The sequence below is a fragment of the Malaclemys terrapin genome, chromosome 2, assembly GCF_027887155.1.
Source record: "Malaclemys terrapin pileata isolate rMalTer1 chromosome 2, rMalTer1.hap1, whole genome shotgun sequence".
Classification (NCBI taxonomy): domain Eukaryota; kingdom Metazoa; phylum Chordata; order Testudines; family Emydidae; genus Malaclemys; species Malaclemys terrapin.
In genome coordinates, this window is record NC_071506.1 from 82,700,688 (window position 1) to 82,772,776 (window position 72,089).

The following is a 72,089-nucleotide window of genomic DNA, read 5'->3' on the forward strand; positions in this document are numbered from 1 at the left end:
TGACACTTTGATGCTAAACTCACAAGTCTCCATAGTATTAGAAAGCCATATTTTAATTTGTTCTACTTGGTTAGTTTCACAAGTATTTTTACAGAGCAATCTCACCTTTTCCACACTTTTTAGTAGTTCAGAAAACCTCAGTTTAAAATATCTGTGGCCCTTAAATGTTATATTGTCTAAGAAGAGTGGAGGGGATATATATATGATCATGTACAGTGTTCCCTATGCCAACAGTTCTTAAACCTTTTCATAGCATGGACCATATCTTGTCTTGTCTTGGGGGATAATCTCTCTTCCAATCAGTGATCAAATAACATCCCTGTAGCAACTACAGAAGCTGGAAAATTAATGTTAGGGAAGTATTTTATGTATATTTAGCTCCTTTTAATGCAATTTAGCACATGCAAACAAGACGAAGGAGCCAGCACCATGAGACCATCCAATTCTCTTCAGACTACCAGCAAGTTTTCCAAGGACTACTGTTAGTCTATGGACCACAGTTTGGGAACTACTGCCCTATGCCGTCAATAGCATGTGAACTTGTCAGTGCTCTAGGATGACTACTCTGTAACATGTCACTATGCCTTAGAACAGAAATGCACACATTAAGAAAGAAAAATATTTAGAGGACCAGTGATTCAAAAATCCTCCCCCCGCCCTTAAAATAATGGAAGGACACCAGTCCAACAAATAAATGCCGCATCGAGTGGGATGACTAACTCAGCGCCATTCATGGAATGAACATAGAAAGGGAGGGAAAATAAATTTATCATGAAGGACACCTTTTGTGCAGGTGTCTCTTTCAAGTATCCTATTCTCTGTGGATGAGTAATGTGGGTTTAATTATTTTTAGATTAGTTCAAGGTTATCAATGTAATCATTTTCAAACCAATTGCTGTCAAAAATTTCATATAATTCATTATATATTTTCTTTTTGAATGTATAGTTTTCTTTGTCTTTCTAAGTGACACTGATTGCTATGAAGACCAGTGGAGGTCATGTGACTGAAACCAGAAAATAAAGTCCAGAGTTCCTGTGTCAGAAGCTCCATGTGAGATGTGGGGGGCACTGGATCTGCACCAACTGGATTTGACCTAAGTGGGACCGAAGCAAAAACTCCTTTGGTGCCATGTAGAGGGTGTGTAGACACCCCTGGCTCCCTTGTACACTCTCAATATGCAGCTTAGTAGAATGGAGGGCTTGAGCTGGCCCTCTACACTGTGGGCCAATTTCACCTTGACTGTGCTTGTATGTCTATTAACACTAGAGGGGTTATATGCAAGTGTTTGGGATCTGATCTAAAGCCTGTTGACGTTACTGGCAAAGCTCCCATTGTCTTCCCAGGTGCAGGAGCAGACTCTAAATGCAGAAAATACCCCTATGACTGAAACTGTGTTCTTTCATCAATCCGTTTGACTGTGGTGCGGCTCGGGCATTACAAAGGACTGAGGTCTATAAATGACAATGTTACATATGGCATGAACTTGAATCATGGAATCGGTGCCCAGAGCATTGGATAGGAAAATACAGAGACTTTTATAAATCTAAATATATAATTTAATATAATTAATAATCATTAACAATACTCAGGCACAACATTAGGCAAGGTCTATACTACAGACCTACATCGGTATAACTACATTGCTCAGGGGTGTGAAATCCACCAATGGGAGAAGATCTCCACTAGTGTCTTCACTCAAGCACCACAGCGGCATAGCTGAACCGGTGCCGTTGTAGCACTGTATGTGAAGAGAAGTCCTTAAAAATGGAAGAGGCAATTTACTACCTCAGCTTTTGTTTATTTGTGTCATTAACTCTGACTTAAACCTTAAACAGCTTTTACAAAAATATAGGGGAAGCTATTCAAAGCCACAAATGGCAGTTATGTGACCCACTCCTGCTGCAAATCAATTGTGGGTACCAAACTGCCACTTGTTTCTTTGAGTAAACTGAGCACGCTAAGTTTATGGAAGGGATGGTCTGATGAGGTTGCCTACAAAGGCATATGGCCCATCTGAGCGTGCTACTAGCAAGTGTCTCCAACAGCTGGTGATGAGACACCAGATGGGAAGGGCTCTGAGTTACCACAGATAATTCTTTCCCAGGTGTCTGGCTGGTGGGCCTTGCCCACATGCTAGGGGTCTAAATGATTGCTGTATTTGGTGTCAGGAAGGAATTTCCCCCCAGGTCAGAATTGCGGAGACCACAGGATTTTTTCCACCCTTCCTCTGCATCTTGGGGCACAGGTCACTTCCTGGTTTGAACTAGGGTAAATGGTGGATTTTCTGTAACTTGAAGTCTTTAAATCAAGATTTGAGGACTTCAGTAGCTCAGCCTGAGGTTATGGGCCTACTACAGGAGTGGGTGGGTGAGGCTCTGTGGCCTGCAGTGGACAGGAGATCAGACTAGATCAGGAGTCGGCAACCTTTCAGAAGTGATGTGCCGAGTCTTCATTTATTCACTCTAATTTAATGTTTTCTGTGCCAGTCATACATTTGAACGTTTTTAGAAGGTCTCTTTCTATAAGTCTATAATATATAACTAAACTATTGTTGTATGTAAAGTAAATAAGGTGTTTAAAATGTTTAAGAAGCTTCATTTAAAATTAAATTAAAATGCAACCCTCCCCGGACCAGTAGCCAGGAACCGGGCAGTGTGAGTGCCACTGAAAATCAGCTTGCGTGCCGCCTTTGGCACACATGCCATAGGTTTCCTACCCCTGGACTAGATGATCATGGTGTTCCCTTCTGGCCTTAAAGTCTATGAATCTATCAGAATATCTCCCCTAGATGTTTTTTCACAGGTGTTTAAGTTAAGTTTAAGTGCTTCAAATCTAGCCTGTTCCAGAGGGCCAGAGAGGATGATAATATTTTTCATTTATCGTTCCTTTCATCCCTAAGGATCTCTAAGTGCTTTAGACATCCTATGAATACAGCAGCACTGGAATGAAGCCGCCATGGAGGTGGGAGGGTAACAGCTTACTGTCACACTAGTGTGGGAGGTGAAATTTTGGCTAAAGACACTGGAACAAATATCTGCTCTTATGAAAGTGCTATAAACCAGCCAGATTTTAAGTGATGGCTGTGCATCTAATTTATGTGCAATATATACTCTATTGCCATGCATTGAGAAAACAGTTGTGTGCACAAGTGACAATTATTCATCTAGTTGCCTATGTGTGTATGCAAATACACACAAATTAAGTACACACACGCAGTTGTATGGGTGTAACAATCCTCTTTGAAAATCTGGCCCTTCATGCTCAGATAGAATCTTGTTTTGTAAAGTCTCATCCAAAAAACTCCTTTGGAGGACAATTTATCACCATACAGATGTCTGAACTGATCCTGCATGGCTTTGCACCAGTGTTTCAGACAAAGGGCTTAGACCACTTAGCATTCCTTCCTGTGGCAGAGGACATGCATATTAAATGGCAAAACAGAACTGAAACACTCACAAGATGCAGTTGTGATTTTGTATTTCTTGGATTGTGCATGACCCATCTCAGTACATTTTATTACCCTTACTGGAAGTACTGAGTAGATTGGCTTTATGTCAGCCTGGGATTCTCCCAGGTTGGGAGTACCTTTTAAGCTCTGGCAGTGCAAATAAGCCACATTGGAAGCCAGAGGGCCTTTGATATTATCCTTCTATGTGAGCTCATAAGAAACACAGATGATTAATGTTTAGTAATAGGAAATAAGAATTTTTGGAACAAGAAAATATAGATGATTTCTATTTTTTTTCTTCTGAAGAGACAAGCAATGTTCTGATTAATTTAGTAATTTGTTCCAACTATATCTGGTCATTCTAAACTATAAATAACTTTAGATATGTGCCATTAAGTCAAAAACGCAGACTGCAAAAGATTTTTCCCCAAAAGGGGACAGAAGCTCCATGGTTAAAAGTGTGTCTGAAATTCTATTATAAACTGGGTGTAGAGACTGGCACTTGGATTACAACTTGGTATGCAACTTCTTAGAACACAAGTCTACTTTGGCAACGATTTCTGTGAAGGGAGGAGCCAACAAATAATGCGTCATTTACAGCTGGTGCAAATTGATGCTGCTCCATTGATTTTGGTGGCATTATGCTGATCACCAGCCAATTGTTCGTCCCAGTGTCTTTAGGCCTGATGCTAAGTGCTGAAGTCACTGGGAGTTGTATTATTGGCTTTAATGAGAACAGGATGGGTTTTTTTCTTGCTGCCAGGTACTTTTTCTGCTCTGCTGACTGAGAATAGGGTTAATGATATTTTGTAGGTTGCTGCCTAAATGTAAACGAGGCCATGGCAATATTAATCTACAGAAAAGTGAATAGTTAAGGGCCAGTTCATGCCCCAAAGAGCCATATAGAGAGGAGATCCTCTGTGTGTAGATCTCCCTATCTCACATGGAAGTGGGGGCTCATGTGTCTCCAGAGAAGCATTCCCCCTTTCAACCAGATCAGGGATCTATGCAGGTAGGTGACAGACGGTGGATGGGGTTGGCAAGGAGAGGAAAGATGGGAAGTGGCTGGGGAGGTAAGATTCATTGCTCCCACACCATATGGTGGAAAAAGGCAGTACTATTTTCTCTAACAACCACCTCCTGTGGTGAGAATCTCCCTTTACATGGGGTCCTGAAACAACTTTGGTGAGGGAAGTCTCTGGCCCTATAGGAGAGCCACTGGGGAAATTCAATGAGAGCTAAAGAAACTCACTACTCTGTAGAGATGTTTAACTACTCACAAAGTTGGGCTCCAAAGAGGGTCCATATAAGCAGAGTGACTCTTCAGTATGAGTAGAAATCGACTCTGTTCAGAGAGCCATTACAAGAGTGATACATCACTGAAATCCCACGTAAGCCTTATTTTGAGAGTTTGAATGAGACTTCAGAAGTGCATAGGTCTTGTGCTGGCCCTCTGCACAAGACTGAATATCACCCTATAAGACAAACGGAAGTCCACTGAAAAGAAGTGACGTGATTTAGTATTGCCAGACCTTGTTGTTAGGGGCAGATTTTCCCTATTACAGTTTGTTTTTACCTTATGTATCTTCTGAAGCTCTTGGAATGAAAATGTAGTTCAGTTAAAAACTCAAACAGCTCTCTTCTTTCTCTGCCCATCTTTTGTCTTTTAGTATTCTTGCAGGGATGATTGATAACACTCAGCACCCCAATGGAAGTGCTCAGCTCCCCATAGGATCAGGTCCTTGGCAACGGATCATTATTTCGGACCTATTTTAGGTATGATTAGCTGTTTGTGCACATTAAAGATAATTATTAAACTCCTCATTGCTCCACTCATCTACAGGACCTCCATCAGTGTTGGATGTCTTATACTGCTGGAAATTTCAGTCTCTGGCCTTTTGTTTGTACAAAACCTATTGAAACCTCTTACAAATACACATAACACGTAACACATTACACGTTATGTACATGCACAGTAGGAAAAGAAAGAGAAAAAGTCATCAGGTACCCAGATGGCCTCATTGACATCTAAGCCCCCCTCACTGAGAGTAATCTTGCTGAAGATACTTAGGATAAGATAGAGAAAAGGGGTAACACAGAAGAAAGGAACTGCAGAACTCAGGATGCCTTATTAGACCTGTGCATAGATTCTTTGTATTCTCAGCTCCATAGGAAATGGATGGGGGCACTAATGGATTGTTAGTGTTCTGCTGGGCAGCGTGTACCAAAGTTCATAATGTCCGATCTTATGGGTGAAGAAATGAGTTATAAGTCTTTATGCATGAAACACCTTTGGACTGGCCTGAGTTGCTGCTGAATGTGATTTTCTATTTTTTAGTTTCTCTCTGAGTCTCTTCCCCTCAGATCAGACAAGGTTCAATTATCAGAAAAATGACAAGAAAAAAACAAATAAACTCTTCTCTTTTGTGGAATGTGAACCTACCTCTGGGCAGGAGGAGACTGAAAAGGAAAGAGAGACATAGAGTGGTTGTCTGAAGAAAGGATCTGTCCCATTCCCTTCAGTGCAATTACACCTATGTTTAATCCCGAGTAACTAAGAGCAGCAGAAATGGGCCCACTGTACATATTTTTGTTAGTCCAGAAGGTGCTATTTTATCCTTTATTTACTTGGGAGTTTTAGTAGTAATAAAGTATTATGCCATGAATAACTCTTCTTTGGTTTGTCCTTTGTATGCTTGTCTGAATCATTTGGCCTGATTCTCCGAAGGACAGTTAGGTACGAGAGATGAAGCCTTTTGTAATAGATCAGATGTTATGAACTTCAGTGCAAACTGTGCAAGAGGGTGCTAGCTAGAATAGTACTCCATCTATTTCCCAGGGAGTTCTGCAAAGGGGAATGGAGCTATGGTTAAAAGACTAAGGTTTGTACATGATGAGTTAGTGTCCTGTGGGTGAGAGAGGAATTGTTGTGGTTTATCACTATGCAGAGGAGATTCAACACTGGAAGGAGGCACTTTGCTCAGAAAGTACAGAATGGCTTTAAGCTGCTTGTTTTGACACTGATACAATAATGTGTGATGCATTAGGTTTGGTAAAAGACATGGTATTGGATCAACCCCCCTGGAGAATTTGTGCTTTTGTCACATGTGATTTTTTTGTGAGGAAAGAATTAATTCTTTTGTATTTTAAACGTACTGGTGGTATTTTATGGAGAAACCAGAGGCTCCAAATACTGCAGTCCAAGTTTCGGTGGAAAACATAGCAAAGGGTAGGCTTGCTGGGAAAGCATGGCTGTGGCTCCATATATGCATATGATTTCTTCCTGGCTTGTAGACTGATAACAAGGCTTGCTTCTGATGTTGTCATAAAGTCCTGTGCCTTTAGATCTAAAAAAGGGTTTGAAAAATGAATAGATTTACCCTTCAAGCACTAGCCACCATATGTAGACAAGTATGAAATATGCACAATTGAATGAAAATCTATGACACCACCACCACAACCTTAGAGATATCTACCTCAGGGTGTTAGTACATTCATATTGTGTCGGGCTTGGAGGATCTATAACTCCACTAAAATATCTATGGAAATTTAAAAATATACTTTGTAAAATATTTTGAAAAAACAAAGGGTGCATTCAGGTAAATTAAAATGATTAATTTCAGGTGATAGGAGGAAGGTGAAGAAAATTCTGCCACCAAAGTCTTAGCTCACTTGTTTGTGTGCAGATGTTGCTTCATATGTGATACCCAAGATCAAATATTTGGAATCTTAAATCTCTTTCAAATTACAGAGTTAGCTTGGAATCTACTTTCTTCGGCAGGCCAAAATCAAACCTTTATTGTTGTTTCAACCTAGACTGCTAATGTAGTATGTGTATATTATGTGCCTGCACATGAATGGTATACATGATGGAGCGGTGTGCTACACAGATTTTTATTGGCATGAATTTGGGATCCTTGGATTTCTCAGGAGTGAGTTTTGCAGCTCACCTTAAATGAGCGTCCATAAATCTTTTTACCATAGCATGCTAAGGTTTATTCTGGATACGCTATATAGATTACAGGGAAAAAATAAAATGTTCGAAAGTTTATTTTTTTTCATTTGTATTTCTTGTCCCCTCTCTCTGGATAGGTAGATGCTTTAGTTACCCTGCTTACCACCGCAGAGTCAGAGGGAGGAAAAACAATTGAATACATATAAATAAAAATCACCTAAAATATCTTTTAAGTCTAATATAGTGGATTCTTGTCACTTCGGCACAGGGGAAATCTTCCTTTCCCAACCCTATAGAGCTCGTTGTTCTCTCTCTCAAGAATGAAAGCTATCAGGCTTAAAGCCATGACATTCTTGTGCTAGAAAAGCTGTTATTAGCCCAAGCCTGGATCTTGCCATCCTCGATTTGGGGCCAGGGTAATTTTGGAGAAAAATTCCACATATGAGGTGGGAGGGGATAATGAGGAAACATTTCCCTGGCAGGTTGATTTAATAATATGACATCTGTTCCAAGCTGCTGAGGGATCTGGAGGGCAAGAATAAATTAAAGGGAGTTTATGCATAAATATATTCGCTGTAAATCAAACCTCGAAGCCTTCACTCGGCTTTTGTTCAGGCAAAACTCCTCTGGCCTCTGTGTTTTTTACCTGAATACGTATTAAGCGAAGGCTGAATGAGTGCTTCAGGATTCGGCCCCAAATATATTTTTTCTTTAATAGGTCATGAAAACAACGAAGTCCCCACACGATGGCACCCTCTACTTACACTGAGTGTCCTTTTCCGGAGACTCTTAAACGTATTCCGGTATTTCTCTATATCCAACACAGTTTGGAATTCATTGGAGAAGCAAGAGTAGAAGTTTTAATAGGTTCACCCCAACATTATCAAGGCAACCCCTCATCATCAGAACAAGTAGCTATTCTTTCCCCTTAGGAAAAAAACACCCACCCATTGATTCTTATAGTATTATTGGATCCTTGAAGTTTTAGATTTTTAGTTATTTGCCAAATACCAAAGGGCTATTACAGTATTTAACATAGTGTTTATAAAATAATTGTGTATACAAATGTTGTATTATATATTAAGCCTTTCCATAATCGCATAAGGGAATACTTCATTCAAGTTCCAGTTCCTGAACCCTCGGGAAAATACTGAAATCTTCAATGATCATAATAGGATTGTAATTGTATGTTTTTGAGAAATCGATTTGAGCTCAAATAGCTCATTTAAACATGTTTCACTCAAACCATTGAAATAGGAAACAGGAGGACTAAATTATTGCTGCTTCCTGAATTCTCTGCTGATGAGCCAAATAATTAAAATGCACTGTAATGGCTCCTGCAGTCTGTATTTCTTTGGGTAATTCTCGGAAATGAATCTGAATGTCTACAGTTGAGGGGGAGCAAGAAGATCACCGAAATATCAAGAGGTTTGGAAGCCAGACGGTGGTCTTCCCACAGCGCTTTCATGCCTCCACGTCATTTTCAGTAAGATAATATCGGTGGATTGAGACCTCCCAACGGAGGGATTCCCTTAAGAGTCCCTCAGCAAATGAACTTTTAATGGAAATCCTCTCTCTTTTCCAGTCCGCCTGTGCTGCCCTGCAAGGAGCTCAAATCGCAGACAGTAGACAGGAAGGGAAAGGGACACAGTGAAAATTAGACCTGAAAAGTACCATGTGCTGCGCTCCGTTCTTGTCAGTGACAAGTGAATCAGGGCTTGCGAATTTCTAATCATTTCAGTCCTCTAATGGGGATGTTTGTGGCCGAAATTAATATGCACTATCATCAAATAAAGGACAGTATCGGACCCTGTGGCGTGTTTTCCCAAATAGTAAGGGATGTTTTCCAATCCCACGCACAGAAAAATATGACGACACGCTATAGCTTGCTGTAAATATTTTGTTGCTACAGTGATTGTGAGACATCATAATTGTATAGGCTGAATTATGGCATTGCTAATTTTCTTCTACCCATCTGGGAGCTCTGCATAAAAAACAAATGGTGAAAATGTTATTCCAAGTCAGTCTTTTGGTTGCCACATTTCCCCAGTTCAGCACCGCAGAGTTTGGATAGCTCCACGCTGGGAGCCTTCAGCTAATCAATCCACCCACCAGCCAGCAACTGTCAATTACAAACTCTAATTAGAAAATTACTGAGAAGCCTCCAAGACTTCAAACAGCCTTTATAACAATAACAACAACAGTAAGAACGCTAGCGTATTTCTTTATTTAATTGCCCCGTTGAAGGGAACATATGTACCACATTAGAACCCTGGGCTTTGCCAAACGAATTTATACAGAAGTTATCACATCAGAGCTCATCTTTTCAAACAGAGCTGCTCTGTGGTTAGGCTGCTGAGACCACAATTGAGGATGGGGTCTGTAAAAAGCCTAAAATTTCCTCAGCAGCCTATTATCCCTCCCCACAACTTGAATCAGGGAGAACTCGACAAGCATTAAATCTTCTAGACCTCTGTGTAAAAAAAAAAAAAGTGTGAGTTAAAGTGTTTATGAGAAGCTTATGACTCTCGATCAGATCATCCGCGAGGACGGCACAGAATTGTTATGTTCCTTGAGGAATTGGGGTGGTGACGTCTTTTCTGATACCCGATTATTACGTGACTGAAAAAAAAAAAACTCATTTGATTCATGAATAAAAATCCGAACGCCACAACAGTGCAACAAACAATACTGCCGCCCTTAAAGGTAACATGCAGACCGATGTTTACAAGGAGGGCTCTTGATAAAGCAGGGTGTTTGCAAAGATTTTGTTGCTAATTGCATAAAAAAACGAGCTGCGGAAGGCTGGTCAACTTTGGAGTCACAGAGCAAGAAGAAGGAGAAAGCAGCAGCTGAAGCGAGAAGCATCTCAGTGAAGGAAAAGATCTGGGGAAGAGAACATCTCACTGACAGCAGCTCCAGCACAGCCTGCTTCTCTCTCTCCTTGGCTTTCTCTTCCCCATTCTTGTGTTCTTTTCTGTCTTTCTCCCTTCTGTCTCCTTCTCTTACTCCCTCTTTCTTGCTGTCCCTTCCCTGACAGACTCCACTCCAGATCTGTGCTGGCTGCTACCTACAAACTTTTTTGAGCGGATCCCCTTAAACCAGCAGACAAGTAACTGCTGCTCTTCTGCCTTCGGCTTCTTTGATCGTCAGAGAGGCGATGACACAAGAGTTTTAACTATTTCGGCTGAAACTTGGGAGACAGTTTTTTTGTTTTGTTTTGTTTTTTAATCTACCTTTTAATTGCGCAGCCAAACGCTCTTAGTGCCGGGTGTTAAGAGTTTAATGGTAAGGAAAATGTATCGCAGGCATCTGAGCGCTTTAACCGGAGAGATCGGGTTTCGTTAGCCCAGGCACTTGTGTGTGTGTGTGTGTGTGCGTGTGTGTGTACGCGCCTGTGTGCTGGGAAGTGGGGGTTGTGTCTGGTTGTAATTGAAGACAAACGGCTCCACACAAATCGCGCACACGTTTTGTTGTTGTTAAATCGAGCACACTTAAGACTTGATTTCTAACGGATTAGATTTTGCTAGTGGCAAAGCTAGAGGGGAAAGGGAGAGTGAGGAGAGCATTTTGACAGCTGTTTTTTCTTTCTTCCCTTACACACAGAGTGGCAATGTGTAGCAAAGCGATCCTAGCACTACTGGTCTATGGGATAATAATGCACTGCAGCGTCTACTGCTCACCTGCTGCTGGATTTCAATACCCTGCGCTAAGGTAGGTGCCTTCTTTATCCCTCCCTCTTCCCAATCCCTGCAAGACTCGCATCCCTGGCTTTCCCCGTCAGTTATGTCCCTGCATTTTGGTAATAGATAGCAGAGAGCATTGGCAGGTAGTTGTTTCCTGGACTCTGTGCCTGGTAGCTTTTACTCTCCCTCTCTTGCTAACGGAGTAGAGCTCTTCCAAGCAATTTAAAGCATCCAGAAAGAAAAACTAAAGCGCAAAACCCCACCGCCTCCTATTTGCCGACCCCATCTACCTTCTTGGGGAGCGGGGAAAAGAGACTGGGGACTGAGGCTGCTTGATTAAAAGTCCAATTTAGATCCTGTGGCAGGGAAACTAGATTAGATTCTTATGTTCTCCAGGAGATGGAGGGTTTAATGGACTAGCCCCTTTCTTCCATAAAGTCTTGTTAGCCTGAAGGATCTTACGCTGTATTATTCCCTACACCCGCGTGTCTTATTCTTATCCCCTTTTCTCTTAAATACTAGAGAATACCTCTGACTTTGGTCTTGGTGAAACTATTCGATTTCTGTTAACTGGGGTCCTGAATGAAGCATAGTTCTCAGAAGGCAGCGTAAGCCTTATAGTAAAAAGCTGATTAGCCTTTTAGTGGATCCATTTTTCTATATGCACCACAGTGCAATAACACATTATATAGAGAGATATTTCCGGCCACCTCTCAGCCTAACTTGAGTGGCGATAACCTGCTAAAATAGAGTTGACAGCTGCTTTCAGGATAGACAATACCTAGATGAAAGCATTTTGAAGCATACCGTTAGAAAAAGATTGTAATGACACATTTCTGGCAGAAGGGTTTACCAGGTATTAAGGAATATGTGTAGATATAGATAAAACTTAGTTTTACAACACATATAATATCCCTCTCTATTCTCGCTCTAATATAGCTCTAGATATGTTCTAGAATTAAGTTCCAGTATCATAGCAGGGTTGAATCTGCCCCCCAACTTGTGTTATTGGTTAAAGTACTTTAAGAACTATTTTCCGGATCTTTTTAAAAAGTTCGCTGGAGGGGAGAGGGGGGTTTCTGTAGTACTCAGGACAGAGCGTGATCCGGCTCACTCTTCCTGAGATTTAGGTTCAGGATTCCGTAAAACTCTCTAGCGCTCACTCGATTCGGAGCAGGATTGTTAACACACTGGAGCAGAGCTGCCAGGATTTCAGAACTAGCGTCACCTATTGAGCCGAGTGTAGGGGCAGCCCCCAGTCCAAACCTATACAACAAAGGACGATTTACCACTTAATAGGAGGGAGTGAAGCTTTACACAGCGGCAATCAATCTACTTCTGGCTCTAGCCCGCTGTAAATCTGGCTTCCCTTAACGAGCAGCGCTTCTTACAACAGAAGAACGGGGGAGCTTTCCGATCCACCCATCTTAGCTCCCTCGGAAAATTATGCAGCTCTATTTATTCTGCCAAGTCCCACAGGGGACACTCTCGTGGTTCAGCCCTAATGTGCATGCAACATCTGAACTGCGAAACTCACTCTGGAGCGCATGTGAACGGTCGGAGCTCGCCCTTGGGTGCGGGGCAGCACACGCTCCGGAATGGCCTTAAACGACCCAAAGCGTTACCCGGGGCTTTGGGATTCAGGTCAGCCTCGCCGCAGGGCCCCCGGCTGCCAGAGCTGGGGGGAGCCGTCCCCGCATAAATGGCCAGTCCTTCCAGAGGGCGTTAAGTGGGGTGAGAGGGGCCATTCGTTTGAGGGGACCTGGTTCGGTTCATTCAAGCGCCTGAATTAGCAGGAGCGAAACACTTTACACGCATCTATTATTAATCTCCCTGCCAGAGCTCGGAGACAAAAATAGCTGCCTGAAACGTTCAGTGACCTACATCTTGCAGCAGAGAGACACACACACACACAGAGAGAGGGAAAACAAAACTCAAGCGATCTTCAAGGACAGAGACACCATTCAACGAAAAACACAAACAAACACAAGCCCCACCCCGATCCCACTTGCTGTGAGAAAGGAGGAGCAGTCATTTGCTAACGGCAGAGCTTCTGATCTCTCGGGGGAGAGGGGGGACTAGAGAAAGCGGGTACCTGACAGTGGGAAGCTCTGTTCTTCTTGTCTCGCTTAACTTATAGCCCCCCTCCCCCCACCCCCCGCGCCTGGGTATGTAGTTTGGAAAGCGATCAGGATTCGTGCTGGGAAAGGTGGGTAGTGATCAGCTGCTTCCTTGGCAGCCCCTGGACTTGTTTCTGGCCCCAGTCTAGCAGCAGGTTGGTTTGCTTGCGCCTGATCTTACACTGATGCGGAGGCGGGGGGATGAAATTAAGGGAGGGGGGATAGAGGGGTAGGTGTAATCTTGCCTGTGCGCTCCTCTAGCAGGGCCTTCAGTCCAGCCTCGGAAGTGCCCATATTGAAACCCAATAGGTCCCAGGCAGAGGAATAGCCCTGAATAACACTGATCAAATGCTCCTATATGTAGGATTTCTCAGGAGGCACCGCCACATGCGTCTGAATTCTTGCCCTTTGCTTTCCGGGCTAGGCTGGAAGATGAAGTGTATGACGAGGATGGAAACACGCTGCAGGATTTCGCCTTTGACAACGACCCGCTTGGCATAGCGAACCCTTCCTCCATGATAGACGACATGTACACCCTGTACTACCCACCGGAAAAGAGGTGATTATGTGGGAGCCCCTTGGTGGGCGCATGACTTGAGCTGGAGCAAAACGATCCTGGTAAATCCCATTCAAAAGAGCCGCAACACATCTCTCCCTCCGTGCCCTGCCGCCCGAATAAAGACTCGAGGAGATGAAAAGCGCCCCTTACCTCCAAGCAGGCGGGGGAGGGGTGGGGAAGCAGGCTGTCCGCGGAAGGCTAGTGATGGCACTCCGGGAAACACGCCAGACGCGCCAGGCGAGCGCTGCGCTCAGGAAATGAGCCTGGTGGCTGGGAGTGCCAGTGCTGGGAGGGCCCTGCTGTCCCTGGGGGTCCTAAGGCGGAGGCCGCCCTCTGCACTCAGGGTACATAAAGCCACCAGCCAGCCAGGGGCTTCCTTCCGCCATCCCTCCTTGGAGTGAGGGGCTGCTGAGGTCCGGTCCCCAGGCTTGGACACTGATCTTTCTTCCTGTGTTTGATCTTTGTTTCCTACTTAGGCACGCCGATGGGATATTTAACAAAGCCTACAGGAGAGTCCTGGGTCAGCTATCCGCTCGGAAATACCTGCATTCTTTGATGGCCAAACGGGTGGGGTAAGATTTTTATTTGTTGTTTATTTAATCTTTCTATTAAACCACGCGTAATGTACCACTGGTATATAATTGTTACGCTCGCTGTGTGGTTGGTGTTTCGCGCACTAAGCAACACACCCAGTTTGAAAATGTCAAAATCCACCAGGGTTTTTGCTCGATCTCATTCTCTGACCCCAAGTGAAAGGTACAGTGATAGCTAGTTGATAAAAAGCTGGTCATTCTAAAGAAAGTCCAGTAGCCCATTGATTCAGTAGCCCAGAGATTCAGGCTATAGTCGGTGGGAAGAACCGCAACAAGAGATAAATTGTAAGTGTAGATCTGGGTATTTTAAGAGAGCTCTCCATTGTAAAGAATAGAATTTACCACAAGCGGGACTTAAACAAAACGCGTTTAAAGTCAGACATCCTGGCACACGGCAAGCCTAGAGTAATGAAGATCATTTCGGCAGAAGGTAACATTTTAATAAAGCCCATGGGGAAATAGATTACATTTTCATAATGAATAATTCATGCCATGAATATATTGTCTCCCGACTGTCGGCTTATATTATGATCAGATATCAACTTCACCGCGTGTTTAGATAGATTCTTTGTTTCGTTCTGCCTCCCTGATGTCTACATGTTGCTTTAGTTTCTTCATTCCCGCCCTCCCCCAGATCGAATAGCTTTGGAAAAACAAACAAAATAAATACAGCTTTCCCTAAATGACATATAATCATAATAATCTGGAAAGGTTAAAGCAGCCCTGGAGTTACCAGAGCCAAAATGCAAAGCAGGGAAGGCCTCCAAAGTGCAGGCAGGACAGGGGAATGGATCCAGATGTTGCAATTGTCCTTTGCTTTGCAGCGGTGCTAGCGGCCTGGAGGACGACTCGGAACCGCTCTCCAAACGGCACTCGGATGGCATCTTCACAGACAGCTACAGCCGCTACCGGAAACAAATGGCTGTCAAGAAATACTTGGCAGCGGTCCTGGGGAAAAGGTATAAACAAAGAGTTAAAAACAAAGGACGCCGAGTAGCGTATTTGTAGCGCTGAGTAACCCACCACTCCTGTGTATACAGAGCCCCTAAAAAAAGAAAAACAAAAGTCATTTCCAAAGTGACTGAACAATCACCGCTCCTGTGTTATCTAAACATGTATTTATGTATGAAGTAAAGCCATTAAATGAATATTTTGATAATAATATTGTTTTTCTTTTTGTATAAAAGCACTAGAGAAACGCACAGATCTACTTTGTGGACCAATCATTAAGTTATATATAATATATAAATATATATATATAAATACTACTGATAGAGAACAATTCTTCATATAAAGCCTGCACAAGAACAAAAAAATTCGCCTGAGCTGTTTATGTTTTTATATAAAATAAATAGAAAAAAGACAATCATTGTTTGAATATTGCTCCTATTTTTGTAAGTGAAATTAAAAGGACAGTATTTTTATCCACGACAGGGTCGAAGACATTAATAGTCACCATTTGCTACTGTACATAGACACTGATGCCCCGCTACAAGGGGATTATGGTGATAATGATTTGGAAGAATTGCTGAAGCAGATTCTTACCCCCTCCCCCCGTGAGTCTCAAGACAGGCTCCTTTACCACTAGCCTATTTCAAGGGGGCACTGCCTCCCCCCTTGCGAGAGATTTCAATTTTTCTGCTTTCTTTGGTTCCACTTTTATATGTATTTGTGTCTCTCAAACACTGAGCTTAGAAGATAATTCTCCTGTGGTGAAACAGCTCTGTCAAAATTGTGCATCTCTGACAATTGGAGGGGGGAAAATATTTAGCCCCATTCATTGTTCTTCTGATTGGGCATAGCTACAGAACAAAGGCAACCAGAAATTAGAGCGATTGGAAACCATTTGAAATTTCGATACTGGAAGCGATAGAGCACAGATCAGAGAGGAGGTGCCCCTTATGAATGCGTGGTTTTAGACTGCTAGAGGGTCTGGGTAACATGAGACAATTCCACTTTAGATCCACTACCTAACTGACCGTCGGCAGCTCGGTATTGGAACTTGATGCAAAGTATAATGTGTTACTCTCCAGTGCTGTCCATGCCTCTCATCATGTGAAATGACCAGGATTCTCTCCTTTGAATTTTTCAAGCGGAGTTGCTCCTTTCCTTTGTTGTTTTCTTGTAGACCCTTCCCCCTCCCGACCTGTCTTGCACTATTTAAGCACGGTTTCCCATCTGAGTCACTTATTAATTATTATTATTATTATTATTATTATTATTATTATTTTCAATTTAAGGTTGTGAACGCCTCTCACTCTTTCGTTCTGTTTGATGCAAGCTCTTATTGTAAAAGTTTAGGAACCCCTGTTGTAGCTACCACTAAATAATTATGCACTACAACTAAAGTTTTGTTCTTGTTTATTGAGTTTGGAGGTAAAATGTATTTTTCTACATTATGGCTTATTGCTTAGTAAAATTTATTTCATAAAACAAACTTTTGTCATAATAGAATGTGTAGTTTCTAATAACCGATGAATCATTTCAACCTCATCTTTATATGTACGGATTAATAGCTTACCTTCTGGGGAAAAGACAAACCAAACCTGCCCGAGGGAACTTTCCATTCCTTCTCCTTGAAAGGTGACTAAAGAGGACATGTACGTATGTTTCCTTTCAGATCCCTAACCATATTCTAGAGGAATCTTTTGAAGGAAAATAACCAGCCCTAAATTACAGTCTTCAGTTGCTTAAAAAGAAAAGCCACTTGTAAAATTTAAAAGACTTTTCATTTTCCTTTACCAGTCTGATCAGTGTAAAGTAATAAATCAAAGAAAACAGAATTGAGTTTGCAATCCCAGGCTGGATGGCGAGTGCCAGCGGAGCTTATTGCAAACAGTGCTAGCACATAGGCATTCGATCTATGCCTGAGAAGTGTGTATGAAATCAATCTTACTTTAATTTTGCATTCTCCTCAGGCAATGTGACGCAGGATGCAGTTTGCAGCGTTTCGTGCCTTTCTTCGCCTTTTAAATCGCCACGAATTCACAGATGGCTATTTAGTGGCCCTACAATGCTGCAACACATCAGCTTGCATTTTAGTCTTAATTATTTGTTCTTGGATAATCGGCAGACGTTGCTGTATTTGTGTCAGCTGTGGTATAATGAAATAGGGCTCTATTGACGTTTTATTTATGAACTATCATTTCGAGTTCAGTGGCTAGTTGCAAGCATTATAAAGTGATCACATAGGTTATCCTCTGTATAATTTTTAGAAAAGCCAACAGCCTTACTAAAACGGAGCAGATTTGAGATACAGTGATAATTTAGGTAGATGTTAGTCTTGCAGATCTTATTTTGTGTGCAACTGAATATAAAAATAACTTAAAGTATTATTACACACATGATATATATAACTAGGACTTTGATAACTGTTATATAAAGTGTGTAAAGTTTGTATTAATAAATTTTTGTAAACAATGCAACTTTGTCTAATGTTTGGGGGAGAAATCTAGCACTTAACAGTAAAAGCTGTATTTCATTTAAAATCTATTTAATTAGTTTAAATTTAAGCTATATTTTCTAACATTTTTTTATGTCTGGAATATCTTTTTTTTTTTTTTACTAAGCCTCCACATATTTTCATCAGATGTCCTCTAATATTTTATTGATGGGTTATTTCTATATTCAAGTAGATTAAAAAGTAATTACTGAAGTAGAAAAATCAAGCTTCATGAGCACTAGATAAATAAGCTTTCTTAAAATTTACAGACAAAAAACAACTAATGTCCTAGAATAGTCTCCCCCCCCCCATAGTACTGTAACAATTCCTATACTTAGGAATTGCTTATACTTGCCAAACAGGAAAAGTTTAATGGAACTTTCAGCTAAACTCCTCCAATGAACATTCTGGTACACAAAAATATACTTTGTAATATTACTTGTCTTGGGGGAGGGCAACACCCTTGTACTGGGTTTAAATTATACCAAGTGAAAACTTGGCTGCACTAAAATAGGTATACTGTAGCACATGAAGAGTTAATTAGGTTTCTTAAATAGAAATGTATCTGGTAGCTATATTAAAAAAAGGTATTTGCAGGCTGGTTTGTCAGTACAAAGTCCATGTCAGAAAATTCTACAGGGAAATCTTCAGTTAAACATTTCAAGAATAACTGGAAAATACTGACATCACTTTGTGCATGCTTATGATCATTATTGCTATAGTAGCTCAGGGACCTATTGAGGTCCCTTCCAGTTCTACATTTCTATGACCGTACTTAAATATTTTGGGAAAGGCCCAGCAATTTAGTTTAAACAATTTTTTTTCTTTCTGAGAACACACAAATGTGCTGTTCAAACCTCAGAAGGGGCACTTAAATAAAAAGATTAAGCCACAGGAATACATTACAAACTCCCAGCAAAATTTTAAAATAAATCTCCAAGATTTTTCATTTTTTTAACCATAAAGCCAGTGCCTATAAAAGATTTCTTAGATCCTCTGTGCCCAGTGTCAGTTTTAGTCAGTTTACAGGTTAGTTTAGGTAACAACATGCCACTAATACACAGGAAATACTGAGATAATGCAGACAAGATGGTAGTGTCAATATTCTAGCATGAGGAATGGCTACAAGTATGATTTTTTTCAGATCTCAGTCATAGGTCAGGGACAGAAATGCAAAGGAAAATGTAGTTTATGAAATTGGTTTCTCAAACTGACAGAGAAAGTGAATGAAAGCACTGTTTCCCAAAGGCAGTCTGCACTGGAAAACAGTAATAAAGTTAAGATCTTTTAGGTATAGTGGCTTGGAAGGTGAAATTTGGGAAATTAAAAACCACCATCTCACTCAATGTGGCATCAATCCTAGTTTAAGATGTGAAGAAAGTAATGGATAGTCTTAAATGATATGCATGCAAGGATGTCTGTCAAAACAAGGATTGCTACATTAAGAAGCTAAACCCAATAATTTAAACATAAATATTAAAAATACACTTGTATAATATTACACAATACTTATGAATGATGAGTTTTGTGCAAATTCTTTGTATTGTAAAAGCTCGTGAAACTTTAGACACTTTAAAAGATATAGACATGGAGAAAAAAAGCAGGAATAATAAGTAAGATATAGTTCTGGGACCCTGGATTGTAAAGATTAAAGTGCACTATTGACATTCCGTGGCTTCCTCAAATTCCATTTAGCAGAGTGCTGAGTACACTGGAACAAAATCATCCCTAGTATAACTCTATTACCTTCAGCAGAGTTACACTAGAGATGATTATGGCCCAATATATTTCTCGCCAGAAAACTTCTATGGAGATCTGGCATACAATATAAAGTTTCTGATTGTAAATAACACTGTAAACACCTGCAAAGCTTAGGAATTGAGTGCACCTGGAAGCACAGCTCAAACCTCCTAGTTGTTCTCCAGAGCCCAGACAACAGTATCATTTTAAAGCAGCAGAACTCCTTCCTGACTTCTGAGAGCTATCAGATTAGCGCCTGCTTTTGAATGTGCTGAAATTTGTTCCCCATGGTTTTGGAAGCTGTTTCCATGTTTAGTCTTGAACATTCTCTAAAGTTCAAGTTTACCTGTAGAACTTACATGTTTTTGTGTAAGATCCAGGAAGAATTTGAAATCTGCAGCAACTATTCTTTGATGGCTACCAGGCAACTTCAGAACTAAATTTCAGGAGGTAAATATTTTAGGCTTCATCATGCAGTCTTCTTCAGGCAAAACTCCCAGTGAAAATTGCAAGTGGAAGTTTAATCTGAGCAAGAACTGCGGGGTCCCTCCCCAAAAGTGCAAATACACCTAAGTAATTATTTTCATGATTTTAAGGACAGAAGGAACTATTATCAATGAATGACAAAGGCCATTGACTTTCACCAAGTGATTCCTGCATCAAGCCCTTGACTTCAGATTGAGCTATCTGAAGGGTAGCCAGTTTTGATTTAAAGATTTTAAGTGATGGAGAATCTATTATATTCGAGGGTAAGTTGTTTCAACTGGTAAAAAATTGAGCCTTATTTCTAGTCTGAGTTTGTCTAGCTTCAGCTGCCAGGTATGGGATCTTGTTATGCTTTTGTCTGCTATATTAAAGACCCTTTGCAATCAGAAATCTTCATGTAGGTACTTGCAGATCACGATCAAATCACCACTTAACCGCTGCTTTCTGATAAATAGATTGAGATTATTTAGCCTTTCACTATAAGGCAGGCTTTCCAGACCTCAAATCATTCCCGTAGCTCTTTTCTGAATACTTGCAAACTTATCAACATCCTTTTCAAAGTGTGGACACCAGAACTGGACACACTATTCAGTAATGGTCACACTAATGCCATATACAAAGGCAGTACCCACCTACCTACTTGATAATCTCCAGCTTGTATAGTCAAGCATCATATTTGCTTTTTTTGGCCACCACATCATGCTGGGAGCTCTTGTTCAATTGGTTATGAACCATGACCCTAAATCATTTTGAGTCACTGCTTTCAAAAATACAGGGCCCACCCTCCTTTAACTACCTGAAGGAGGGTCCAATGAGGATGGAGCTAGGCTGTTCTCAGTGGTGGCAGATGACAGAACAAGAAGCAGTGGTCTCAAGTTGCAGTGCGGGAGGTCTAGGTTGAATATTAGGAAACAGTGTTTCACTAGGAGGCTGGTGAAGCACTGGAATGGGTTATCTAGGGAGGTGGTTCAATCTCCATCCTTAGAGGCTTTTAAGGTCAGGCTTGACAAAGCCCTGGCTGGGATGATCTAGTTGGTGTTGGTCCTGCTTTGAGCAGGGGATTGGACTAGATGACCTCCTGGGGTTTCTTCCAACCCTAATATTCTATGATTCTATGATTCCTATCAGTAGACCTACATTCTCGGTTCCTAGCTCTATTAAAGCCCCTGTTGTCCATGCAATCCAGATTGCGCTGCAGAATTGACTTGTCCAAGACATTATTTACCACTTCAATTTTTGTACCATCTACAAACTTTATTATTTAGCACCTGCTTCAATCATCCTTTCTCAGACTGATAGCATCTTACTCTGTGAACAGTCCCACTGAAATCAATGGGAACAGTTGTGTGTATGGTAGTAATCAATGGGTTAAATTCCTCTCTGATGTATCTCTTCTGATGTACACCAGGGATAGATTTGGCCCACTATACTTAAGAGTGTAACACTGGGCCCTTAGTGGGAATACTATGGCAGAGAGAAACAGGGGAGCAAGTGACAGAAAATAAACTGACTTTCTTGGCATGTACTTAAGTGTGGCCCAGATCATGTTAATTTTACATGAGCAGTCCTCTTAGACTAAATTCGGTAAGGTACCACTCACACTGAAATAACATGTGAAGTCAGATTGACTGGTGAATGCTTTTGCCAGGGTTGAGTTTGGCTCGTGGACATCAATGGGACTATTTACATGTAGATGGCAAACAGCACATGACCCTGTACAGGCAACCAACTGAAATATTAAGTCACAACAAAATCTTTGGCAACAATTAGTTTTGTTGAGAGGTTTGTCTGGACCGAAAAAACAGATTTAATTCTGAACAAACAAATTTAAGAACCATAAAGATGCCAAATGAAAAGTTGGCTAGTAATGAAGACTGGTGTCCTGTTTTTGAGGTTTATATAAACATTATTGTTACCTACTGTGGTGTACAGGCACCTTTTGATAGACACTTAAGCATTATCTCAGATAGATATTTGTATCCATCTCTGTAACATTATAGTTTCTTTAGGCGAATCACAGATCTGGCTTGACTTCAGGTTATGAAACAAGTTACTTATTACTTCAGATTGCCCAATGTAATAGAACCTCATTCATTTCCATGTCACTAAGGTGTACTCTCCATAATGTGGATACAAAAATAGCCTAACTTTCTGCAACAATTTAATGGCAAAATGTTGTATTAAGGTCTCATCATATTAAGACTTTATTATATCCATAAAATAAACCATGGAAGATTTCCTACTATTACATAGCTACACGACATATGAAAGTGTCTATTCACCATGAATGCAGATTTCACAGCTGACATCTTCAAATGGAAACATTAGCCAGGAAGAGAAGAGGGTCCTTTTGAGGCTGAAGATTCAGCAGCAAAGAGAGAGACGACCCCTCACCTCCCCTTTTCCCATTGATACTCTCAGACTATAGGAATCTGGGTCTTATCCTGACTCTCCTCCCCGCTAGAGCCATCTGTGGGGAAAGATGGACCCAAGGTTTGCACAGGGGTGTTAAGGGGAAAGGAATTAATGAACATAAGTTCTCTACTTATCACTCCTGTCTGGGGCGGCTCTGAAGCTCCTGGTCCTTGACCATGGCCTGGGAACATATTCCTTCTACTCCTTTTACCTCATGTCCCAAGGACTGGTCAACGTAATATACTGTCTATTTTTGTAGGGCTAGCATGCCCCTTCTGACTGCAAAGTGGATTCAGGATTTAATTTTGCATGGGGATAAGACAGATGGGAGAAATAGTTCTCCATGTTAAATGTATGTTTTCAAGACTTGACTAACAGATCTAACTATATTCAATGGCAAAAAGCTACATTAATGCAAAGTTATGGTTGGTTGTTGGTTTGACATCCCCTCACAGAATGATGAGTGGAGCAAAACTCAGAACATATGAAAACCAGGATATGCACAATTAAGGATGCCCAGGCAACCTTAACTCTGCCCTTTTTCAGCAATGCCCCAATACATCCTGGTAACACACATACCTTTACGCTGCCAACCCCACAGTTGTTGAAATGTACAAGCTCTTCACTGTCTTTTACAGCCCATTTACTCTGATCCACTAGATTCCATCTAACACTATTAAATATGTGTGTGTGTGTGGGGAGAGGTAGTTGCGCACACCACCTTCTTCTTGCCTTCTTCCAGCAATGCCTCACTATTCACATAGCATATACTCTCACACTGGCCCTTGGCACTGTAAAATTTAGGGGTTGCAAATTCTGGCATCCACTCATACACTTGCTCAGCTCCCCAGAAAGAATACCACACACATACAATTGAAGAATACACACACACATACCACTTCACTGCCTTCACAACTGCATTACACTTACAGAGTATCATGTCACTTCCATTTAACCATCATGAAAGTATTAAAATCCTCTCATACTCCAGCTAACTGCTGACTTTATCCTTTATAATAAAAGGCCTATGCCTTGCTATTGACATAACATACACAATTCTGCATAGAAAGGATGCATACTCATACTGCATGCTGAAGATACACATGCACATTGTCCCTTTCCTCAAAGATGTGAGGGTGTGAAACATAGATCTTCTCATCTCCCAGTCACAGCTCTGTCACTCACCCCAAGGTAAACCCCCGATCTTGCAAACCCACCTCTGCCAAGCAGAGCTAACTACTGCCTCCACCTGATCCTGACCACACTCACTTTACCTGGAGTGCATGCAGATAAATGCTTATGCTGCTCTCATATCCCAGCTTGCTAGTCCCCTGTGCCCTGATAATTACACAGAGCACACAAGTCTGCATAGAAATGATGCATCCTGGATCCTGCAGATCTTCCCTTTGCTCACGCATGTTGGAGGGTGCAAAACATAGAGCTCCTCATGCCATAATCCCAGCTCTGTCATGCATCTCAAAGTAATCCCCACATGTCCTCATGTCACAAACACACCTTTACCAAGCAGGCTCAACTACTGCCTCCACCATTTACTGTAGATACACCTAACACATTGACTGCACCTGGAGTGTATGCAAATAATTCCCATTGGCTACTGCCAGCTCCAGGGGGTCAGAAGGAAGGTGTTGTGGGCAATTATTTTCCTTTTTGTCCTTTAGTAGTGTTAGATGGAATCCTTTGGGTAAGAGTGAATGGGTTGTAAACAGAGGTGAAGAGCTTGTATACTTCAGCAACTGTGGGGTTGGCAGAATAAAAGACTGCATGTTAACGGGACATACTGGGACATTGTTGAAAACAGGGCAGAGTTAAGGTTGCATGGGCAATCTTAACTGTACATTTCCTGGTTTTCAGACCTTTGAATTTTGCTCAAATCAGCGTTCTGCGAGAAGATGACATACCACCAACCAATCCTAACTATCCATTAATGGAGTTTTTCGCCATTTAATTTCCTGTTGGTTTTTTTGAACAAGAGAAGACATGTTATTGTTAGGCGTTAGAAGTCATTTGGGCAGTTGTTTGTATTATGTCCCACAATTAGCAAACTGAGCCAGCAGCCCCTCCCACCCCCATATCAGCTGTGCCCCACCATCCTTGTTTCAGTTATGCCTTCTGAGCCATGTCCCTGACCTATTCAGTGCATTTACCCCTCTAACCCAGCCCCCTCCCCACGACTGTGCCTAGGCCTCCCCACTGCAAGCAGGGAACACAACTCCTTGAAGTCTTCACTCCCTGGTATATAAACATTTTTATTGCCATTGCTTAACCCCTCCTATAACCTGACTCAAATGCAGCACCTGGAGCGAAGGACAACTATGTTACAGTGGAATAGTGTTGGAATGCAGGAAGGTTGGGGTGCAGGTTGGCTGGGGATTGTGGTATACTAGCAGAGCTGAGTGGTGGAGGCAGGTTGGGGGCAAGGTGGTTGAGGTGCACTGGGCAGATCTGGGGGGTGCTCTGCTTTCCTCACTAAACCACAAAACCTCTCTCATCTCCCCTACCATCCCCCTTCTCATAACACATCTCCCCTTGTTGTAGTCCCAATTTCCCCCCACCCATTACTCCACTCATCTACTGCCTAATCACTCACTCCTGCTGGAAAAAGCCACTTGTCTAATTCCCACCCCCACCAAATACTTTGATTACATTCCCTCCAAAACAAAACTGCCACCTCTGACTCACAAATTGTAGCAACCTTCTGCCATTTTGTCTTAGGTGGGGGCTTATGATTAACTTATGTTTAGTTATGTTAATTGAAGGGTGACTTCACAGCAGTCCAGAGGTCTGTGATTCATCCATTCATGATACTCCCTCAGTTTGACAGTAGAAGGCAGAAGAAGGAAACCATTTTGGGGGGACTTTTAACTGAGGAACCCCTTGGTTAAATGACCCCAAATTTAGATCCCTAACTCTACCCTGCTCCCTCATGAGGCTCACCAAATTTTAAAACAATCTCATTAATGGTTCACATTTTAGAGCCCTTACAAGAGTTTAACTATAAAGCATACACAGTGGCTGGAATGGAAACCTTCTAGCCCTATGTCTCTATTGGCACACGTACAGTGTAAAACCATACATTTTCTTAAATGCTGTTCTCAGATTGGATCCTCCAAAGATTTAGTGGGTGCCATGTACTACCTTGAGTACAATTGAAGAGACTGAGACCATTTTGACCCACTTCACATCAATCCTTTGATCTCTAGGTCTCCTTAACCAACCCACCCTCCTAGAAATTTTTACAAAAATAGATATTTTCCCTAGGCTTATATCTCTAGAAAAACTGGCTCAAGTTACTCCAAATTTGGGTCCTTAACCCTCCTGCACCCGCCTGAGGCTCACTAAATTTCAAAGAAATCTGACTATCCATGTCAATTTCAGAGGGCTTGGACATGTTGACCTTTAAAGAGATATCTTGACTTAACCTTAATTATAGTGGTGCTCCCGTGGCACTTCACTATCAGTCATGGACAGATTAGACCGAAACTGTGACTGACATTCATCTTCCTGGCAAGAAGAGAGGTTATTTTTCAGTGGTGTAGCTTGAGTGAGCTACATTGTCTTTCCCTCAGGAGTGAAGATTAGTGTCATAAGAGATAACCGTTATGTATGTTATATACATAAAACCACTCCCTCTACCCCACCACTCCTCTGGACTGAAACATCACTGACAGAGAAAGTGCTTGGGTGGTGTAGGAATTAGATGTCAATAAAAATGGTCAAAACTTTTAATCAGTTGTGAATTATCTCACCAGCAAAATAACAATATATTTGAGTTAAACTACAAAAATGGTAAAAGGAAAGACATTTCTCTCTATGTATATATTCTAATTATATACATAGGGGGGGGAGGGATAGCTCAGTGGTTTGAGCATTGGCCTGCTAAACCCAGGGTTGTGAGTTCAATCCTTGAGGGGGCCACTTGGGAATCTGGGGCAAAATCAGTACTTGGTCCTGCTAGTGAAGGCAGGGGGCTGGACTTGATGACCTTTCAAGGTCCCTTCCAGTTCTAGGAGATGGGATATCTCCATTATTTTTTTTTTTTTTTTAATTCTATATCTATCTATTAGACAAATGTTAGAAACTGATATAAGTTAAAATATTTCTGTACTGGTCATAGCTAAACTTAGATACAACATCTAATTTACAGTGACGTCTTTCTTTAACAAGTTTTATAAGAGGGATGATTTAAGTCCAAGGAAGTCGGTGAGTCATCTGCACGGTGGGCCACTGACTGAGCTAAGTTTAGAATCAAAGGGAAGTTAGGCTCTTTTGGTTCTAAGTTTTACCATTACATCTCTTTGCCTCTTTTTTTTTTAGTATTCTCTTTGTTTATTTAAGAAAAGTCTTGTCACATTTCCTTGGTCTTTGTTGATTTTATACATCTCTTTGGGATTTTTTGGTTTTTATTTGGTAAATTACAACATTTCATTTAATACACTAATTTTGTTTTTTTAGAGGAAGCTACTTTGGTACTTTAAAGATGGTATTGTGATGTGTCTCTGTGTTTTTCTAGAACTATGATGAAAAATGAAAATGAAAAAGCTGAGAATTATCCTGTTGGTGTTGGCAGCAGAGAGACATTTTTGTGGGTAAAAAAATAAAATCACATTGTCTGCCTCACAGAAAACCAAACAACAGCTCACTCTCAACCCCCCAAGCCTTCCTGTGAGCAGATTTTTCTGCATGTTCTAAGAGAAAGTCTACATATGCTGTATAAGGCAAAACTCACTCCCTTTCTGGGATGTGCTTTTAACAAACAAATAAACAATAAGACAATAAAGTACAGTCCAATCTTCCTTCCCAGGCTGGCTGCTCCTAGGATTCCATTCCCAGATAAACCTTAGGTCTTCTCTGCCTCAGTCCTAAGATCCCTTTGTCAGTACAGCCTGGTTCTTAAACCTGCTTCCTCTCCATATGTTCCTTCCAGAGAGTGAGGCCACCCTCTCAGCTCGGTATTGCTGGCATGTGTTACAGGACATGGCTAGCTTTAGCCTCTGTTTTCAGGACAGATGATTATGTCCTGGTCCATCCTTGGGCTTGTCCAACCTTTCCTACTCTCCTAGGTCAATAAATACTCACATGAACATGTAAAAAATTCCATACAGTTTAAGAATATGTATGTTTAATCATCTTTGGTTTTATTAGCTTATGTGATGCACTTCTATATTTTGTATCGGTTTGTGGCAATCATAACCTAGATAAAAGGTTAGTAAGCCAGTGACTTTGTGATTTTTTTTTTAAATTCCTCTTCTCATGGACAGTAGTTTCCATTGAAAGGAAGCATTTGTCAGATCCCCTTTGATCTGGTTACGCTAAGTTGTACTTACATTTTATAACACAGTGACTGCAATTACACTGCAGTTACACTGCAATTACAGTGTAATTACACTATTGCTTGGGCCTTTTAATGACAGCAGTCATTGGTAAATCTCATAACAACAGGGCTAACTACATGCCTGATAGTAGTTGCCGTGTAAATATAATAAAATTAATGTAGATGGATTCTAAAAACACCTGGATTTAGTATAAAACAAAGGGTAATAATAAATTGTTCAGTCATGTATTAAAGCTGCCAGTAATGGTCCAGAATCCGATATCCTTTCTCATGGGCATTGCAAAAATAATCCCATTTAATTGAATAGGACTCCTGTAGAGTAAGGTGATAATGGGAGTAAAAGTGACAGAATCTGGCCCATGTGATTTAGCAATAATTAGTGATCAAATAGCACACAGTGTAACTATTCCATAATTACAGTCACTGTCTGCCAAGCTCTGATATCCTTACTCATAGTGAATAGTACTTTACTCCACAAATGATAATAATAATCCCATTGAAATCAATGGGGCCACTCAACATGGGTAAGGGCATCAGAATCTGACCCTATCTTATCAAGTTGCCCATTTTCAACATGTGCTATATTTTCTTCTTTGACAACAGTGGTTCCCATACTGTGGGTCGCCAAGTTGGAGAAGTGCAGTACTACCTTGTGATATCATAGTGAGCTAATAGCAGTGTGATAAGATAAATGCCTCCTTTAATAAAAAAGAACAGTAACAGTAGTGTATAAATGTGTATACAACTTCTCTATAATTCCAACCTAATATAAATCTCTGAACACATGGGAAATACACTTCCTTTGGACACATTTGTGACCCTATCTGCTGATGCAGAGAAGTAAGGGGGGTGTCAGATGCCTGCTGACTCCCTTACATGGCTACACTTATTGCAGATAGCAGAGAGGGTGGTGGCCTCTATGGGGTTGCTAATCTCAATCCTGTACAGGGGGGTGGGGAATGGGAAGGCAGGACAGGCGGTGGGTGGAACCTTTGCTCTGCCCCCTAGAAGGCACCAGTCCTCTAGTGCAGCTGAACTTTGTGCCAAGTATAGGACTGGTGCAGATTACTGACCCTGGAGCAGGGCCGGCTCCAGGCACCAGCAAAGGAAGCAGGTGCCTGGGGCGGCCAATAGAAAGGGGCAGCATATCCGGGTCTTCGGCGGCAGCTCAAGCGCTCCGCTTTAGTCTTCGGTGAGTCCTTCACTCCGTCTCTTCCTCTTCGGCGGCAGCTCAATCGTTTTTTTTTTCCGCTGCTTGGGGCAGCAAAAAAGCTGAAGCCAGCCCTGCCCTGGAGAGACTGAATCTCTGTGAATCACAGTCTAATCTCTGGTCTGCTTCAGTGTTTGAGCAACCATGTACTACCTATTTCTTGGGGTCTGTGGGAAAGCAACAACTGAGCTTTTCATTACCATATATTAAAAATCTGTGGAGAACAGGGAAAACAGTGGAAACAACATGCTCTAATAATAACATTGGCTAAAATAAGACCTTTCTTTTTTTATTATTCACTTTTGATTCAGACATGATTGTTTACTTTTTAGAGCTAATTTAGATTTTTCACTATGACTTACAAATGGTATACATAACCAAGGCAGATATTTTGATGTATCTGGAACACTGACTTTTGTTTCTATAAACAATGCATCCTGACACAAATGTCAGTAGAAAACATTATATGCTAATTCAGCGGTCTCATTTTGAAGGTTAGCACTGAACGTCTGCAGCTAAGACATGATGAAGTCATTCAGTGTTTCAAGATTCTCTTTCTATAAACTGAAGGCAAACATTTGAATTCCAGCCTGAGTAGATCTGTAACTTTAATAAAGATATTGTGAACAGTTTCACTAAAATAGTAAGGAAAGTACAGCCTCGTATACTGAATGGAATTTTTGCCAAAAATGTATAGAAACGCACTGATATGTCTGTTTCTGCTAGTCTCTTGATCATGACATTATATATATATATATATATATATATATATATATATATATATATATATATATAAACTCCTTCGTTTTCAGTTTAAACTGATTTTTAGCAAAAAAAATCCCTGGTTTTACAAAAAGTATTATTTGTTTTTTTCTGATTTTCACCCTAACTTTTGCATCATTCAAATATATAAAAATAAATTGTTTTATTAGGAAAATACATGAGATATATGTTTTAATGCAATACATTAGTCTGTGTGCATGTGCAAAGCTGTCTGTTGAAGTAAGGCTATGTATTGGTCTAGAAGATGCACACAATAAACAAACAGGCATGCATGGGAGATCTGAAGTGTCTGTGCATCTGAATGTACTGATGAATCTCATGCCCACCACATACCCATTTCACCACATCCACCAAAATAACCCCCCGATATTTACCCAGAAAAATTATGAATAGTTTTTCAGCTGTTTTTATTATAGTAATAAACACTGATAAATTCCCGGGAAAAATTAAATAAAATAAAAATTGAAAACAAAGGGCCCTATATATATAGTCAGCGGCAAATATATACATGTATGTATGTAATTACACACATACGTACACAGCTTGGTATATATTAATAGAGATGAATGGGTATTAAAATACCATAGACACTCAAGTATTTGCAGGCACCATCAAAATACTAGAGTATTCAGGATATGGCCTGTTTTTCGGAAGTACTGAGCACCTGTGACTTCCACTGAAGTCAAAGGGAACTGTGAGTACTTTGCATTTTTGAAAATGAGGCCAATCGAATTCAGTACTGAAGTCTCATCAAATGCAAAATTCCCATTGACTTCAAAAGGAGGGTGGCATGTTGAACAATTGGGTTGCTCTCATATATATAGCAAGATGGAAGTCACTGAAATGTTGCTAAAATAACTGCCTTTCTCTGGTGACAGGTTTCAGAGTGGTAGCTGTGTTAGTCTAACAAATTTATTAGAGCATAAGCTTTCGTGGACTACAGCCCACTTCTTCGGATGCATATAGCTATATACATCCAAAGAAGTGGGCTGCAGTCCACGAAAGCTTATGCTCTAATAAATTTGTTAGTCTCTAAGGTGCCACAAGTACTCCTGTTCTTCTTTTTGCGGATACAGACTAACACGGCTGCTACACTGAAACCTGTGTTAGTCTGTATCAGCAAAATCAACAAGGAGTCCTTGTGGCACCTTAGAGACTAACAAATTTATTTGGGTATATGCTTTCGTGGGCTAAAACCCACTTCATTGGATGCATGGAGTGGAAAATACAGGAGCAGGTATAAATACATGAAAAGATGGGAGTTGCCTCACCAAGTGTGAGGTCAGTCTAACGAGACAATTCAATTGACAGCAGGATACCATGGGAGGAAAAATAACTTTTGAAGTGGTAATGAGAGTGGCCCATTTCAGACAGTTGACAAGAAGGTGTGAGTAAGAGTAGGGGGAAATTAGTATTGGGGAAATTAGGTTTAGGTTTTGTAATGACCCAACCATTCCCAGTCTTTATTCAGGCCTAATCTGATGGTGTCCAGTTTGCAAATTAATTCCAGTTCTGCAGTTTCACATTGGAGTCTGTTTTTGAAGTTTTTTTTGTTGAAGAATTGCCACTTTCAGGTCTGTTACTGAGTGACCAGGGATCTCCCTGATCTCTCTGGTCATTCAGGCCTTGACTACACTTGGGGATTCACAGCGCTGCCGCGGCAGCGCTGTGAAGCGCGAGAGAGCTCTCGCAGCGCTGCAAGTACTCTCCGAGGGGAATAGCTTGCAGCGCTGCAGGCGCTGATTACACTGGCGCTTTACAGCGCTGCACTCGCTGCGCTCGGGGGGGGGGCGTTTTCACACCCCTGAGCACAGCAAGTTGCAGCGCTGCACAGCGCCAGTGTAGCCAAGGCCTCAGGATGAGGAGGACATGGAAGGAGAGAGCAGATTTCTCTTTCAGAAGTCCTGTTCTCTTCCTTCCCCCCTAGATTTTGTCTTTGGCATACAGTATAAGAATTCTCAGTGGGTAATTGCAGCTGGTATCAGATGTGTGTTTCCAGTTCTTGCCTTCTCCACAGCAGCTCTTTAATTTTTTCACCACAGTTGTCTCAGTGGAAGTGGAGAAGAAGGAAATAGGCATCCAGAGCCTTAGCTGTTGGTGCCTCCTTATGGGACTGTATCTCTCCACTCAGTAGTTACGATTTACATTGGGGCGTTCTTCAGAAGATGGTGGCCTTAGTTTTTCAGTGTCTCATTTCTGCTTATGAAAAACATACAGAAAGAAAAGAGATGGCAAAAATGCTTCATGTTATGTGGTCGCCCGCCACTGAGTTCAAAATGAACACTAATATAGCTAATAAAAATACAGGCACAACCTCTTGTGAGATCTGTACTCCAATGTTATTGAAAATGAATTGACATGAGGTTGAGGTGGGGAGCAAGGTGGTGGAAGAGCAACAGTAACAGCAAAGGTTGGAGAGTGTTCATCTAACTCAGGTTTTCTTATAAAAAAAAAAGAAAAGAAAAAGAAAAACTTAAATAACCTGCAGGACCTGTGAGAGCAGAACCCAGTTTTCACTGTGCCAAACTGCCAATTAACTTATTAATTGAACTTATTTTTCTGTAACGTTTCCATTTAAACAGTATTTGATGTATTGTTAAACTGTGTGTTATTGCAGGCTATAGGCCTATGGGAGCTGTTTGGAGGAGGGCGTGTGCTACAACAGAGAAGATATACATATATACACACACAAAGAAAACATGTGAAAAATTGTAATGGTGAGTTCTAGGTACAACTCTTGATGTCCACTATTACAAGATGGCAAAACAAAATCTATGCCCAACGGACCTGATTCTCATTTGTATTAAGGACCCTCTATATTAGTCTGCAAAATAGATGGGCCTTAAACTGAGTGTAAATGTAATTTATACCTAGCTGAAGGCCCTCTTACACAGCCAGAGAAGTGTAAAGGGGCCTTAATGTAAATGAGAATCAAGCACAATGTGTTTAGATAGCAGAGGTTACAATATAAGTCTAGACTGGCAGTCCTGAATTAACCTCCCTTCATACGTGCAACAAAACACAATCTTCCTGAAGTCAATGCACGCCTCCCCACCCCCAAATAAATGCTTCTGTGCACAGCCCAAGAACATGCAGAATGAAAGCTATAGTGCAGTGCTGTAACTAAGTCAGCAGTGGATGTGGTGAGGCTGTATTATAACCATCCCATAGGGTGAATAAGTCACGACACGAATGGACAAGTATATTCAATTCACTAATGTGGAATGTTGCCTAGTATCACCACTCCACAGAAAGTATTATTAGCACCATCATAGAGACTACACTTAGAGAAATCATACTACTTTATATCCATTTATTATTTGTGTTGTGGTAGCACATAGGAACCCCAGTCATGGACTGGGCTCCCATTGTACTAGGTGCTGTGCAAACACAGAACAAAAAGATGGTCTGTGATGGGATGTTCACCCCTCACAGGATTAGAAGGGGTTAAGGTGGCCAGGTAGGCCAATTAATTGCCCAGGCTGCACTGGAAGGAGTAGCCAGGGAGCAGGGAGTTGATTAAAGGAGGCTCACTTGGGCAGGAATAGGCCTATAAAGCCCAGGAGTTGAGAACAGACAGGGCTGCTGGGGAAAAGGGCAGTCACTCCCTGGGAGGAAGGAGCTGGTTTGGGGCTGGTACTCCCAGAAAAGTGGGGTGGGGGGAGTCCAGGGAGAGTAGGAAGCAGTTCAGGGAAGGAGCAGTGAGGGATGAGAGGGTAAAGCCCAGAACTGCTGAGCTGAGGGTCCCTGGACTGGAACCCGGAACAGAGGGTGGGCCCAGGCTGGCCACTGGGGAAGTGGCATTACCAGGCTAGCACAGGAAAAGACGTCTTGGGACTGTGGCATAGAAATATTTTGGGTAACCCCAGAAGGGGGAAACTCACATGGTGACCTGGCCGGAGGGCTGAGGGCTGAAGCAGATGCTGCAGTTCCTGGAGTGAGGCGGGTCTACGAGGACGTCAGGAGAGGCACCACCTGAAGAGGGTGCATCAACTGGCAGAGCTAATCCCTATGACAGCCAGCAGGAGGTGCCACCGTGGTGAATGGACCTCATGACATGGTCTCTGACACAAGGAGCTTAAAATCTTATTCATAAAATGCACTTAATTACAAAACATCTCCAGGGGCCTGGAAACAATGTAATACACCACTATAGCACATTGTGACTTCTTAAAACAAAAGTATAAAATATGTTTCTTAAATCAAAAGTAAAATAAATTACAATGTAAAAAAATTAAAAATACAGGCCCTCAGTTATACTTTCAGATTCATCCACCCAACTCCTTCCAATCTCCTCTGGAAAAAGCCTGAGGAAAGAGATGGACTTTGAACCATGATCTTAAAGGGATCATACTTAGGCTATGGCACACTGGCAAGGGAATTGAGTTCCAGAATCAAGGACCCTATTGCAAAACCCAAAGACCAGCCTCCTAGCATTTTACCTTGAGGACTGTTAAATCAAAAGTCTCAGTGATTGCAACTGTCATGGCTGCTTGAATGAGGCAAGGCGCACAGCACAAAGATTGGCAGGATCAAGGCCATAATGTGGCAATGAGTCTCAGCAGGGTGTGGTGCTACGCAAAGTTGTTGAGTTCCAGTGCAAGAGTGAGTGGAGATTATTCCTGGGCACAAGAATTCAGTTTCATAAAACATTTCTAGGGTTTGATATTTGGTTTTGTTCCACATCAGGAAACCTTTCAAAAATGTTCATGCAAACCCATAAAGAAACCTACCCCCAAACAGTAAATATACATGGATCTTGCTTCTGGCTGCCAACACTATGCCATTATACACTTACCAATATGTCTCCTGGGTCATGATAGTTGTGGTCGCAAGCTGATGGTTTGGTAGACAAATTATTTTCTTTACTTTTCTTTCCAGCTAAACCCCACACAAGCTGGTGTCTGCTTCCCAGGCCGAAGGAATACAACGCAAGTCCTCATTTATCACTTCTGTATGTGAGAAGAATGACATCCTACTGCTCCAAATGTAATTTATCCTGCTGTACAGAGTGATGGAATCCGCAGCAAGACTTAGCAGAAGCAAGATCTGACTAGTGGACTTGGCAACAATACGGTGTGTGTAACTGCTCATGCAACCATCCTTATATAAGTAGTGCAACAATTGCTATTCTGTATATTAATGTTTATTACACAACAAGCCCTTTGAAATGTGAACAAGAATCTTCCACACAGTGTCCATGAAGATAAAGAAAGGGCCTTGTTCTCTGCTCACTGTGGTGTAAATCGGAAGGAACCCTATTGTACTTGCTGGAATTGTATCAGTGTAAAGTGCAGAAACAAGCTCTTTCATTACGTAACAGAGAGGCTTTCTATTAACTCGCAGACCTGGCAGCTTAACTGCCCAGTTTCAACAGTACTCAAGTCTAAGGACACCAAACACATGTCACATTCCACAAAGCTCTTATCTCTGCATTCCCCAAGTAGATAGAATCTATTGGTATAAAACACTGCCCCCAAATGTCCAGTTTGCTTGGATCATGAATTGTTTTGCCTAATTCCATGGGCCAAGCTTTCTGCTGTGTCTTGGGCGCTGCTTGGCTGTCACCCTCTGTGGATTTACAGAAAGATTGTGTAAAAGGAAGACTTTTCCCAAGACTATGTATATGAAGAAGTGATAAGGCTGAACTTTTAACTTGCTATGGAAAAAGGCTTTTGGTGAGTGACTAACTCTTCAATAATGACATTCACTCAAATGCTACTAATTTGTCTGCTGACCTTGTTGATCTATTAGATTTTTGTTAGTGTGGGATAGGAAATCCTTTGAAGCATTGTAGACACCTGTTTCATACCACACTTAACCCTAGGCCATATTAATAAAAATTTACTTCACAAAGACCTTCTAGTTTCATCCATTTTAATTTTTTTGCCTTTTAGGAATAGTGCTGATACCTGAAGGTTAAAGTTTTATAACTGAGAAAAGGCTGATACCTTCAAGCTATGTTAGTCCAACTGTTCATTAACTCCAACCAGTAGAGTCAGTCTTAATAATGTTCTACCTTTTGCTGAAGACCAATTTCAGATGTGTTATCAGCCTACTTTACCTTGCCTAACTTAAACTTTCTTTTGGTTCTCGAGCAATATAAATCCCTTTCCATGTCAGCAGAGTTAATATAAGTGGGGCTAAGGAAGTTTAGGTGTAAGTCTCATTTAGTGTCAAGGAATCTAACTCCACCTCTGAATTTGGCCCTGAGCTCTTGCTTCTGCTAACTATCCAGTGGAATTTGTTGTCACTGTCACATATTATTGTCACATATCTTGAAGAAAAAAAATTCAGATACTGGTGGAAGGTACTGGGCACACAGCAAACCCCAGATTGCTGCTGCACTTGCTCTCCACTGGTGAGGGGGTATTGACAAAGCTTGAAACTTGCATTCCCTGAGAGAACTGCTGGAAAGCCCAGCTGAGAATTGGGCTACAGGGCAATCATGCCTGTAGCAGAGTGAATGCCCGCTCCAGCCCAGAGGGCTGGGGCTGTGTAAAGGGGCAAAACCCTGGCTGATTGGGGAAGTGGCTGCAGCTGGGACCACGCCCCAAACTGAGCCACTCAGCCTTATAAGAAGGCCAGGGTAACCAGGGCCAAGCAGTCTCCCTCTGACAGGAGAGGCAGGCAGGCAGGCAGGCAGGCAGGCAGGCAGGCAGGCAGGCAGGCAGGCAGGCAGGCAGGCAGGCACTCACTCACTCACTCACTCACTCACTCACTCACTCACTCACTCACTGGGGACCTAGAGTAAGGCAGGGCCAGGGAAAGGCCTTGGAGGGCTGGGAAGCCCTAGGCCAGCAACTCCCCAGGCTGCAGGGCCTGATCCCAGGTCCATATAGGTATTGGGGTTGCAGAGGGGCAACCTGGGGGTGGGTAAAGGCAGCCAGTCCAAACCCCTTGTTGCTGGTGATGATTGGCTGATAGACTGCAGTCTGCCTCAGGGTGCGGGGGCGAGATGGTGACTGGCAGTAGCCATAACTGAGGTGACACTGGATAGGAGGTGGAGGTTCCCCTGGGTGGGGAGACCCAGAGAGAGGGGTACTGCTGGGGGGGGGGCAGCACCTAAGCCAAGGGCACCGGGGTCTGGGAGGGACATGGGGGGCCAAAGACAGGTGGGACACCTGGCCTGCAGTGGGTGCTCTGGAGGCTGGTGAGCTAATTCCCTGGATGATCAGTAGGAGGCCTCACAGGGGTGAGTCCATGCTTGATTACAAGGACATAGAAGCCTCTTTGTGGAGTGATTACTGTATTGTTAAAACTTTGGACACTGGACTTCGAGGAGCACTCTAAGTGATCTGGGAAATGCTACATGCTTTCAGTGAGACCGTGCGGATTGTATAAGCTGGTTTCAGCAAAAGAGCAGATCAAGTCCTTGTTCTGAGCACTTTTGCTTATTAAGGTCTTGGTCTTGAGCCCAGCTGTGTCTGCCATTACTCCCTTGCGTGCATCACGAGACTCTGTGTGGGGGGCGAGCAGCTGCAGTCTAAGCTGCTACTCCCTCTCCTCTGCAGGTGGGTGGGGAGGGGGTGGCATCTTGGCTCTGTCTCCATCAAAGAGGCAGCCATCGGAGCTGAGCTGGTGCGGAGGAGGAAGTAAGCTGCACCAGAAAAAGGGCTGGCAAACCTTGCTGCCCCCATGGAGTAGAGCGAAAGCAAGGACCGAACGGCGACTCCTGGGGCACGGCAATATGTGCTGTCCTTTACTTGGGCTGGTCATTTATAATCCGTGGTGAAACGGGGCAGAGTGAAAAAAATGTATTACCAGCTTATAATGTCACAGATCAGTAAACAGGGAAGCCAGGGCTAGTGCAACAAATGATATGAACAATATAAAAATTGTGAAAATAGTGTTCGTTCATAACCAGCATTACAGAGGCATTCTCCGGAGATTTAGACAAAGAGTAAATAAGCTCCCTCAAGCAGCTTATGGCATATTCCCAACTGAGCATTTTAAAAAGGCAGCAAAATGTATTTAGCCACATGCATCAATACTCCCTAAACCTAAATATCCCTTGTTCTTTATTATTTTTATTACTCTTTGTATTTCAGTAGAGCTTAGGAATTCCCGTCAAGGGCCAGGAGCCCATCTGCTAGGCACTATACAAACACAGAACAAAAAGATGGTCCCAAAGAGTTTACACTCTGAGTAACAGAAAACCGGTGAATATAGAGGACAGATGGGGGAGCAAAAGAAACAATGAGACAATATTTATCAGCATGATAGGCAGTGATCTTACACCAGCTGCCTAATCATTGTCAAGTTTTTTTGTAGGTATCACAGCAAAGGAGAGTTTTAAGGAAGGATTTGAAGGAGGACAATCAGGGGGGTTTGTGGGTGTTTGGGGGAGCTTCTCCCATGTGTGAGGAGCAGCTTGGGAGAATGCATAAAGTGCTGGTTTGAAAATGTCACTGGTAGGTGATGAAGGCTGGCATCGTTGACAGACGGGAAGCAGGAGAGATGAGAGATGGGGTACAATCCAGACCGGTGCGGAGCTGTCACCCCTGCCCTGGGACCCGGTGGGCCTTGCAGTGGCTTGTTGCTGTAGCTTCCAACCCAGAGTGCTCACAAATGGCCCCCAGCATGCGGGTCACTTCAAGATGTTTGTTTAACAACAGCCTGCCAATCACTCCCTGGCTCTCACCAGCCTTGGTTATACTGCAGGGTGACCCCCATCGGTGGTGGGTGAATCGCTGGCTTGGGGAGACTAGCCCCCATCCCTTCCACACCTGCCGAAGTCCAGTCCCCCTCCCCACTGTGGCTGCTGGCCTTTGCCCCAGGATAGCCCCCCCTGAGCGCTGGGAGGCTAGGCAGTGCAGTCACAACCCTCCCACCCCAGCCCCAAAATGCTGGGAGGCCAGGCAGTGCAGCCTCAGCCTCCACAGCCCAGAGCACTGGGTGGCTGGGTAGTGTGGCCCTAGCCCCCAAGTGCCAGGAGGGCAGACAGCATGGCCCCGGCACCAGCCCAACTGGGGCCATGATGGTACAGGGGAAGAGCCACCCGCAGAGTGGGAAGCAGGAGGAGGACTGGGGGCAGTGTGTGGGTGGGGCCATACCTGGCTGTTTGGGGAGGCTCAGCCTCCCCCAACCTATGATACCCACCACCCAGGGGGACACCAACACACGCCTAGTTCCAGACTTTCTCCCAGAAATGTGTGCTTTGTGCTGCCCAGCCCTCTACAGCGTATTACCTTAAATGGAGTTACCCAGACACTTAATTTAAACACTCTGGATTAGATAAAACAATCTCATTAACTACAAAGAGAGAGGTTTTAAGTGAGTGCAAATAATGAGGCATAAGAGTCAGAAACAGGTACAAGAAAAATAAAGATAAAACACTTTCTAATGCCTAACATAACAAACTATATTCCATTTGAGTGACATTTCTCACCACATGTTTCCAGCAACATTACTGACCAAACTCTTTGGGTGAGGATGCCTCCCCCAGAATCCAACAGCTGTTTCCTTTGCCTTCTGAGGTGCAGAGAATACAATGGAAATGGAGAGGGAGAGAGAGAGAGAGGTGTGCCTTAGGGTGTTAGTCCTTCCTTTTTATAGTTTCAATCCCCCTCTTGAAAAACATTTCCAGCTGAGATCCAGGAGACAGTCTAGTGAAAGGATGTCCCCTGCTGGTTTTTTTCACCTGATTGAGCTTCCTTTGTTTTCCCTTCCTGCATGATAACTCTGTTTACTGCTTAAATGCAAATTAAGGCAAGAACACATTCCTTTGTTTAGGACAGACTTGTTTGACAACTTTTGTCTGGGCAAGGGATAGCTCTGTGGTTTGAGCATTGGCCTACTAAACCCAGGATTGTAAATTCAGTGTTTGAGGGGGCCATTTAGGGATCTGGGGCAAAAATCTGTCTGGGGATTGGTCCTGCTTTGAGCAGGGGGTTGGACTAGATGATCTCCTGAGGACCCGTCCAACCCTGATATTCTATGATTCTAAGGCAGTGGGGTTTGGAACATGTGTTAATAACATCATACAGAGGAGTCTTAAAGACAAGTAGCTTATGACTGCTGTGTTGGCAAATGGGCGGGATACAAAGAGAGATATGACATGGTCTAAGTGATGAGCTAGAAAAATGATCCCTGCAGCAATGTTTTGAATGGGTATGAGTGAGCAAGACTGCATTTTACAAGGTCAAAGAAGAGGATGTTGCAGAAATTGAGATGTAAGATGATGAGATCCTAGACAAGAGTTTTAGTTGTGTGTCTGTATAGGAAAGGCCATCTCTTATAGATGTTAGGCAGGAAGACTTAGACACAGCCTGGATGTTAGGATCTAGAATGAGGGTTGTGTTGAAGATGATGTCCAGGTTATGGGCTCACGTGTCAGGGTAGATGCAGTTGTTGTTGACAGTGGTTGAAAAAGGTGGATGATCTTTGGGGGGAAAGATTAAGAGCTCTCTTTTGGCCATGATGATCTTAAATTGATGGCTGTTCCACATTCATGAGGAACTATTAGATAGACAGGCTGAGATATTAGTTTGGACAGAAGGAAACAGGTCCAAAATAGAAAGGTAGCTTAGTGAGTCATCAGTATAGAGATGATAGGTAAATGTATGTTTTGGGAAGAAGATTACCCCGAAATGAGGGCTAGAAGTAGAAGAGAAGGGGACCAAGGACAGAGAACTGTTTGGAACTCCACAGAAAGTTGGAGAGGGGATGAGGAAGGTCCATTGAAGGAGGGGTAGGAGGAGAACTAGGAAATGATTGAGTCCCAGAAGCCAATGGAGGACAAGATTTCAAGAGGCAGAGTGTGGTCAAGAGTGTCAAAGGCGGCTGTTAGGTTGTGCAGGATGAGATTGCAGTATTAGCTCTGGGCTTCAGTCAAGAAGAAGTCATTAGAGACATTGGTGAGAGTGGAGTGCAATGGGTGGAAGCCAGACTGAAGAGGGTCAAGGATGGAACTAGAGTAGGGGAACACAAGACAGTGTTTAGATAGCAAATTCAGTAAGCTTAGAGATAAAAGGGATAAGGGAGATGGGGTGAAATGTGGAGAGGCAAATGGAGTCAAGAGTGGCTTTTTTAATGAGCCACTGAAGCTTGCTTGTATTGCAAGGGGGAAAGAACCAGAGGAGAATGAGAGGTTGAGGAGAAGGGTAAGATATGGGGCTCAGCAACAGATTTCAGAGTGAGAGCAGTGTTTGGTAATGACCAAGTCAAATGAATGACCCTTTTGGTTAGTGGGAAAGTTAAACCAGGCTGCAGGTTGTGTGAGGAGCTGAAGGTGAATAGTCTGTTGGATGGACCATCAACGTGGAAGCTGAAGTCACAGAGGATGAGTGACGAGGATTGCAAGGAGAAGAAGAGAAAACCAGGAATCTAAATCTATAACTGGTAGATACAACGCAAGTGCAATGCTTGTAAATTGGCTGGAATGTTTTCTTAGTAAGGCTGTGACTTGTGATACATCCGCTGATAATGAGGTGGCTTTTAGAATGTTTAGTATCAGTGAGTCACATTATAATGTTAAATTAATGTTGCCCATTAGTATCATAGATTTCCTTCCAAAATTCAAAATGGTCATACATAATATATTACGATGTTTTTCTATGGGCTCACGTTAATGTCCTTCTCAGAATGCAATCTTCTTAATGCAATGGCTACAATATACTTGTTTATATCTATAAGCACCTTACACTTGAAAATAATGAGGCCACTGAATGATGTACCCACTTAAGTCGTTAGTGTGTGGCTAAGAAATCAAAAGGAAGAGTTTGAATCAGTAGATACCATGTATTAATATGTATGTCTCTTAACAGAAACCCTTAATATAATTCTTACAAATGCTATTATAACAAGGATAATGTTAAAAAACAAATAGATTTTTTTCTTCTGCCTTCATTTGTTTCTGAACTGGTTTTTATTTTTATTAGTAAAGCAAATGCAAAGGAGTCCAAAACACTCTATAAAGTTAATACATGATGGATATATTTAGCAAGGGGACAAAATTACATTTACACTCACGTCAAGGCCCCTTCACACTGCCAGTGTTGTGTAAAGTGGCCGGTACATCTACACTGAAACTCCCCCCACACCCGCCTATGGCAGCAAATCTTGTAGCCCTGGTCAACTGACTTGGGCTTGTGGAGCTTGTAATTCGGGGCTAGAAATAGCAGTGTAGATTTTCCCTCTAGGGCTGGAGCCTGGGCTGAGACCCTCACCCCTCACCAGATTTCAGAGCCAAGGCTTCCCTCCGAACTCCCCCAAACCCAAAAGTTTATACTGCTATTCCACAAGGCGCTAAATAGCTTTTCATGCTATAGGTCCTCTTTAGTATCTGTACTCCATATGGTCTCTCTTGTGCTGGGCTTAACTCTCCAGGACAAGTGGCAGAAAGTTTTCCAGTCTTACAAAAATTTTCGAGAGTAAAAAAAAATCCTGTTCAATAGCAGGATGAAATTGTAAATTTATGACCCTTTTCTTTCTTTTTTTAAAGAATAAAAAACACCAAAAGGCTGCTAGGAGTCTGGTGGTTAGGTCATTCACCTCTGGAGTGGGAGACTCCAGATCAAATTCTTGCTCTGCCTGAGTTGGAGCACCTGAGTCCCAGGTGAGTGCCCTAACTGCCTGTCTATTTGGGGGAAGGGGGGTCTCTCTCAATCTCTCCTGTTAGAGGTGGTCCACTTTGTATAAACAATTAAATATTAATTGGGCCAGAAAGCCCCAATCATCAGGATATTGTAGGTGGGTCTGTTTCCATTGTTTAGGCCAGAAATTCCATTCTGGGCCTAATAAACCTTCCCAATGAAAGTTTAGTTGAAAGTGGTATGTTCCCTTGAAAAGTTTCAACAAATTAGCATTCCCCTCCCGCTCATGCCAGCTCACCCAACCCAAACATTTAGTCAAAAAATTCTCAACCAGCGGTCCAGCCCTACTCATAATTTACTCTGGCAGTTTAGCAGAGCCTGGATTTGGGGAGCTTCTGGACATAACATAAGACTTATTTCTTCATTCACACCTTTGGCTGACTATAAATAATTTGAAATAGTGAGGTCTGGGAGTAGTGAGGGGTTTCATTTAGTACACTAAGATTGTCTCATTTTAAAATATTTTCAACTGTTAATACAATCAGTAGCTAAATATATACAATAAATAAATGAAACAACCAATAGCTATTATGTACTGCTCAGGTGCCAAGACAATAGGGCAATTATCCATGTCTGGATACAATAGCCTGATTTACCGGCTCAAGATTTTGTGCTGTGAATGGATGAGTGCATCATGATTTGCTCTGAAACATACCAAGTAAATATATTTTGATTTGTAGCATTTGTAGTGGCTGCTTATTACACTCATCATAATTGTTTCACTGTCACCTTGTGCTCCCCCTGTCGATTTGTTGGATCCACTTGTTCGTTTTCGTCACATTTAGATTGTAAACTCCTTGGTGTGGGGACCAATTTTTCATTACATGTGTATCTAGTGCCTTGGTCTCTGATTAGATTTTTCCAAGTGCTGCTTCAATACAAATTATTATGACAACGTCTAAGCATTGTTGGTTGCATGTCTGCCACACACAGCCAGATTCTGTCACCTTTGTGCTTTATCACTTTATTAGTAGGCGAGCAGTTGCATTGGGTTCAGGGGTACTATCATGATGAACAGGCTCATTCATTCTAAGCTCTTCGGCTCAGGGGCAATCTCTTACTGTAGGCTGGAGTCTACCTGACCCTTACTCAGGGAGGAAGGGGTATAATGAACCTCTGCCCTTCTGTGGAGCCTGCAAAAAAGCCAGGCAAAACTGTAGCACTTGCTTTTAGATGAGCACAGGAGCTGCTCTATTCCTATTCCCCTGGGTTGTGCCATGCCACAAAGGGGGCAGGAAGGGCAGAGAAGGGGTGGCAGAGCCATGGCTCACTAAGCCACGCGCTGGCTAGCACAGCTGATCAGTTTGCAACTCATGCAAAGGTGTATTTTTTAGAGCCATGCATTTGGTTTGGAGATGAATCATCATCCTTATTTAGATTTTACGGCTAAACCATAGAGTTCTTTTTATATATGCAATTCTGTAATAAAAGATATTAAGTAAAAAGCGTTCTTCACAATATATAGTGATAGATTACTGACATTTTCCATTTACTTTCTACAGGATGCAATTTCTAGGAGAGAAACCATGAGGTATAGTAGAGGTATACTCCTTAGGGAGATTTTAGAGATTTACTACAGTAGTTTCTAATGAGTGAAAGTTTCTTTCACCCTTTCCATACGATATTCAGAAGCTTATTCTACCTTTTTGAACAAACCTCCTGGGGATGTTAAGGAATGGGTGAATTGACCAGAATTTTCCTCCAAAACCTAATCTATACCTTTTATTAGATTTGAAAAAAGTTCAATTTATGTTTCATTTTTTCACTTCCGGCATTCAGCGAGAAGGACTTCCTGAAAGATCAGGAGAAGGGCTGCCTTAGCAGCATTCACACAATTATTTCTATTGTTACTTTTTAGTTGTCCTTTGGTAGCCCACAATGTTAGGCGCGGTTCACAATACACACAGTCCAAGGGTTTCAGAGCAGAAACAGTTATAGCATGAGAAATCCTGGTCAAGATTTTTCAGAAACAACTAGTGATTTTAGGAGCCTCAATTCTTGGATTCCCAACAGAAGATTCTTTAAAAGGGCCTGATATTCAAAGTATAAGTGCTCAGCACTTTGGTTTTTTTTTGTTTTTTGTTTTTGAAAATCTGGCCCCTTAAAGGTGTGTCAGGATGGGCACTCAACGATCTAATCCCATAAAATCACATCTTGGCTCCTGAGTTTTGCAAGCTTTCCAACCAGATTTCCAGTCTTGCGTCCCTTGTGTCGCTTAGATTTTAGCTGCAGTTGCATGGCGTTTTTGATGGTGACTATGAAAAAATGGGCCACACAGATACAGTGGGTCTGAGTGTAAACTCACACGGGTTTTACATCAATCTAATCTAACTCATGCCTTCCTCCCACAAACGAAGGTGAGGCGGGGGTGGGGGCACGCGGGATCATGTGCTATTTCCCCCCCCCCCGATTTCTGCGGGCGCCAAACTGCAGGGCTTGCTCTGCTCTGCCTGTGGGTGGGGGAGGGGGCTCTGTCCTTCCCACACGTTGCCTCCCCCGCAGCAGGCCAGAGCAAGCCCTGCAGCTGGGCCGGGGCAGGAGCTCTAGGTTGCTACCTCCGCAGCTGGACGCCACCTCCTGGGTCCTAGTGCCCACCTGTTTCCTGTACAACAGTGAGTGCCCACGGGGGGCAGCCGGGCAGGACGAGGGGGTGGGGAAAGGGGGGATAGGGCAGGGGGAAGGGAAGGGGATATGGAGATGGGGGGGTGGGTGCCCGGCATGTGTGGTGTCCTCTCAGCAGCAGCAACACAGCCCCAGCAGGAAGGCGACCACAGCAGCACAGGGAGGCACCAGAGCAGCCAAATCGCGGGCGGCTACAGCAGCAGCTGGGGCTCCCCCATTAAGCTGACCCCCCCCCCAGCACTGGCAGGCCAGGTATCACTCCAGGCTTGGGGAGAGAGCCGGGGAACTGGCTTCGACGTGTGCGAGTGCATGCATGCCCCTCATATTGCAGTCAAACTACACCTATGGTCTAACTCCACTTCCTGCAGTGGAATTACTCCTGCTTTGCATCTTTGTAAATGAGAGGAGAGTGAGGCCCTGCAATTGGAAGTGAAGAGAAAACAAGTACAAGTGTTACTGGCTTCTCACAGTGAACACACCTTAGACGGTGAACAGCTGCATTCTGCACTAGTGGAAGCTTTCAAGGGCTCTTCAGGGGAAGTGATCCAAGCAGAGCACTTTACAGTAGTCTATCCTAGAGGCGAAAAACAAATAGATTTGTGGATTTGGACTGTCTGCTATCCACCCATCACAAATTCATTTATCTAGTAAAACTGGGAAAAGCACATCAGAAATCCTTAAAAAGCAACAGAGGGTCCTGTGGCACCTTTAAGACTAACGGAAGTATTGGAGCATAAGCTTTCGTGGGTAAGAACCTCACTTCTTCAGATGCAACCTCACTTCTTCAGAAATCCTTGTTTGTTTGTGTCCAAGAAGATGAACCCATTGTGAAAGCCTTATCTATGGAAAGGTAAACAAGTTTTCCCCTTTGTGACACATTGTTAAATTTATTCTAGATTCATAGGAGGCTAGGAGGGAAACTCAGTCTCACCAAGACTATACCTATTATTATTTTTTCAAAGGCTGGAGAGGAAAGATTGTCTAGTGGTTAGGTGACTCACCTAGAACATAGAAGTTCTCAGTTCAAGTCCTTGATTTACCCCAAACTTTCTGTATGACTATGGGCAACTCAGTTGGCCTTTCTGTGCTTCAGTTTCTCAGCTATAAAAAGGCAATAATAGTATCTCACAGGGGCGTTGCAAGTATAAATGATTCAAAGAGCATAAGGCCCTCAGACCCCAGGGTAATTGGAACAATGAAAAATGATTTTGGTCTTATATAAACTTCTCACCAAAAGATGCCCAACCAGAGCTCTGGGCATGCTTGACAATTAAACACAAAAACATAGGACATACAAACTAAAAATTGACTAAAGAATCATTACTCTACATGCATCATTTGAGCATCAGTCATGTGACCAATACCACTTTAAAGTCCATGTTACAGTTTCTCACCAGACAAATCCTTCAGCCCTCTTGTCGAAGCCTATTTAGAGTAGTGTAAATGCTCCGATCACTTTACCTGTAATGTTAGACTTCAGTAATTATTGTAGCCTAGAATATAGGTCATGGGTCTGCAACCTATGGCATGCATGCCAAAGGCGGCATGCAAGATGATTTTGAGTGGCACTCACACTGCCCGGGTCTTGTCCGCCAGCCCCGCTCAGCCCGCTGCTGGCCCCAGGTCCCGGCCACTGGTCTGGGGGGCTCTGCTGCCATCCTGGGGTCCCAGCCGCCAACCCAGGGCTCTGCTCCTGGCCTTGGCCCAGGGTTCTGCAGCCGCTCCCCGCTGTGGCCCACTGGCCCCAGCCTGGGGCAGTGAGGGGTGCAGGCAGGGACAAGAGGGGGCGCAGCTCAGCACCCCCACCTTAAAAATTGTTCCAGTGCCACTATACTGGGATATTTTTATGTCCTGATTTGCTGCTTACATCACTGTCATGACCCGTGGAACAGCACACTGCGTTTGACGTGCATGCCGTCTGTTGCGATTTTTTTCCACTGTAAGTTGAGGGGTACACTTGACAAAATGTGAGCTCCTAAGAAAGCAAAGTTAAATGTCCATTCATGTCAGCCTTCTTGGACAGACACATCTGGATTTATTCAAAAGAAGGACCGTGCTGTTTGCGCTTTCTGTTGTGAAAGTGTTATTTGTCGCACATCAAGTGTTCGACGCCATTTTCAAATGAAGCACGAGAAAACCTTTCTTGATGAAGCAGACAAGACTGAATCGATCAAAAAGGCAGTAGCAGGATATGAGAAACAAAGCAGTGTTTTTAAATGCTTAAGTGTAAGTAAAAAACAAGCCATAGAAGGAAGTTACAAGATTGCATAATGCATTGCAAAAAACGGAAAGCCGTTTACAGATGGGAAATGTATAAAAAAAGTTTTTCTCAGCAGTTCGGAGGTTTTGTTCAATGATTTGCCAAATAAAGATGCGTATCTACAATAAAAGAACTGCCTTTCTCTGCCAGAACAGTTGAGAGACGCATAAGCGAAATGGCAGAAAACATTAACGAAAAGCAGACGACTGCATTAAAAGACACAGCAGTGTTTAGCATTGCAGTTGATGAGAGTGTGGATATAAATGACATTCCATGTTTGACAGTTGTTGCAAGATATTGTGCTTCCGATGAAATCCAAGAGGAACTTTGTTGCCTAAAACCCCTGCATGGCACAACAAAGGGGGAAGATATAGCGGAAATTTTGTAAACCATTTTGAAGAACAAGAAGTTGACATCAGAAAAATATTTTGTGTGACAACAGATGGTGCTCCTGCCATGGTCACAAAACAGAAGGGATTTGTAAAGTTACTTGAAGATCAAATTGGCCACCTGACAGTCAAATTTCACTGTATCATCCATCAAGAAAATCTGTGTGCTAAAATTTCTAATTCAGAGCTTAATAATGTGATGAATACAGTGGTGCAAATTGTGAATGTCCTTGTTGCTCGATCTGCTTTGACTTCTCAGACAGTTTCAAGCACTGCTAGAAGAGATGGCATTATAATGACATTCCACTTCACAGCAACATTCAGTGGCTAAGTCATGGCAAGGTTTTGGTGCGCTTTGTAAACTGTTTTGATGCAATCAAGGTCTTTTTGTCAGAAAAAGGACAAAACTACCCCGAACTGGATGATGACAAATGGCTGTGTAAGCTCATGTTTCTAACTGATGTCACCACTCACCTAAACGAACTCAACCTCCATCTCCAGGGTGCAGGGCAAATGGTTCTGAATCCTTATGAAACCTAGAAGGCATTTGTTGTAAAATTAGCAGTTTTTTCTCGGGATATTTGAACTTTGACTTTCTGCTACTTCCAACACATAAAAGAGCTATCGACACGTTGCACTGTTAGTGTCGATGATATCAGAATGTACATGCAAGAACTGGAATCAGAATTTTCTGACAGATTTCAAGATTTCCAGTGATTTGGCCCAATGCTTTCTTTTCTAATTAAACCTGAAAACTTCAACGAAAGCAACTTGGATTTGTCTGTATTTCAGTGGATGGGTGTTGAAGATTTCGAAATGCAGCTCATTTAGTTAAAAAGCTCAGAATTGTGGGCATCAAAGTTTGGAGGTCTGCAGAGTGCACTTAAAGCTACAAAGAGAGATCACGGGGCCTCTATTCTGACCTGCTGGACGTCTCTGCCAGTGAAATTTAACTGTTTGAAGAAAATTGAGTTTGCAATGCTTTCAGCATTTGGATCCACATACCTATGTGAACAGGTATTTTCACACATGAAATCTGTCCTCTGCCCTTCTCGGAGCTAGTTAACAACTGATCACTCAGAAGCCTGTGTGCAGCTTAAAGTATCCAGATACGTGCCAGACATTGGAAAACTCAGCAAGGAAAAGCAAGAGCAAGGATCACACTAAACTGATAAGATCTGCATTTTAATTTAATATTAAATGAAGCTTCTTAAACATTTTTTAAACCTTATTTACTTTGCATACAATAGTTTAATTATATATTATAGAAAGAGACCTTCTAAAAACGTTAAAATGTATGACTGGCACGTGAACCTTAAATTAGAGTGAATAAATGAAGACTTGGCTCAACACTTGCTGACCCCTGATATAGGTTATACTTCAACATCATGCCCACAAATGTTCTTCTGAATGTCCTTTCTTTGAGTGACTTATTATACAATCACAAACATATAGGGCAGGAAGGAACCTCAAGGAAACCATCAATTCCAGCCCCCTGAGCAGTGGCAGGACCAAGAAAACCTACATCATCCCTGACAGGTATTCATCTTGTTCTTGAAAACCTCTAATGATGGGGATTCCACAGTCTCCTTTGGAAGCCTATTCCTGAGCTTAACTACCCTTTTAGTCAAAAGTTTTTCCTGATAACGATCCTCAATCTCTCTTGCTGCAGATTAAGCCCGTTTCTTCCTGTCCTACCTCCCTGAAGGACTTTATGTATTGATTTAACCATTTAGAATTAAATATGATCGGGATATTTAATTAAGTAGAAATTCAAGTTAATAGCTATGGGGACTGGAAATCTTCCAATTTTGTTTAAGGAGTGTTAGTGAAAGCTTTGGCTGAATTTTTTTTTAACCATCTCAGAACATAACGTAAAGATGAAAGCTTTATCCCAAGATCAACATAGAAGCTTCTTTATTTCTCCTGAATATGTTAATTAATTAATTAGCATTTCTATGGTGCTCGTCACCATTGACATGATCACTGAAATCATTGGGGAGTTTTATTTAAAAACTGATGTCGCAATATGTCAGGGCCAGGTCATGGGTGGCCAGTCTAGTAGTTAAAGCCAGAGACAGATATCAGGAATCAGAGTTGCGGTTTGATCTGGGGTCAGGAACCAGGGGTCAGAGTCAGAAGTCTAGGCTGGGTCACAACCTGGGAGTTGGTGCCAGGAGGTAGGCCAAGGTGAGGAAGCAGAAGTCAGAAGCAGGAGACAAAGCCAAGTCTGAAACCAGGTATCGGAGCCAAGAGGTAAAGCCGAGGTCAGGAATTAGGGATTAAGAGTAGCATGAGGAAGCAGGGTCTGTAGCAGCAGTTACCTGAAGTTCCAACTAGTTGTACAGACAAACTTTCTGTAGCCTCTTCAGGCTTAAATAGTATGTCAGACTCATCAGGACTGTCCTGTCTGTCAGACCCTGTGTGGGCAGCACCTCCTGTGATGTGTGGGCCCCTGAGGCTCATACCTGCCAAGTGTTTCTGCAGCCAGAACTGTTAGGTGCAGTGTGGTTGCTGATCAGGGATTCTCTAGATACAGTTTCTTGATTCACTGCTCCTTACACAATAAGGCCTATACTATCGTTGATCATGCACCAATAGTGCACTGAGACTGTACTCATTTAGGTCTCAATTCAGGTAAGCAAATCATGAAGTCCACACCTTATTCAGGAAAAGCACTTAGGCATGTGTTTAACTTCAAGAATGTGCTTTAGTCCCACTGACTTCAATGGGATGCAAGCACATGCCTATGCACCCACCCTGAATAAGGATTGTGATGTTGTCTAATTAAAACATAATTATGCAAACCATTGTTGCTACCACTACTATATAATTGCAACAAATGTTATACAAAATATAACTCATGGCCAGAAAGGGTTAAACAGCTTGCAGGCTGAATAAGCCAAAGATCTTTCAAGACATGTTAGAAATGGTAATTAGGGCCATTCTATGGATAGGTAGGCTAGAACTTTGAAATGCAAACCTCTATTATTAGAAGTTAGAAGTGATACTAATTGTGTGTATCTTAGATGCTACCCAGGTAAACAGACAGTTTCTGTCTGTCACTCCTGCTACTAATTCAAAGATCAGAAGGGAATATTAACATTTTGATAAATCTTGGGTGAAATAATGTCATTGTCTATATGTCTCTTTGAAGTTTGTGATAGGGCAATTTATCCATTAAGCAGTCTATGTTAATTTGTGTAACTAATTACTGCTGGTGTTTAGAAAACAGAAGGTTACATCAAAAGCCTATTGTTTACCCAGGACTGTATGGTCAAGTGAATGCTAGAATACTGTATAAAAGAGCCTTGGGTCCTGATCCTGTTTATCTCAGATCTGCTTAAGCTTCATCAGGGGAAGTTTGAGTCGCCACATTGAGATCCCAGTTATGCTGGTATTCCCTGAAGGTGACATTGGACTATAACCTATTAACTGAATTCTAAAAGAACTCTTTGCAACTACAAAGCTCACCAGCTCTGCTATGTATCTGAACCTCAATAATTGAACTCGTGTCTGTATGCATATAGATATTTTAACCATACTCTCTCTTCTTTTTAAATACATTTTAGTTTAGTTAATAAGAATTGGCTGTAAACGTGTATTTGGGTAAGATTTGGAATATTCAATAATCTGGGAGGTAATGTGCCTGATCCTTTGGGATTGGTAGAACCTTTTATTTTATATGATGAAATAAGATTTTCAGAAATCTTCATCATATTTGACTTGGGTACCTGGATGGAGGCCTGAGGCTGGGTTACTTCCAGAGAACTGTATTGTTGGCTTCTGGGCAACCAGTGAGGTAATAAACAATCTGTTTTGTGCTGGCTTGGTAAATCTAAGTATTGAAATATTCACCAGTTTTGGGGATTATCTGCTCCATTTTTTGCACTTCACCCTAATTGAGTGACCTCAGCTGGCCCCCACTGGGACCTGGTCACAGGGATATGTTCCTGAATTGGGGTCATAAGGCCATTTCCCCTCCCCCGCAAAGAATCTCAAGAAATGCCACATTATGTATGTGTACCTGGTTAGTGAAATGTGGCCATGTAGTGTTGTTTTGGAGGCTGTCTTTACACTGTGTCCTTTAAAGTCTAATATTTTTTATTTATATTTATGTACTTGCAAGAGTTTTCTTTAAACCCCCATATCTTTGCACTGTATTTTGGGAGTCTTTTCTCCTTTAACTAGACTCTATTACATTCTTTGCTCTGAAATTACCGAGCACTTGCAGTGCTGCTGTTTAAAACAGGGATGTGATTTTTGTGCTTATGTTCATTAAAAGGTGATTTACATTAGTAACTGTAGTTTTCCTTTTTTAACTTGCATCCTAGGTAGAAAACAAACCTCCCATGATGTTCAGAATGGAAAGTGACATAAGGAACAATTTGTCCAGAACTGAAAAGTAATTCATACTGAACATCTCTGGCCAAACCAACTGTAATTAAAATAAAAATCCCCTTCCTTGACTGGAGCCTTATGTGATACAGCATGGCCAGAGAGCAGCAGGAGAATGATAGAGGGGAGATATGTAAGCCCCAGGATGATGACAGCTTTATTCTCTGTAGAGGGAAGAGGGGTTGCTATAGATTAATTACAGCACCTGAAGCCAGTCACATGATAAACCCCCACCCGCTTCAATCAGACAGAGAGAAAAGGAGTTGGAGCAGAGTGGTTCGGTGTTGGAGCAGAGAGCAGTTTGGAGAAGTGCTGTGGTGGGCCAGAAGACCAAGACCCTAGGTAAAGGAAAACCCGGGTTGTGCAGAGCAGGGGGACTCCACAGAGACAAGGGGTTGGGAGAAACTTGGCCCAAGCGGGGAGAGGGCAGGAAGCCCCCACAAGCTAGAGGGCCGGAGAGGGAAGTGACTCAGGGGAAAGAATCGCTAGTTCAAGTGGTCTGCTGCTATCCCTAGGGTCCCTGGGCTGGGACCCGGAGTAGAGGGCTGGCCCGGGTCCCTCCCTCTCCATTCCCCTTCTCTGGGACACTAGTGGGACAGTTGATACCCCAGATCAGGGGCGAGAAACGGCGCCCTGAAACCTCCCCACAAGAGGAGAAAGCGCAGGACCCATATAATAGTGCCAGCAATTTGCCGCACTTAGCAATATCAGTAAGTAGAGAAAAAAATAACAAACGGGTGAAATCAAAATTTTGAGATTTGGTCCTGGCTATAAACCAATATGCCTACTCTGTTCTTCTATGAATTTCTTATGATATGTTGGGCCCAAGGCTCAGTTGGCTTATTTCTGAGTTTTGATGAGAGTAAATACTTCAAGTACTTGCAAAACCTGAGTACAGGCCTCCAGGTTTCTTTGATTCCCCTGCTACAGTTGTTGTCATCACTAAGGAAAGTAGCTCCTGCTCTGCTTCAAGTAGAGAAGCAGCAGAGAAACCTCAGGGGCCAGTATTGTGTTCTTGGCAGGGAAGAGGTTTTCGGTTCATCTTTAAAATTGGGGAAAGTTTGTAAGACTGTTACCAATGAATTAAAATAATGGTCCTGGGAAATACCAAGGGTCTGGTTCTACCCTGCTTTGCATCTTGGGTAGTCATATAGGCCCTGATTTATCCAGGTACTCAAGCATTTTTCCAGTTTTAGTCTTGTGAATAGTGACTTCAATGGGGCTCTTCAAGTGTTTAAAGTTCGGCACCTGCTCAAGTATCTAGTTGAATTGGTGCCTTAATCCTGGGCAAAAAGTGAGTGATCAGTGGAGCAGTCAGAATGGTAGCATTTTACACTCCCTTGGCAACTGGGCCCAAATTTTTCTTCTTAATACTGTATCCAGGGCAGAGTAATATTTACGCTTGGACCTCTTGCAATTTCCTAAATATTGGAGATGGATCCAAACTGCAAAGTATGGATCCAGATCTGGATAAGAACTCTGAGACAAACCAGCTGTTTCAGAAAAGTTTCACAGCATTGGGGTAAAGAGTCCTATTTTGGATCCATAAACATTACAGACACCTTGCTGAATCTAAAGCATCCTCTCATTGTGCTGTTATGGTAATGAAGAGACCCAGTGGAACCCCATCTCCATTCCTAATTAATTCTGGTGGCTGCCATTGCAGGTGACAATCTAGTTTCCTCTTATTTTAGACTTTGCTGCTGGTGGAATTACTGCAACTACTACAGCTGCTGCTGCTGGTTTGTCTATGGCCTCTGAGGTGAATCTAGGATCACAAATACATGCTCCACTGCATGAGGAAAGAAACCTAATTTTGTGCCTCAGGAAACAGAACTGCTGGTGCAGAGTGTCACCAAGTATTACAGCCTCTTTTATGGAGTGGGAGCACTGAAAGGGCAGCTTGAATGTGGAAGAGAAGTTTGACTGCTAACAATTCTCCTGGGTGGCTACTATGAAAGATATGGAAGTATTAAAACACAACAACTTGGGGAAAAAAGTATCAAAGACGACTGGTGGAGGTGGGAGGGAAAGAGAGCACGGCCATCCCTGGCAACTGTGAAAGACAACTGTCGCCACTGCTAGAAGAAATGATTTCCATTCTAGAGTTCCACTAGAAGAAATGATTGTAGGGACACAGACCAGTCAAGTCAGCTATGCTAAAGGAGAGGAGACTTACTCATTGGTTTAGTGTTAAAAAGAATATTTGCAAAAAGGAGGTGTCACCTGATTCAAATAGGCAGTGGGGTATTGATCCTTGCATCCTCAATGCACATACTGTATGTTTTTAGGAATATAGAATATGAACAGCATTATAGTAAACTAAATATTTAAACAGAACAATAAGGAGAACAAATATTGCATACTGCAATATGACAAAGCTCACATTGCGAGTGGAAACTTAACTGTGCTGCTCTGGGGAGGCTACTTTCAGTTGAATCTCCACAGCAGGGGAAAAGGGTGTGGAAAAAATAAGTCAGCTTGAGCTCTACAGATTCAATGGGGGAATGATGCATGTCGCCCCTCCACTTCTGCCCTGCTGACTTTCCCCTTCATCCACCCACTTTACATGGGAGCAGGGGCAAGAGGTGCAAAGCAGTGGAGAATCGAGTCCTCTTTTTTTCCGATTCATGGGGATAATCTGGATCTACACCTTTCTAATTGCAGCAGGATTTGGCCTATGATTTTTATATTTACCATTTATCTACACTATTGTTCAGCATCTGCTGTCACAGAATTTCAATGAACAATGCATATCATGAATGTTAGAACTGTTTTATTACTACTGCATGCTTATGTAAATTAAAATGTACAACAACAGATAGATGGCTACACAGTGGCAGAACATAACAAACACTTCGCCCAGGAATCTAATGTTTTCTTCTGTGCAAGAGACCTTTAACAGGTGAAAAGCAGACTTTTGGGCTTCATTCTACACATACAGAGTGGGATGAGTATGTCATCCACCATCGTAGTTCGCCTACATAGGCTATTCTGCCTAGAGACCTACATTGTCAGAACTTTAGCTAGTGTAAGTCAGTGTAGCTCTGTTGACTAAAATGGAAGTACATTGATTTACGCCGGCTGAGGATCTTGCTCCCTGTCTCCCTAGATTGCTGATCATTCAGTGCTTGCATTGTCCTTTCCATTAGTGCAGGATTCCATTACACGTAAGGACCCAGTTAGATGATAACGACTCCTTAAATCATGCACAACCAACATTGACGTTTTAGGAAAATCATGACAATGGCATTCAATAGGTTGAATCAAATCTATACTGAGAGGACTAACGTGTCTGGCTCCATGTACCACTCCATGCTGTAATTCTATACATTCTTGGAGTTGTGTTGCTCTTTGGCTGCATAGATTTTGGTGGCAGGAAGAACAATACATTCCACAGCTGTTATGCAACTTTGATTGGTATAGTCAATGGAGCCTTGTAGACTATACAAGTATTCAATATAGAGTCATAGAATAGAATCATAAAAGTGTAGGACTGGAAGGAACCATGAGAGATCATCTAGTCCAGTCCCCTGCACTCAGGGCAGGACTATGTAATAACTAGACCATTCCTGACAGGTGTTTGTCTAACTTGTTCTTAAAAGCCTCCAATGATGGAGATGCTACAGATTCCCTAGGCAGTTTGTTCCAGTGCTTAAGTACCCCGACAGGAAGTTTTTCCTAATGTCCAACCTGTCAATATCTTCAAATGGACAATCTGATGGTAAGAAATTTTAACTTCCTTCACTCTAAACTAATATTTTTGATTGGGAAGAATCTGGAAAGAAAAAAATGGATTACCCAATACACCCTGGAAAAGGATAGCAGTAGGCTTGGGTGAAGAAAAGGGACCTACATATCTAATAACTAGGGCTGCCTGGAGCTCCGGCTGCGGCTGGGGCAGTTTGCATGTGGGAGAGGGCTCAGGGCTTGGGGCAGGAGGTTGGGGTGTAGGGCGGTGCTTACCTGGGGGGATGGGCTCACCGGAAGCAGCCGGCATATCCCTACAGCTCCTAGGTATAGGGGCCCAGTGGCTACGCGCACTGCCTATGCTTGCAGGTGCTGCCCCTGTGGCAGTTCCCAGTCAATGGGAACTGCAGAGCCAGAGCTCGTGGCGAGGGCAGTGCAGGGAGCCCCCTAGGTCTTTCCTCCCCCTAGGAGCTGCAGGGACACGCAAAGCCGGGTAGGGAGCCTCCCAGCTCCACCAACCTCCCCCCCAGCAACAGCAGGGGTCCTGGGCTGTGCGCCGTCATCCTCCCTCCCCCCCGCACCAGCAAGGGTCCCAGGCCACACCCCCAGCATCCGTGGCACCCCCAGACTGCCCCCCCAGAGCATCCGTGGCACCCCCGGCCCAAGTTTTAGTCAGGGGTATATAGTACAATTCATGGGCCGTGAATTTTTGTTTACTGCCCGTCACCTGTCCATGACTTTTACTAAAAATACCCGTGACTAAAACGTAGCCTTACTAATAACCATTTATTTTTTTCTGAATTTGCAGAAATTTGACGTCTCACTAGACCCACAAGCCAACAGGCCATAGAAAAGTTAAGACATCTCTTCTTTTTGCAATATGTAAGAAATAAGTCCCTTTCCATAGGCCACAGTTTGCCAACTATAAATTCCAAGATTTTGGGATACAGAGTGACTTCAAGCAGGAATTGGCTTCAAGGCAAGTATCTGGTAGAGAAAGCACTACAGATTATAACAACAAAAACATTAGCTCTGCTGAGCTATTTAAACCAGTAGCCACATCTGCCATCAGAGTTAGCCCAACTCAGCTGATTATGGGTTGACAGATCAGAAAATGCAGTTGAATGTAAAGATAAGTCTTTTCCCTAAGTATTCGGTTTAAAGGATGTGCGATTGAGAGATGCCAAATCTAAGAGGGATTAGGCTTTCTCCTTCAACCACTGCAATGTAGTTTAACCAAATTTAATTCAGGAGATCCAGAGATGGAAAAAATGGAATGAGGAAAAATATTGGACTGCCACAACTGTTATCACTAGATGTAGCTAACTGCACTAGGAGATCCTACATGGTTGCGGCTCATCAAAACACTCATTGTAGATGACAAAAGTGGCATCTTCAGCTGTTTCAGAACTCAGCTGAATAGTAGTGTGGCGCTAGTAGCTCTCACCCAGCCTTTGTGAAGGGAGAAAATCCTGTTGGGAAGATCCCTACACTTACTGAGCAGGAGTCTACCCCTTTGGGATTTGACAATGCAAATGAATCAACAGGTTAAAATCCTCCTCATGGCCAGAAGAGGACCAGATTTGGACTAGTGCTGAAAATGGTGACTTGTCTGGATCTATAATTTGGTTTTAAACATGAATTCTTGGTGAAGATTGTTCACACAACAAATAAGGGGAGGAAAGATGTTACAGTCTGTGTTTCTCTGAATCTGTAGCAGGAAGCAAGGCAGCAGGTCTGGGGAAGATTCTAGGTAGAAGCTCTGCAGCTGAGACTCAGGCCTGGTCTACACTAGGCGTTTATGTCGAAGTTAGCGCCGTTACATCGAATTAACCCTGCACCCGTCCACACCGCGAAGGTATTTAGTTCGACATAGAGGTCTCTTTAATTCGACTTCTGTACTCCTCCCCGACGAGGGGAGTAGCGCTAAATTCGACATGGCCATGTCGAACTAGGCTAGGTGTGGATGGAAATCGACGCTAATAGCTCCGGGAGCTATCCCACAGTGCACCACTCTGTTGACGCTCTGGACAGCAGTACGAGCTCGGATGCTCTGAACTGCCACACAGGAAAAGCCCCGGGAAAATTTGAATTTGAATTCCTTTTCCTGTCTGGCCAGTTTGAATCTCATTTCCTGTCTGGACATCGTGGCAAGCTCAGCAGCACTGGCAACGATGCAGAGCTCTCCAGCAGTGATGGCCGTGCAATCTCAGAATAGAAAGAGGGCCCCAGCATGGACTGATCGGGAAGTCTTGGATCTCATCGCTGTGTGGGGCGATGAGTCTGTGCTTTCCGAGCTGCGATCCAAAAGACGGAATGCAAAGATCTACGAGAAGATCTCTAAAGACATGGCAGAGAGAGGATACAGCCGGGATGTAACGCAGTGCCGCGTGAAAATCAAGGAGCTGAGACAAGGCTACCAGAAGACCAAAGAGGCAAACGGACGCTCCGGATCCCATCCCCAGACATCCCGTTTCTACGAGGCACTGCATTCCATCCTCGGTGCGGCCGCCACCACTACCCCACCAGTGACCGTGGACTCTGAGGATGGGATAGTGTCCACGGCTGGATCCTCGGACATGTTAGCGGACGGGGAAGATGAGGAAGGAGATGAGGAGGACGAGGCAGTCGACAGCGCTCACAACGCTGATTTCCCCGACAGCCAGGATCTCTTCATCACCCTTACAGAGATCCCCTACCAACCCTCCCCAGCCGTTACCCCGGACACAGAATCTGGGGAAGGATCAGCCAGTAAGTGTTGTAAAAATCTAAACATTTATTTGTAACAGAACAGGAATATTAACAATTTAAAAAATGGGTTTCTCATGATTAGTTTGATTAGCTTAACGGTTCAGTCATGGGCAGTGCAACTATTGAAAAAAAATCTAGCAATGTCCGGTTTTGCATGATTGTCCTGCCCAAGCCGCTCTACTGGTTAGTCACTGCTACAGCAGCTACAGTAAAATGCGGTCTATATGTCCGGGGATGGAGCAGAAATCCTCCTGTGACATCTCGAGGAAGCTCTCCTGGAGGTAATTGGAAATCCGCTGCATTAGGTTCTTGGGGAGAGCGGCCTTATTGGGTCCTCCGTAGTAGGACATGTTGCCACGCCACGAGACTATCAAGTACTCTGGAATCATTGCTCTGCACAGCATGGCGGCATACGGCCCTGGTCTTTGCAGGCTTTCCCGGAGCATTCTCTCTTTCTCGCTGTCAGAGATCCTCATGAGGGTGATGTCGCTCATGATGACCTGCTTTGAATGAGGTAGGGGACTGCTCATGTTAGTGTTGGGACTGCTTTGCCGTTCCTTTACAGAACTGTAACCGCTGGTTTGCAGCCACGCGGTGGAGGCGGGAGAGGGGCAGCCAAAAGGGATCGTTCCCGGGGACAGCCGCGAGGGTGTGGGACAGGAGCAGACTTCCTGCTTGCCGAATTGCTGGCAGCAGGGACCGACATTGATTTCAATGTGAAATGAGGCCATTGCTAATATTAAAGTTTTAAGCTGCCACAAGTCTACGGCTTACCATGTCTGCCTGCAACAGAAATTCCGTTCTCCTGAGAGGCTTCTCAAATGTGCTGTAGAAGACCCCAGGCACTGAATGCGAAGGCCGAGAATTCGACCTTGTGCTGAGTGCGCATGTGATAGGTGCTGTGCATGGTCTTGTTAACAGAGAAAGACTATGTTCTTTGTTCACAACTACATTTATCTTTCTGAGGAATTCACTCCCTTTTTCCCATTCCCACAGCCCCATCTGCGACTGTCTCACAACCTAGCCTGTCATCACACTCCCAGAGGCTAGCGCGGATTAGGCATAAGAAGAAGAGGACACGGGAGGACATGTTCTCGGAGCTTATAGCCTGCTCCAGAGCCCAGGCAGCACAGCAGACCCAGTGGCGGGAGAACTTGACCCGAATGCACCAAGCCAACATGGATCGGGAGGAGAGGTGGCGTCAGGAAGACCAGCAGGCGACTCAAACCCTGCTTGGACTAATGAGGGAGCAAACGGACACGCTCCGGCGCCTTGTGGATGTTCTGCAGGAACGGAGGCAGGAGGACAGAGCCCCGCTGCAGTCCATCTCTAACCGCCCTCCCCCGCCACCAAGTCCCATACTCCCCTCACCCAAAGTGCACAGAAGGAGAGGCGGCAGAGTCCCTGCTAACTCTCACTCCACCCCTGCAGAGAGCTCGAGCAGCAGAAGGCTCTCATTCCCCAAAATTTGACAAGTTCTTTCCTTCCCGCCTGACACAAGCCCCCGTCCAAGTTTCACTTTCCCAGTTCCATGTTTGGTTGATAATAAAAAATACGTTTCTGTTAACTACTGTTTCCATCATGTTCTTTTGGAGGAGGGGGGGATAGGGGGTTGGTAATTCGACAGGACAGTCACCTTTGGCAGGGTATATAGTCGGGGGCAGGCACAGCAGCAGGGCACATACATAGTGCAGTGATGCAGTGACTAGTTACCCTGGTTAGTCTGGGAGGTTGTTTTCATGTTATGTGGTGGGGGGTGGGTTGCTCTGTGACTTTGTGGCAGGGGAGGGCAGTTACAGATCTTAAGCGGCGGTCCTTAGGCAGGATCACAGAGCCACACAGCAGGGGATCTGTAACCGTCCTCCCCCTGCCACAAAGTCACATAGACCCCCCCATACACACAGTCCCTATCAGGAGGGGTGACAGGCTCCGTTGAAACAACCATCCCACCGCAGCGGAGCCTGTCAATCCTTGAGTTTAGAAGCTGCATTCGCGCCACTACAGTACACCCGCTCCGCACCACAGTCTGCGTCCCAGTTTTAAAAAATTCCCGCGAATACAGTATTAAAGAAAACGGTGTGCTTTAACAAAGTAGAACTATTTTTATTTTGAAACGTGTGTTGGAAGTGGGGTGAAGGGGGTATGTAACTGGATAGGATAGTCAACATTAACTGGGTAAAGAAACGGGGGCAGGTTTAGCTTCTCAATACACAAACTTTAAAGTCACAGGTTACCCTGCTCACTCAGGAACTTTGCTTTCAAAGCCTTCCGGATGCACAGCGCTTCCCGCTGGTCTCTTCTAATCGCCCGGCTGTCTGGCTGTGAGTAATCAGCAGCCAGGCTATTTTCCTCAACCTCCCACCCCGCCATAAAGGTCTCCCCCTTGCTCTCACAGAGATTGTGGAGCACACAGCAAGCTGCAATAACAATGGGGATATTGGTTTCGCTGAGATCACAGCGAGTCAGTAAGCTTCTCCATCTCCCCTTGAGACGTCCAAAAGCACACTCCACCACCATTCTGCACTTGCTCAGCCGGTAGTTGAAGAGTTCTTTTTCAGTGTCCAGGGCGCCAGTATAGGGCTTCATGAGCCAGGGCATTAGCGGGTAGGCTGGGTCCCCGAGGATGACTATAGGCATCTCCACATCCCCAAGAGTTATTTTGTGGTCCGGGAAGTAAATACCTTGCTGCAGCCGTCTAAACAGACCAGAGTTCCTGAAAACACGAGCGTCATGAACCTTGCCCGGCCATCCCACGTAGATGTTGGTAAAACGTCCCCTGTGGTCCACCAGTGCTTGCAGCACCATGGAAAAGTAGCCCTTTCTGTTAATGTACTGGCTGGCCTGGTGTTCCGGTGCCAGGATAGGGATGTGAGTTCCATCTATGGCCCCACCGCAGTTTGGGAATCCCATCGCTGCGAAGCCATCTATGATCGCCTCCACGTTTCCCAGGGTGACTACCTTTGGCAGCAGTACATCAACGATTGCCTTGGCTACTTGCATCACAACAACCCCCTCGGTAGATTTGCCCACCCCAAACTGGTTCGCGACTGACCGGTAGCTGTCTGGCGTTGCAAGCTTCCACAGGGCTATGGCCACTCGCTTCTGGACAGTCAGGGCTGCTCGCATCTGGGTGTCATTGCGCTTCAGGGCAGGGGACAGCAACTCACAAAGTTCCAGGAAAGTTCCCTTCCGCATGCGAAAGTTTCGCAGCCACTGGGATTCATCCCAGACCTGCAGCACTATGCGGTCCCACCACTCAGTGCTTGTTTCCCGTGCCCAGAATCTCCTTTCCACGGCATCAACATGACCCATTGCCACCGTGATGTTCTCGGCGCTGGGTCCCCTGCTTTCTGAGAGGTCTGTGCTACTCTCAGACTTCAGGCCATCACCGCGTTGACGTAGCCTCCTCGCCTGACTTTTCTGCATCTGCCTCAGGGAAAGGTGTATGATAAGTTGCGAGGCGTTGAGAGCGGCCACAACTGCAGTGATGGTTGCAGCAGGCTCCATGCTCGCAGTGCTGTGGCGTCCGCGCTGTCACTGACTAGAAAAGTGCGCGAACTGATTTCCCGCCGGCGCTTTCAGGGAGGGAGGGCGGGAGTGATGGACGGATGACGACAGTTACCCAAAAGCACCCTGGACACATTTTTTTTACCCAGAAGGCATTTGCGGCTCCACCCAGAATTCCAATGGGCAGCGGGGACTCCGGGAACTGTGGGATAGCTGACCACAGTGCACCACTTCCAATGTCGACGCTTTCCCCGTTAGTGTGGACTCACAAAGTCGAATTACTGTCCTTAGTGTGGACACACACGTTCGACTTTGCAATATCGATTCCAAAAATTCGATTTAAGTAAAATCGAACTACTCTCGTAGTGTAGACAAGGCCACAGAGAGAGGGACTTCAACGATTAAAACTATTTTCCTTATTCTAATAAAGGTTCTTGTTCATTGCTGGAAGACGGTGATTCTTTACTATTGTCACATGACATAAGGGACAACAGATCTCACAATTAAGGTCTAAACTGATTGCCACAGAATTTATAAGGAAATTTCTCCCCCATGTACAGCATTACAAAATTGACTAGGGGCCTGATCTAATGCCCATTGAAACCAATGTGAGTTTTCCATTGACTTCAGGGGGCATTGGATCAATCCATTATGATGGTACTGGTGTTTTTGCCTTCTGACAAGTCCTATGTTCCTAAAAAGCTAATCTGTTGCAGTGTGCTAACCCCCCTCACTGTAAATCCTATGTTTATCAAAAGGACAAAGGATACCCCACATATAGCAAAATGTGCAATGAACTATGCAAAATATGTAAGGATGGCTTAATCTGTGACTGAAATTGCTCAGAACCAAATCCATCTTTAAATAGGAATGAACTTGATATATTTTTCAGAAAATGAAACAACTACAGTACCGCTATTCAAAGCAAACATCTGTTCAAACATAATTTTCCTGTTTATTGAGGTTTCTACTATATTGAAGAGAAAGTCTCAAGGAGGCTGAACAAGTCAATCATTGTATACCTTGTTAGTGTGACAGTCCCCTGTGTATTGTTTAACTGGAAACAAAACACAAATACACAAAACCCCTGCAGTGTCTGCTTCATGGTGCATAAATCTACCATGTGTCATGTCACTTGGAATATGATGGCAATGTACCAAATGGCAGAAAAAAATACACACTCAGGGCTAAATTTTCGAAAAAATACAGTTGAAGGTTGTACAAGTGTTCAAAAATATATAAACAGGAGTATTTTTACTAAAGCTATTTTAATAGTACAACTGGAATTGGGGGATTTTTGTGAGCAAAAATGTTGTGCTCAGCTGAGCATTCTAATTACACAAGCAAATCACTAGATTTTCAAAATATTCTTTTTTAACTTTGCAACTGCAGGCTAAGCAGTACAACGTACCCTTTCTCACTACCACACCTGCCCCAACATTCTTTATCCATATTATGTTATGCATACCTAGGAACGGGGCCAGTGGAAGTCATGAATCCTGGATTCTGCTAGAAAGTTTGCCAGTGACTTGCTGTATGATCTTCACATAGAAATATTTTCTGACTTGAGAGCCTAATGTCAGGCATCTAAATCCATATTTAAACACCTAAATAACCGGATCTTAGCTCCCAAAGATAATAAGAAAAATGGAAGCCAACAAGAAGCTTGAATGCTATTAATTGTTATTTATTAATGTTGCTGTGGTGCCTAGGGATATGTCTACACAGCAAAGAAAAACCCACAGCTGGCCCGTGCCAGGTGACTCGAGCTTACGGGGCTTGGGCTTCGGGGCTGTTTCATTGCTATGTAGACTTCTGGGCTTGAGCTGGAGCCCAACCTCTGGAATCCTACCACCCCACAGAATCTAGAGTTGGGGAACCAGCCCAAGCCCAGAAGTCTACATTGCAATGAAACAACCCCATGAGCCCAAGTCAGTCGGCACGGGCCAACCGCGGGTTTCTCTTTGCTGTGTAGACATACCCTAGGAGACTCAGTCATGGATAGGGACCCCCATTGTGTCAGATGCTGGACAAACAGAACAAAAAGACCCTGACCCTCAGAGCTTCACAATCTAAATTGATGGAGGTTTATGTGCTGGGCTAGGCAAAGTGGCAAATTAAAAAAAAAAAATTTTTTTTTTTTGCCTGAATGATAACATAGATAGCATTGAGAGTACATTATTAGCCAGGACCAGATCCTGATCTCATCCAGAGTAAAGCTGGATTTACTCTGATTTATACTGTTATATCTGAAATCAGAATATGACCTTCTCCCTGTGCAGGTATAAGTAATTTGATTGAAAGATTACCTACTTAAAATTTAACATATACGAATGCTTTGCTTTTAAGATTGGCATCTAACTATATATGTTTGTTTGTCATTCCGGTCTTTTGGAAATAAAAAAATAAATACATGGAAAAATGACATTAGATTATGGTATTTAGTCTACTTGAGAGGTCATTAATGGTGCACTGCTTATGAACTGTAATCTAAAGCACAGATTAGAACAGACAAAGATGATGTTCTTGGTAATAGGAATATTAGAAACTTTCAGATCAGACTGGATCTTGTCAGATCTGGTAACATTATTCCCTGTCCTTCCATTGTCACATGCCTTCCGAGATTTCAGACATCTGTTCATATTATTTCATTGAGCCCCTGAGGCTCACATAACTGAAATCATGCCTAACTTTGTACAGTTGCTTTTAAAAGTGAGTTCTCTGTAACTTTAGTACAGAATAAAGCGGGGTGGAGAAGAGAAGGAAAAAGAAACCAACTAAATAATGTTGTTATATTTCACCATACCAATGCCATTTTCATTAAGTTCCTAAAAGTAGACAGGGACCACACAACTACAGAAACAAAAGAAATTTAAATGCTCAAAATCTGTATTAAGCCACTAGAGAATATTATGAGATGCTCTGGGTTCAAATGCCAGCAATATGGTAGTGGCACATATGATGTGTCTATGTGTAGGCTATGATTTTAAAGGTGCCTGTTGGAGTTAGGTGCTCACATCCCATTGACAGTAAATGGCAGTTGGGTGCTTTTCCCTCTAAAATGCCTTTGAAAATGCACAGCCATAACTGTTGCCTGAATCAGACAATATAGTTGGCATGTTTGGAAAAAATAAGAATGTGGATGAACGACTTGCTCAAACTCAACCTTGGCAGACAAGAGGTGAAGCTGGTGAGAAGACAGAAGCATTTCTGAGACCTACCAGAATCCATGACTGTGCCTCAGTTGAGGAAACCTGCCCCTTAATCACCAGGAAAGAGGCCAGGAGTCAGACACAACAGCATTCTGCAGGCAGCGGCGGCTCCAGGCACCAGCGCTCCAAGCGCGTGCCTGGAGCAATAAGTTGTGGGGGGCACCATGCCGGTCCCTGTGAGGGCGGCAGTCACGCCGCCTTCGGCGGCATGACTGTGGGAGGTCCGCCGGTCCCGCGGATTCGGTGGTAATTCAGCAGCGGGTACGCCAAATCCACGGGACCGGGGACCTCCTTGCCGTGCTTGGGACAGCAAAAAAGCTAGAGCCGCCCCTGTCTGCAGGTGAACATGCAGGTCATAAGAGTGATCAAAACACTTTTTTCCCAAATGGAAACTGCATTTGCTTCTCATGAATGAAAACTTGGTCCCAGTGGCCCATGTATGTGTGACTTCAGATATAGAATTGTAACAGTCTATCTACCTATCTCTGACAAAGGAAGCTACACAGAAGCTACAGCTGGTCCATAATAGAGCAGCACACGTCCTAAATGGAATAAGTAAAGTGATCACATTATAGATATGTTCCACTGGGTTCCTACACTGGTTCCTCACTGGTTGTTGGGTTCCATTCAAAATCCTGGTCCTCATTTTCAAAGGACTCAGTGGGTTAGGACCAGACTATCTAAAGGACATCTCTCCCTTCTCACTAGTTACTCTCTCTGCAATACCATGATCAACAGGCAGGGTTCAGCTCTTCATCAGAACTGGTGGTGAGACTTTCCTGAAGGGTTTGTGGCTGTGGAACTCAAGATCAACCTGAGCTCATGTTTTACCTGCTTCAAAGAAGAATCATCTGACTTGTCAAGTCTTACCTCATTAGGAACAAGTCCTCCTTCTCTCAAATAGATCTCCCTGGGAAGAAGGGTTAAAAGAAAAGCTACTTGCAGATCACCTTGGTACATAACCTGTTGGAGGGTTGAGCAGAGAATATTGTCTGACTAAGATGATACTAGTATCAAAAGTCTGGTAGTTCAGCGCATAAATACTACTGATACTGGCCCAATTTAAATACATACATAGGACAGGGAGTAGATAAATAATGGTTTGTACATGAATGTTCTGATCACTAACCTAGTATGGAAAAAAATTGAAAGATTACCGCTTGCTATTCAACTCATTAATATTAATCTGGGGTAGGTAAAAGCAAGTTTCCTTATTATACTAAAATGTAAGTTTGCAGTTATCATTAGTAAGTTAATATTTCTCTTTTATTAATGCTCCCCACTGAGACTGCAGTTTCAGCAAAAACCTGTGATTCTGCCTTAGACTCAGATAATTTAGATTTTGGAGGCTTGATCAAATTGGGCATTTGTTCTTTTTTATTTAGCCTTCAATAGCATTTATTTTAATATTGACATCTATACAATATTTAACTCGGGGACTGACATTTTTCATCTCTAAGGAGTCTGTGCTACATTAGGATATTTTGTGGAAGAGAGACTTTTTGGGGAGAAAGATGGCAATGGATAGTTGATGTATGTGAATATTATAATACCATTAGGCCTGTGTGGAATGGAACTGACACTTATAATAGCTATTCATTCCACTTGAAAGTTAAATTAACAGGAAAAAATCCTGAAGGGAGGAAAAAAACCCTTCCTTCGTACAGAAGCCTCCATAGCTTTTCACACATTTCAAGCTTTCCACTTTATATCACATTGGAGTAGTGGTGGGATTTTTTTTTCTAGAAGCATTAAATATAAATGGACACAGTAGGGAGTCTTGCTAACTCCTCTTTCTAGTCAGATGATAAATGATCTCGACTGCAGTTTGTAGTTTTTCTTAGTTTAATCCATGATCATTCTCTGAATACTTATTGTTAATAAACTTCCTCTAGTGAATATCTCTGCTTGTGCCACATACTTGTGCCACACTTCATACATCTGCCAACCATGTGAAGGTAAAGGAGCGTATCCAAGTGCGGTGTAAACCAGCATAGTTCTGTTGACTTCAGGGGAGCTTTAATGATTTACACCAGCTGATCTGGCTCATGACTACAATTTGTGATGGTGTAGTGAGTCGGTGTGGCTCCCCTCCTGTCCAGAAGAGGGAGCCCACGTGCCGGCACCAGAGTGGGTGGGACCACCACCGCCTGTCCCCGCCCCCCGGAAGTCAAGGGGCGGGACAGGAAGTGTAAAGGCCGGCCGCCAGAGCTCAGTTGGGGCCCAGCCACCACAGGGAGCAGACGTGCGGCCGGTAGCTCCTGGCCAGGAGACCGTCGAAGACCGGGGCTTGGACCCTGGCTGGCCTGAGCTACCCCGGGCCCGCTACGAGGAGGAGCCGCCGGAGCCCGTTCACGCCCGCCACTGGGAGAACCCCTGGGAACCGGACCCCACTAACCCTGAGGGTGAGACTGGACCCGAACCCCTTCGCCCCTGCTGCTATCCAGAGGAGCCGCCTGAGGACCATTGGCCGGACTTCCCGGCAGAGCTACCAGACTTGCCGCCGAGCCCGGGCAGAGAGGAGCCCATGGAGATGGACTGGCCCGATCCCGGTGTAACGAACGAGGTAGGCTGTGAGGGGGATCACGGAAGTAGCCCGGGGATAGCCGACCCCGGTCCGGCTGCAACTGAGTGTGAGCCTATGTCAGTGTGTTGCGGCCTGGATACCCCACTGACCAGCAGCGGCAGCAACCGCTGTTAGGGCCCTGGGCTGGAACGCAGTGGAGTGGGTGGGCCTGCGTTCCCCCCTGCCACCCTCCGCACGGGTGGCAGGCTTCCCCCTCACCCAACGCTCGGCTACAGCAAGCCTAGGCGTACCTTACCAGAACTATCTGCTCGCTCAGCCCCTGCAAACAAGGGCCTGAGCCTAACTGTGTTTGCCCCGCCCTGATCCAGGGCCTGGGCTTTGAACTATTCACTCGCTCAGCCCCTGCAACCAGGGCCTGAGCCTAACTGTGTTTGCCCCGCCCTGATCCAGGGCCTGGGCTTTGAACTATTCGCTCGCTCAGCCCCTGCAACCAGGGCCTGAGCCTAACTGTGTTTGCCCCGCCCTGATCCAGGGCCTGGGCTTCGAACTATTTGCTCGCTCAGCCCCTGCAACAAGGGCCTGAGCCTAACTGTGTTTGCCCCGCCCTGATCCAGGGCCTGGGCTTTGGACTACTTGCTCGCTCAGCCCCTGCAACAAGGGCCTGAGCCTAACTGTGTTTGCCCCGCCCTGATCCAGGGCCTGGGCTTTGGACTATTCGCTCGCTCAGCCCCTGCAACCAGGGCCTGAGCCTAACTGTGTTTGCCCCGCCCTGATCCAGGGCCTGGGCTTTGAACCATTTGCTCGCTCAGCCCCTGCAACCAGGGCCTGAGCCTAACTGTGTTTGCCCCACCCTGATCCAGGGCCTGGGCTTTGAACCATTTGCTCGCTCAGCCCCTGCAACCAGGGCCTGAGCCTAACTGTGTTTGCCCCGCCCTGATCCAGGGCCTGGGCTCTGAACTATTTGCTCGCTCAGCCCCTGCAGTCAAGGGCCTGAGCTTTAACTGTGGTTGCTCCGACTCTGCACTAAAGAGCCGGAGTTTCGGGACTAACTGACTACTTGTTCCCACAGTAGTGAGTCGGTGTGGCTCCCCTCCTGTCCGGAAGGGTCGAGCCCCGGCTAGGACCTACTACAGATGGGCAAACCTCGAAAGGTTAGAAGTTTGATTTGGAGAAAGTCATCAAACTGTTGATACTTGTTCAGAACTTCAGATGTTTCCTTTTCCCCTTCTCCTCTCCCTTTTTTCTCCACCCGCACCCCTATCATTCCCAACAAGTGTCCCAAGAACATCAATTCCTTTCTTCACTGACCCAAAACAAGCCCTCTCCTTTTCCCCTCACCATCAGCTACTGCTTTCTGGCCCTTTGCTAATAATATCACATGAGTGGCAGCAGAGTGAGGCCTCAGGATTGTCTGCTGGACTCTGGCTCTGGCATCTTTTTTAGATTTCACCTCTTTGGAGCTTGTTCCAGTCAGACGTGCCCCAGAATTCACTGCCTGCCTCCCCCTTCTGACCATGGAACTATGAGGTTTAAGAAGAGTTAAATAGCCCGCTCTGAATTGTCTGGGCCCGTAATCAAACAAAATTGCTTCCAGTGTGAAAGTATAGGAAATGTTTTGCATGGGCTTTTTCAGCCAAATTATCCTCTTGTTGAGAAAAGCTGCAAGAAAGTGTCACCTCAGGGGGCTGAAGATGGATTAAATGAAATTGAGGACAGTGCCATGAAAAAAGTCACCAAAAGTTTTGTGCAGTTTCACACAGATACAGTAGGACACTGTTCAGGTTTGGTTTGATTAGGGATTTTGGAGCTAAAATGTGGGCTAGTTCTTTTTATTTTATTTTATTTTTTCCCCCCCCTGTGATACTGGAGGGCCAGGGAGCAGTGGGAAGTGGTAGAAGGGAAGTATATAAACCCTAGGTTAATTAAGGCATGGTTCCCTGTAGACTTCGGAGGGTTGCTACAGGTTAATTGGAGCACCTGTAATCAATTAAGGCCCTGTTAGAAACCTAATAAAACCCCCTGCTTCAGGCAGTCAGGGGGAAGGAGAGAGGTTTGGAGCTTGGAGGTGTGCTGTGAGACTTGGAGGAACAGAAAACCGGAATAATTGGAGCACCTGTAATCAATTAAGGCCCTGTTAGAAACCTGCCCCAGCAGGGGAGGGACATTCCCTCCCCTAGTATTTAAGGACTAAAGGTACTCCACCCAAGGGGGAAGAGGGTAAGAACCTGCAAGGGTTGAGAGGGACTGGGACTCAGAGTGAGGAGCAAACCCAAACCCCTCCCCTGCTTTCCTCCTTTACCACCTTCCTGGGCCACTAGTAGGGCCCTTGGTGCCCCAAGAGCAGGGGTAAGGGGTGGTATTTTAGCCCCCCACCAAGAAAAGTTCAGGACCCACCATACTATATTGACCATCTTGTCACACCCCCTAAATCATTTCATCTTAAGAAGAGAAATCTAAATGTAAAGGAGGCAAAACTGGCATATCTTTGTAAAACAACACAGCAAAATCTTACCAGACAGTTCTCCTGAAATAAGGTCCAAATTAGGTGAATGTTTTGGATTATTAGGTAGGGACTACCACTAGAAAATGATGAACTGTTTTGTATTAAATAAAAATTAGCTCAAACTTTCATTCCAAAAATCTTTAATGAAGAACATGAAAGTTTCTAAAAGATTTTCTCTATTTTTCCAGTACCTCCACACTTCCTTATTTCAGTTGGAAGTTGAAATGTTTTGAGAAGGGTGTCTTTTGACTGTATTGCTTCATCCTGTCTTTTCAGAAGGTGTTGGTTTATGAGAACTACGTTAGGAGCATTGGTGTTGCTGATGTAGTATCCCAGAGGAAAAAATTTGAGCTTTCAGCTATTTAGTCTTGCCTCATCCTCCCTCCCCTCATTTGTGTGTTTTTCTCATTGTACAGTTCACAAGCAAATGAATGGGCTGAAGTCTATTTTTTGTTGTCATATACAAAATTGATACATTTGCTCAGGTTTTATTTTAAGAAGAGATGCTACAAAGAAGTCTATTATGAACATGCATATTCTTAAAGAAAAGGTGAAAGAGATCAATATGACAGCTCTGGGAACTGAAGTCCTCTGTTTATCAAGCAGAACAAGTATGGTCTGGATGGTAGCTGTGCAAGCTTCCCTCAGATTACCCCATCAAGGTGTACCAGCCCCGTAGTCAGGGCCGATGGGCGGGGGGGGGGAAGCTGGTACAAATTACTGGGGCCTGGCGGTCTGGAAGGGCGGCCCTGTTTAGCTGGTCTGCCCTTGCGGGGGGGGTCCCACATTTTTTTTTTCCACCGGGGCCCAAACCCACTCTCGGCGGCCCTGCCTGTAGTGGAGCAATCTCCTCCAGGATTATCTATTTTTGCCAATTCAGTGGTTGGCCCCTCTACTGAGAATGCCAATAGAAATGATTTTGTGATCTGGAAACTTGTCCTGTAGGATATAGTCTGAGATCGCCAAGAATCAGACAACAACTTCTGGGTCAATACAGAATGAACTATTTGAACTACTCACTTAGACACTGTAGGCTTTATATTTCAATGTATATCCTTGAGTCATCTTCATCAAACTCCTATAGGCCTCTCCTCCCCTTACACCGTGTGCAGGTACTCAAGCTTGATACATGGAGGACTAAGCCTTTAAAGGAATGTCTACACTGCAGCTGGGCACAGGCCTCTCAGCCTGGAATGAGATACTTGTGCTTGATTTGTTTGAGCTAGTGCACTAAAAATAGCAGTGTGGACTTTGTGGCAAGGGCAGCAGCTTGGGCTAGCTGCCTGAGCTCGGACCTAGGTGGTTGGGTGGCCTTGGATATGGATCGCTAGCCTGAGCTGCTGCCTGGGCCACAACATCCTCACTGTTTTTAGCATCCTAGCTCAGGCAGAGCTGCTAAGGGCTGGTTTCCACTACAGGGAGATCGACACTGCTGCAATTAATGCAGCAGGGATCAATTTAGCAGTTGAAGACCCGCTAAATTGATGGCAGAACACTTTCCGGTCAACCCTGGTACTCCAGCTCCCCGAGAAGGGTAGGGGAAGTCGACCGCAGAGCGTCTCCCGTCAACTCAGCGCAGTGAAGACACCGGGGTAAGTTGACCTAAGCTACGTCGATTATTCATGTAGCTGGAGTAGCGTAACTTAGGTCGACTTATCCCCGTAGTGAAGACCATCCTGAGTCCATCTACCCAGGCTGGGAGGCATGATCCCAGCTGCAGTTTAGAGACATACCCTCAGCATCCCAAAGGATCAGCATTGCAGTTCATTCAGTGTGTATCATTTAAAGGATTATCAATCCATGTTATGGGACAAAGTTTGCCCAGGTACAAATCCATTGCTTT

The 72,089-nt window shown here is 43.7% G+C and overlaps 1 protein-coding gene across 3 annotated transcripts; it reads left to right on the forward strand.

The window, feature by feature from the left end:
- The first annotated feature begins 9,765 nt into the window (after positions 1-9,765).
- On the forward strand, positions 9,766-17,787 carry ADCYAP1 (adenylate cyclase activating polypeptide 1). 3 transcript variants are annotated; one of them, XM_054021109.1, is made up of 5 exons: positions 9,766-10,110; positions 11,011-11,118; positions 13,575-13,769; positions 14,246-14,341; positions 15,187-17,787. In XM_054021109.1, the coding sequence occupies exons 2-5, from the start codon at positions 11,018-11,020 to the stop codon at positions 15,368-15,370; spliced, it is 576 nt and encodes a 191-aa protein (XP_053877084.1). In that variant the 5' UTR covers positions 9,766-10,110; positions 11,011-11,017; the 3' UTR covers positions 15,371-17,787. The 3 variants fall into 3 exon arrangements, with proteins under 3 accessions (XP_053877084.1, XP_053877083.1, XP_053877085.1); XM_054021108.1 differs by lacking the exon at positions 9,766-10,110 and adding an exon at positions 10,117-10,692; XM_054021110.1 differs by lacking the exon at positions 9,766-10,110 and adding an exon at positions 10,117-10,692 and having other exon boundaries at positions 13,635-13,769.
- Positions 17,788-72,089: the final 54,302 nt, after the last annotated feature.

Bases quoted from the DNA above. Each gene is read 5' to 3' on its own strand.
- ADCYAP1 (XM_054021109.1), top strand. From the start codon at position 11,018: ATGTGTAGCAAAGCGATCCTAGCACTACTGGTCTATGGGATAATAATG. The intron at 13,770-14,245 runs GTGATTATGTGG...TTTCCTACTTAG, and splicing joins TACTACCCACCGGAAAAGAG to GCACGCCGATGGGATATTTA. The intron at 14,342-15,186 runs GTAAGATTTTTA...TTTGCTTTGCAG, and splicing joins TTGATGGCCAAACGGGTGGG to CGGTGCTAGCGGCCTGGAGG.